General features: G+C 38.7%; 1 protein-coding gene across 2 annotated transcripts; it reads left to right on the top strand.

The window, feature by feature from the left end:
* Positions 1 to 24,470: 24,470 nt before the first annotated feature.
* Positions 24,471 to 69,229, top strand: PAPSS1 (3'-phosphoadenosine 5'-phosphosulfate synthase 1). 2 transcript variants are annotated; one of them, XM_026078442.1, is made up of 13 exons: positions 24,647 to 24,700; positions 27,861 to 27,913; positions 32,246 to 32,360; positions 33,044 to 33,279; positions 34,384 to 34,522; positions 36,692 to 36,810; positions 43,047 to 43,160; positions 44,610 to 44,721; positions 46,882 to 47,087; positions 49,410 to 49,545; positions 51,321 to 51,589; positions 58,421 to 58,650; positions 68,514 to 69,229. In XM_026078442.1, exons 3-13 carry the CDS (start codon positions 32,249 to 32,251, stop codon positions 68,650 to 68,652), a joined length of 1,812 nt encoding a protein of 603 aa, XP_025934227.1. In that variant the 5' UTR covers positions 24,647 to 24,700; positions 27,861 to 27,913; positions 32,246 to 32,248; the 3' UTR covers positions 68,653 to 69,229. The 2 variants fall into 2 exon arrangements, with proteins under 2 accessions (XP_025934226.1, XP_025934227.1); XM_026078441.1 differs by lacking the exon at positions 27,861 to 27,913 and having other exon boundaries at positions 24,471 to 24,700.
* The last annotated feature ends 2,860 nt before the right edge of the window (positions 69,230 to 72,089 follow it).

Genomic DNA, 72,089 nt, shown 5'->3' with positions numbered 1-72,089 from the left:
AAACACAAGCTCTAACTATCAGCATTGTTCCATATTTTAATTTATCTTATTTTTTCCCAGAAGAAACTTCTAGCAGTTAGGGATTATGGAAATGAACCCTGGGAAAAGAATAGCTGTTACCATTGCCTAAGCTGAGCATTGAAAAGCAACTGTATTTTTGTTGATACTTACTTTGTAGTTAGAAGAAAGATAAAATAGCTAAAAATGGCTATTAGCCTGTGAATTAGTGGGTAGCTTGTAAGATTTAAAGAAAATAATCTGTATTAAATTGGTACATATGCTTGCAATTTGTTCTGCAAAAAGAACAGCATGGCATTTTGCAATAGCTGGCATATACAGTAGTGGGTATGTTTTATATGTGTATTGATCCTTTGTGGTGTCTTGTAAAAGAAGCCTGTAAATTATTAATGTCTAAAGCAAATTAGATATTAGGAAAAAACCCTTACTGAAATCCATTTTAAATGCACAAGAATTGTAATGTCAGCTGGCTTAGCTGTAGTGATTTCTAACAATCATTTGGTTGCTAATAATACTTCATCCATCACGTAAAAACTACTTTCAGCCACTGAATATAAAAGCACTGGTGCAAAGCAAGTTCAGATGACAGGCCTCAGAAGGCACCTTAATGGGATATCTGTTTGCCTCAGAAGTGCTAGCCTGCTTATATTGTTTCAGGGCAGGCAAGAAACCCACATGGATATTAAATGACCAATCCTAAAGGCTTGAGACTAGCACTCTTCAACACACTGAATAGTATTTTACCACATGTAGAGTACCCTGAATTGCGGCTGCGCTGTAAAGCAACTTAGCAAATACTACGATCCAGGTTCGCAATTTTCAAGGGGAATAGAATCAGGCCTTAAATGGGTTTTAAGAGACTATGATAGCATATGGAGGGTAATTCTGAAGAAATTAACAACAAATCAGTGAAGATGCAACTGGGAAAGATTTTCAAAAGTGGTTAGGGATTTTCAGTATTGGGGTATTCATCCTGGAACTATTAAAGGGTTCTGATTTCAAGAGGCAGATGCTTGGCTCCCTTTTAGGACCAGGCCTCTTTCAGCTGAGCACTATAAAACGGTATGGCCAAAGTCACTAGTCTTCTTGGACTCCTTAGTTTAGTAGTGCAGAAACTAAAATAACTCTGTAAAGTGATTATCTGAATAATTAGATATAAATTTGTAAACRTCTTGTTTATAGAAAATATATAAATACAAGAAGGAATAATATTCTTTGGATACACTGATAATTATTCCTCTGTCCTGATAATGTGGGATACTTGAGTTTTGGGGAGGGAAAGGTACTGACAGCTATAGGCTAGGAATAAGCATCTGTTACAGTCTTACACCTTGGACTAGGAGATTACTACACCGACATTCATACATAACTGGTATATATATGCTTTTTTCTTTTTCAGTTCTTGCGCACTCCAAGGCTGTCAGGCTAGGCACTGTGCAGCCGACAGGTATAGCTATGCTGTCTTCTTAGGCTGAGGTCATTCCTGAGCGGCATATAAACTAGCTAGCTAGTGCAACTGTTGTAGCACAGGAGCTCAGTGCCAGCAAGTTGTCCAAATATTTACCTACCTTTACAGGCAGATTTTACAGCTGACACTGAACTGCACGCTGCCATGGCTACGCTGCTTCCAGTAACTGACTTAGTTCATTTGAATCTAGCTCTAGTTTCTCTTCAAAACACCACAGACATAACTTCACAGTTCTACAAAGTATATGGCTTGAGTTACCAATATACGTATTTTTCTTTTTTTTTTGTTTACTTTCTCTAGCATATAGGATATTGGTGGATCAGCCTAACTATATCAACAAAGGAAAAAAAGCTTACATGTAAAGCACAATTACCCCATGGCAATTGTGAAGGGATTATATGCTAGACCATGTAAAACCAGCTGGATTTAAGAGTGTTTCTCAAAATGCCTAAACACCATTAACTTCTCAGGAAATGTCAATGCATTCCAAGATTTTAATTTGTGTTATGGAGAGCCTTTTGGAGTTTAGAGTCTGCAAGTAAAACCTGCATTGTTTTATTTTTTACCTTCTCGTTATATATTGCTTCAAATCTAGCTTAGCCTTTCCTACTGCTTTAAAATATTACAAATTCTGTTGCTACAATTACAACTGTGCTGTTTAATTGGAAAATGGATTACAGGCTGGAAAATGGAGTTCACCTTTAGACTGTTTGATTTCAGTTTACTACTCTGTACCAAATCCAAATACACATGTATTTACTCAACCTCCATTTTAGTGCAGCATATCCAGAAAAACCTATAAAGAGGGAGGAGACCAATAAAATGTATTTTAATAATTACAGTACAAACCCAACTATTTTTCACTTGCCCACAAATTCTCATATAACTTGCCTTTCATTCTGATAGATCATATTTATTAAGATAAAAATAGATCTAGCCTATTAAAATAGAGATGGTTTATCATTTGACTTAAATGTCTTATTGCAAACTTGATTGTCTGATTCCACAGACTCTTGACTATAAACTCCTGAATATTTAAATATTAAATACTATTTATTATTAAGTATTAAGATACACATATGCATTCATGTAGCCAACTGTTGAAGGATTAAGTTTTTTCTAAAGCTGTGCTCCAAAATTGTTAATCTTTTATAAGAAAGAGATGCAGACAAGTATCTGTTTCAGACTATGAAATTCATCTTGTCTAGTTTAGCATTCTAAAACTTCAGTATTTACTGTCATGCAGGTTTTATTTAGCCAATCTAAAAAGACAGAATTTAATACACCTTATCCAAAAGCATCTTGGATAAATCATTCACTTCTCTTTCTTGTAGCTTTAGAAGTAGACTAGACAGCTAGTTTAGCTTAGATACGTAACCTTTAGACAACTAAAGTTAAATGAGATGAATCCCACTCCATTAGACAGATTTGAATTCTCTGAAGAACGTTTGATGTAGTTTATTTTCTGTGTCCTGAAAGAAGTACTGAGGTATAGATCCAAATTAAAATAATTTAACACTAAAATTAGCTAATAGTAATGAGCACTCTCTCATTTAAAATTTAGTCTGATTTTTTTCCTCACAGCCTCTGGCACCCACTAAATTGTTGGTATTGGGTGGAGTCTCTTACAATATGGATTGCTGTCACTGGTGCTTTTTTGAAGAAAGAAATCAAAGCATTTCTCTTGACTTTTTAAAAGTGGTGCAATCTGCAGATACACACCATGTTGTGTTTTGGCTGCACTGATTACCATGTTAAGAAGCTTTTAGGCTGGATTAGTATTTGCAGGAGTATTACTTGAAATAAGAAACCACAAAAAAGCTATCTAACAAGCAACATTCAAAGATACAATGACAATATTCCTGAAGCCTTTCTTTCCACTTCATGCAGGGTCTTTCTCCTTTCATTTTCACTGCTACAGTTATAAAAGCTCAATTATTCTCCAGTTATTTTAGAAAGTGAACTGACATGCAGTATTGATGAATTCCATAATTCCATTAAACCAGTGTTGACCATAACATATATGGTGTAAAGAATACGCAATACTATTGGAAAATTCCACTCTGTTCCTTTGAAACCTAGAGCTGAGATGAGAACTGTTATGGGTATGATAAATCCTATGGCACATTCACAAATAACCCACACTTATGCTCTTGGATAATCTCAGCAAGTTACTCAAGTAATTACAGTTGGCTTGGTGGTTTTAACTGTTTTTAGTACTGTTCCCTTATCTTAAATTACGGAAGAGGCAAATTATGTGCTCTTTGCTAGCTGCGGCGTTCCTTTGTAGAAGCACTGAACTTCAGGTTAGCATGCCTACAAATAGCTCCTTTTAAAAAATTTGTAGCATGTTCACACAGAACACACTTTATAACAACAGTTACCTCACAGCTTATGCTGATGTTTGAGGCACATTATCTGTCAATGCTGCTACATACCCACCTACATAGCACTAGGATTTTGCTTAATTTTTAAATACATGGTACTTTATTGAGGGAGGAATTGTCAAAATTGACTAAAATGAGGTGACCTAGCTCCTATAATATTCGGAATAGATTATAATATAGTACTGTAGGATTATTCACGCTACGAATCCCATCGAGTGCATAGTAGCCACTTGAGATAAATACTTGAAATTTACTAATTTCTGTAGACACAAGGGCTCAAACAGGCATTACAGACTCAGTGTGGTTTCTACAGTAATTAAAAATATTTTCATTTAATGGCAAGATATTTTTGCTCTTGTTCCAAGAACACACCACTGCAATTCCAGTGTCTTACGCTGAATGCTTTGTTTTAGCTTTTCACAAATCCTAAGCGGCCAAAATACACATGATTTCAGTGGATTCTATTCCATGTTTCCTATATAAACTAAAAGACTTATAAATGTAGCAAAGAAGAGAAACTGTATTACATTATTAAGTCCCCTCCTTCTGGAAAAGTTTACCTCTTGTTTCTGAGAAATAAACATCTTGGACCTTCAGTCAGCACCTGAGATATTCAGATGCATTAAAAAAGTCACATAAACTTCAGTAGACCCAACTATACGATGAGAGATCTCTGATCTGACTAACTCATACTAAGTATACTGATAATGCTCTAAAGGAAGATCACAATGCAGTATGTTTATCTGAAGTGAGAGTATAATTTTGCTTAGGGCGGAGAACTGCAGACGCGATATACTTTGGAAAAACAGATTAAAAGATGCAGTAGTCAATGCAACCTGACAAATTCCTAACACCAGAAAAAAATGGTCTTCAGAAATAATTCCATCAGCTGCATTAATAGAATCAGGTTTTGGAAGGTATGAGGCAGTAAAATCCAGATGATGGAGAATTTAAACAAGGAAAGGAAATCTTCCTAATCCTCAGTATTGGTTTACTACCTCATTTGGTTAAATTAGATCATCTGTACCAACTGCCGCCTTCTATGCAATCCCAAATGAGCACAAATACTAATACTGATCTGTCTTCCTTTGTGTTTTGTTTATTTAATGGGATTCATTGTTTAAATTACTTTAAAAAAAGTTTATTGCTAGAATCATAGGAAAAACATTCAGTGGGAGGAAAATAATTAAGGAGAAAATAGGTATATGAGATCAAGGGCTTCCTTCCCCCCTGCCAAAAAATAGATTAAAGTGGATCTTGATTTTATCTTGTAAGTACAAGTCAAAGATATATTGTTGGCATGATTTTGCTTTCATTTAATGTTTTTGTAACACAATTAACTTGAAAATACAAGTCCCTTTAACAATACCTATTTCTATATAGCAAACACGGATTTAAAAATCTTGGTGAGGGAGTGGTAGGTGGCTAAGTAAATACACAGGAACCCCAGTGTTGTGTCATGTAACAAACTGTAATAGTGCTTCAAAGTTTTGGACAGATTTCCTTATATTATTGGTTTAGGGTGTAGCCGTGTGGAAAATTGTAAATGTTGTCTTTTGGTATTTACTTTACAACCCTTTGTAATCTTCGGCTATATTTATAGTTTAAACTGGGAAGAAATCAAAATTAAAGAGGCCTGTTTGAGCATCCTTTGTAATCAAGTGTTCTTCCCACTTCTCCTTAAAATAAAGGCAAAGCCTGCATGTTTGGCTGTCCTGGGAGACCACCCCAAGAGTTTACGAGTCATGACCTAAAGTGAAATTGGAAGATATCTTTGTGGAAAAGCAGAAGTTTCAGGACAAGGCAGAAAGGAGCCATGCATAAATTAGCTCATTTTTGTGAGGGGGAAGGGGGCTATTTTGTTTCGAATTGGGAGATTCAACTAGAAAGAGGAGGGAAAGGGGGAGTTTTTCTTGGCTAGGGATAATATACTAGTGACCAAAGATATTCCTAAGGCGCTGGGGTTGCCACTCACTCTTATCTCAGCGGCGCAGCGGAGCGCTCCGTCCCCACAGCCCACTCCTGGCCAGAGGCGGGCAGAGGTCTCGGGCCTCCGGGCCAGGCCGTGGCGGCCCCGGGCCCCTCCGCCGCCGGCTCCTGCTCTCCTCCGGGGCTGCCCGCCACGGGGCTGCCGCGGTGCCGCGCCGCTCCGCTCCACGCAGGGCCCCAACGGCCGCCCAACGGCCGCCCGCACGAACGCCCCGCGCGCGGGAGCAGCCGCTCGCTGGCCGCGGCAGAGGGGCCTGGCCCCGGCAGCCGGGCGCCGGGACTGACTCGGAGGCCTCCCAAACAGCCTGCGCCGGCGGCCTGGGCCAAGTGCCTCTGGCGCGCAGCGGGGGCGAGGCCCGAGCGAGGGCCCCGAAAGGCGCGCCAGGAGGCAAGGAGGCCCTGCAGCCCCCCAAAGGTGAGAGGCCGCTTCGGCAGCCACTGCGGCAGGCTCGGCCCCCGTGGAGGTGCTGGCGCAAACGAATCCTGCCTACTCCAGCCGCACTGGGGAGGCAAGACAAAAGAGTGTCCCCGCGTCCAACGGGAGGTCGCCTCGGTGCAGGCATGGCTCTTCCACGGAAGTGAGTCCAGTTAGTGACTGCGATAGAGGCAGTGCCCCTGCAGAAGGCACTTACAGCCAGAGCTGAGCCTCCCGGCAATCAGGGGCACCAAAACACAGAGCCCAAAACAGGGTGAAAAATAGGCCATAAGCTACTTTATTTAGACTTTGAAAATTGTTTCCGCCATAAATAAGACAGCCAAAGAACTGCTTTTAGATTTTGACTTTCMCCTGTTACTTACAACATACTCAAGGGAAGGCTTATGAAGAGAGACGTTTTTTATTAGACCAACTGCTCTTGCTGATGAAAACAGCTAAGCCTTAGGGCAAACAAAAGCTTCAGGTGTGTGCAGCTGTGGAAAGGTGTCACAGGTACGTAAATTGTAGGAGCTCCTTCCCATCCTGCCAAACACTCTCCAGCTAAGACTTCAAAGGTGTCATTACCTAGGGAATTCCCTGAGGAACAAGGTGTGTTTTAGAGTGGTGTACAGGAGCTTTAGTAAAAGAGGTTCCATCTCCAAACCATCAGTATAGTGAAAACAAGACCTCATTTGCTATAATGGAAACAGAAGTAGAATTGGACAAATAGAAAGACAAAGATTTACCTGCCATAGCAGCTTTAGAAATGTCCCAGAACTGCGTAAGAGCAGCTGAGTATGGGGTAAAAGAAACAGAGTAGTAATGTTTCCTAAAGCTTCAAGTAAGTGAGTAGACCTTATCGCCAGCTAACCTCTGACCAGATGATCAGGCAGATCACAACTGCATTTCATTTAAATTTTATTCTTTTATATTTGGACTGACTTCTTGTCATTCTCTTTTGCTTCCTTCAAGGCTTAAACCTTTTCATCTGTTTTTCTAAACAGAACACAGGATCAGAAAAGATTTCATGGGCTGTGGAGTCCACTTCCTTCTTGCAGCAGTTCAAGAGGTCATATAATTCCATTTGTAAATTTATCAAGCTTTGTCATAAAAACATGTTTCTTTTTTGCCTCCATACTCCTACTGGGAAGCTGTTGTGGTACTTTATGTCCCAGACAGTTGGAAACAGTTTTCTAATTTCCATGCTATATTTTCATGGCAATCTTATATTCCTGTGATCTTATGCTAATAATGCTTTCTACCTTAAGTACCTCTCTTTTCAGTGTTTTTTCTTATTCTCCTTTATCTCCAGTATATTTGGAGAACAATAATACTTCTTTTCTCATTTTTTCCTCACTATGCTAAATAAGGTAAACCCTTTTAATCTCCTCTATCAGCATAGTCCCCCATGTTACATTATTCCAGAAAAGGTCACACTGGAGTCTTACATAACAGATTGCATACTTGCCTGTCTCTAGGAAAACCTTCCCTTTTCATACTTTCATCTCCCTGGTAGCACATAGTTCTGCTGCAATTGATGAATATACTGGCTTTTTTTACCTAAGTGTCTTTTCTAAACCATGAACCAGTGGATAGCAGAAAATTCCTGTTGCTAATTCCAAAGCGTACAACGTTATTCTTTGTGCATTTTAACATCATTCCCTTTCTGTAACTGAAGTTCAGTGACCTTTATGATATTCTAAGCTTTTTCTAGTTTGACACTGCCTCTGAACTTTGTAATCAGAAAATGTTGTAAGCACACACTTATGCTGTGCCAGAATTAGCTATGATACTATCTACTATTTTTAGTCTCCAAACTAATCCTGGAGAATTCTGCTGGTAACTTTCCTCCAAACATACACTTCCCCATTCAACACAACAGGTTGAATCTTTGTATCTTTTCCCCAGCAGTGAAGATAGTACAGTTCCTCCTACACCCAGAAATTTGTGGTTTTCTCTCACTTTGTATGTGATTTAACTCTGATTCCAGTTAACTTCCTACCTTTAAATTCTTACTTTCTCTCACATTGTATGCTTCTTCCCATTGTGTGTTAATTTTTGATGGGCTAATATATCAAATGCTTAAATAAGCCCTTTAATAGGCTTATTGGGCTTACCTTAACTAGAAAAAGATGGGGTTGTTCTGTATTAGCCTTATCTGAAAAAAAGATTACTCACATTATCCACTTTTGGTAAAAAAAGACATATATATATATTATTCACTATTTCTCAGCTTTCTCTGCTGTATTATTTTTCTTTCATATGCTATATGTCCTAAAACCTTTTGTACTAATAAAGTGAGTTTAATCTTGCAGTTTACTTGTTTACTTCCTGTTTCCTCTCCACACTCTCATTTGTTAATTTTTAGTAAAACAATACAGTACTTGCCTTGTTCCCTTTATTAACCAGCCCTCTGCTTTTCAGTTCGCTATTTGAAATCAGGAGCCATAGTTATGGATTTTTTCGAATTTTGTCATTCCAAAAATAAACTCACTGAGATGTAACCTGCTATTAGAAGCGGAACTGAACTGCCTAAAGAAGCAACCGTACAGGCTAGTTATGCCAGCAGATCTAAGAGGAAAGATTACTTTACTTGTATGTGGTGGGAGAGAGGGAGGAGTAGAGTGCGCAGTTGTGTTCTCAGAAAATGTTACCTTTTCGTTGTTCATATTATCTTGGCCTTCTCAGACATATTTTCTAAATAGTACATGCTGGTTTTCCTTGTATCTACACCAAAATAGGAAAGATGTGTGGTAATTTCTTAGCTGGTTCACCTACAACTTGAACGACCTAAGCGCTGAACTGCTTTAACATCTTGCAGTCGCCAAACAGGAGAGGTCTTGCTTTCTCTTCCTTCCTTCTCTTTTTCTCCCTCCCATTGCCTCCTTCTTCTCTCCCTCCTCACCTTGCTCACAGCTGGATTGTATTTGCCTCTTCCTTACCCTTGTTCTGGTTCCAGCTAGACCCTTCTGTGAGCTGCTGCTGATCACTAACATACCAAAAAAACATCAAGTATGTATTCTTCTCAAGTCATACTCCTTCTTGCAGTAGCATATGTCCACTCTAAGATCCAAGAAATTCACCTTATCTTTATTAAATTAGTTACTGTGTTGGATTTTTGGGGGGAACTTAGTTTCAAAATTAGATTAGAAAGATTGGAGAAGGCATGTACCTTATGTTATAAAAACAGTCATTTAAAATTTTGTTAAAGGTAGAGTTTCTACTAGTGGTGATGACATAAATGTTTTAAAAATGACTTTGAAACTACTCCACCTTATTTAAAACTCATTTGTTCTTTTTGGAAGGAACTCAGAAAACAAATGCTCTGTTTAAATCAGTTGTGGTAGAAAGGTTACCCTCAGTGAGTGGTAACCAGGACATAAATAGGACTCATTTGGGATGTCTGCCTAACAGTCACCAAACCCTTAGGGGGCAGATCTAAACTAGGGAATAAAAGGAGGAGCCTTGCTATAACTGTATCTCATTTAAGTTAATCACTGGAATGCCTGTTTTTTCTTTGTCTTTGTCATTAGAAGTCACTGTGATTTACCTTAACAATTACTTATCAGTTTAGTCTGAATCATTCTTCCATGTTGTATACTATGTTCTTAAAAGACGTTACTTTTTCAGTTGGTTATATTATCTCGGCCTTCTCAGATATAATTTCTAATTAACATTTGATGTTTTTTCCCCTGTATCTACACCAAAACAGGAAAGATGCATCAGCTGCATGGTGTTCTGACTGACCAACATTCTAGAGAATGTTGACAGAATGTGACAATGACACAAGCAAAAACAAAGATCCGGGTATTCCCATAAGGACTGGTACAAATCCTACTGCGTAACAGATACTTGAAATGGAATTTTTCCRTGTTGGCAGAGCACTGGAGAACTGAAACTTCTAAGGCCTCTGAAACTATTTCCCTCATAGCCTTTGTTTTATGTGAAATTAAAGCTTGTATTTTAGATTCTCACAGCATCCATCTCAAACTTATTTTTAAAAATACCTTTCCAAGGTGGAATAAGATTTTCATTGTTTGTCCTGTGCTGTAGAAAGGGGTCATGAGGGAGAACTGCAAGAATTCCAGGAGAGAATCAGAACTCCTGTTCCTTGAGCAGGGAACTGGATTTTTTTTTGCAATATCTACTGGAAGTGAAGCTGTTTAGCATTCCCAGTAATGACTCCAGAGAAATCTGATTTCTGCTGAGTAAAGATAGCACTGCAAGCTAGAACAGTAAAGCATGGATTTAAAGTTTGACTATTTGCCTGGAAATATGGAAGACCTTTATATTTCCCATTAGGCTCTGACTTTCCCATAATTGTATGTCTTGCCCTCTAACACTCATACAATAAAGCCTTGCTTACATTTGCTTTGGAGTTGTTTCTCCTGAAGCCAGAGTATCTGAAAAGAAAGATTACCCTGTCTGATGCCTTCCTTTCTTAACAGTGGTATGTGGGGAGATGCAGTAGCTTATTCTTCATCTTTGAAAACAGTGTCTCTTGGTTGTTGTTTTTTTGGTTAATATCCTCCTTAAATGTAAGTAGGTGGTCAATGGGTAACACGTCTGCTATTTCAGATGTGCCTATTAAGGTGGAAGAAGGCCTCGGCTTTCCTAGGCATCAGATAGACTGATCAAAAGGGCCAGAAGCCTGTGCATTCCCTTATTGCCAAAGGCTGCATTTTACTTCAAAGTTTTTTAAACCACAATGAATCAAGGGCTTCAGAGAGCTCTGAAGGGAGAGATTACAGATTCCTACGAGAGGACTATCTAGATATAACATAAGGGTTGCCATAAATGCTAGTTCTATAATAGAGCCTTTCAAGCTAGTGGCCTGAAAATTGTGGTCTTAGATGGAAAGGATGAGGCTGAAGTGGGGAGCACAAGAAATCATCCAAATTTGCAAAATGTATAGATTCTAGGAAGTATGGATTATGGAGGAGTGTATGTGAGTTACCTTGTATGGGGACTGCTGATCCCATCTTTTCATTCACTCAGAAGTTACTTCACTGTGTTGTCTCAGAACAAGATGGTTGCCTTTTTTCCTTTGAGTTGCAAATTGTATCCAGTGGGAAGCCATGGAAAACCACCTCATGAATCTCAGCTACATTTTTCTTAGTAAATAACATGAAAAACTTGCATTGTTTGAAGCGCAGGGGAAGGTGGGAAAGTCTGGGAGGAAAGGTTTGTTTGTGTTCTACATGGTGAACAAATTGTTCTTCTGTGTGGATGAATTGGCAGCCAACACTGTGCCTTAGGCCTTTCGTGACATAGTATCTGTACAGAAGAATCAACTGGTTTTATATTTTGGTTTACTACAAGTGTTCAGGTTCTATACCTACAGTTCCTCTACATATGCAAACAAACACAGAGATTGTTTAAAAACAAGTAAGTGGCTCATCTTGGCTTTCTCTTCATTTTTCTCTTCTTGTCTTCTATTTTTGACAGATTAGCCCATCCCTGCTTAGTTACATCTCTGGGAAATGTCCCAAGAAGCCTGCTAAATTCTCCAAGAAAGAATATGTTCTCTGAGCTAAAAAAGATGCATTAAACTGTACTTTTACAATTTCAAATTACACAGGAAGATTATGGAGGATATAATCATATGTCAGATCAGAATAAGTTTTATAGGTGCTGTGTAAATATACACAGACTGGTTCTTGATGTGGTTTCCCACAATAGTTGCTCTAGGTTTCCATCTGGTGCAATTTTCACTGTGTGCCATTAACTACAGGTTCCACAAACCCCCTCATTCATTTTAAGCTCTACAAAAACCAAAACAGAAAAAATCGTAAGAGAACAGTCAGTAGCTAAAAACAGTCTCAGAAACAAGAACTTTTGCTGCTAAATCTTGTCTCCATACACTGGGGAATGGCCACTATGGCTCTGCTGAAAAACTATGTATGTATAGACAAATATTTAGGACACAAGTAGATGAAGATTGTTCCAGGCACATGAGGCAAGGTGAATATGCGTGTCAGCAAGAAATTAAGTTATTTTATGATACAGGTCAGTTTAACCAGATCAAAGGTACTAAACACAAAGGCTCAGGGTCACATGGAGCTACCCCAGCAGCAGGTAGCCAGCTGTCCATATTCAGCTTTGAAACCACATTCTGGATTAAGTCAAGTAACAAATTTACCAAGCTAAGGGACTAAAATAGTGTTAGTTGAAACAAAGTCTAATGAGTTTGCTGTGAAAATACTATCCTAAATCAAGGAATTTTAGTAAAATGGTCAAGATACCCTATATGATAAAGAAAAACTTAACAGGCAGAATTGAAATTATTCAATTAGAAGGAACTTTATTTCCATCCCTGCCTGCATGATATTTTGGGTTAATTAGAGGAATTTGAGAACATAAACAGTAACAAAAGAAAGAAAACTGTATTTCCTGTCATGACCCTTCCCCGATCATTACAGATCACCTTTCTATTATATAATTCCACAAGCCAACCTTTCCCTTGCCCTCCAAAAAAGAGGTTCTTGAAATATAGATAAAATAGTCCTTTGGCAATATTCCACCTTGTTCTAGTAACAAGACTACACTCTTCACTCTGCTCCACTGCCCAGCGCCTACAAAGAGGAAGTTCTACCTCAAAGTAGTCAATGTAATTATTTAGATAAATAAAAGAGGTCAGAACTCTAGAAGCATCTTGTCTTAGAACCTAATCAACTAAAGTCTCATGCTGTTACCCCTCTGTTCTGTAGACTGAATTCAGATAGCACTTGATTGACTGATTGCAGATCGAGTATATAGAGCGTGTTTACATGAGCTAAGCTAATCCTAAATGTAACTATTGCTTCTAGTCCAAACAACCACAGTTTTTATTACCCTAAATCATCAGTGAATATGTTAACACTGGAAGTATTGCAATGATGTTTAAGGAGCACTGACACTTGTCTCTAAAATTTTCTTGGGAAGAACAATTTTACTGAGAGGATGACTCTGTATATGAATAGCTTTACATTTCAAGTAATTTCATTTTGATGATCTGCTTTGATTTCCAGGCTAACAGAAGATTGAAATGGAAGACTCTGTATCAGGGAAAATTTGGACGTGAATATGGTGATGATTCTGCCAGAGGTACACTCACTTTACAAATTCAAAGCTTGCTTTGTTTTCTACCTGATTTAACTTCTTCCTTTCTGCTTCTTTGTCCTTCCTCTCCAAATGTTCTCTTTTTTCAAATTACTGTGGGCTTTATTTTTCTTTCTCTCCTAACATCTTGAAAGATGATTCTGCAGCACATTTCTCTTGAGAACAAAGGCACACTGTTGAAATGTTCTTTTTCCTGCTTGGCTGTATTTTATATCATTATAATCAAACTCTGAGTAATAATGTTAATATGTAAAATTATTCATCAAAATAAGAAATCTCCCAAGATCTCTCTAATTACTATTAGGCATTCTGTTGCACATTACTTGAGTCCTTTGTGTGGATTAACATATAAGTGAATACATTTTAGATGCTGAACGATTTTAAAGACTGTAGACAAACATAACATTTATAAGGATTTAGAATTGCCAAACAAACTGCAGTCACATCTGTCTTGACCAAATGAAACAATGCAGTATATGAATTAATGCTGCCACAAACCGGGTCAGTCTGCCCCTTTAGACACTTAACAAGTTGTGCTGTTTGCTCCCATCCACTGGGCCTGGTATGCTTTAAGCCTCTGGAGTTTGAAGAGACTCCAGGTGCTTCATCTGTGTTTGTATTGTGAGTTGCAATATTTTATTTAATGCTGCCTTCTGAAACTGAACATACAGTTCAACAAACTGACTCCTGTGCCTGTTGCTGATTCTTCAGATTTCTTTGTTGTTTAAGCACACTTTCAAGAAGAATTCCATTTGCAAGGACATTTTGGGCTATGTTTTAGTTCTTTGAGCATACATAGATGTGAAAGCAAAGAATTAGTGAGCTGCAAAAGAACTAAAATATGATCTATCCTTACTTCAACTTTTCTAACCAAATGTATAGGTTAGAAAACAACATCAAAACGCAATGTGCTTTTCTCTTTCATAGCACAAGAAATCTATCTGTTCAGTGTGACAGGACTCCTTCCTGCTATTGATCTACCTGGTTTGGGTGAAAATGCCAGAGTAGATGAGTTCTTATCCTTTTTAAGCTTTCAGCCTCTCTGCCATTAGGCTTCTTTAGCTTTGTCATCAACTTCCACAACCAGGTGATATGTGGCTTAAATGCCACATCCTTTTCCTAAGTTGCAGATTTGAAAAAGTATGCTGTATTGCAAGCATCTCCTTGTCCAAAGATAATAGTCAGAATGTTATGATCTTGTGCCAACTTCTCTTGGAATTCTGCTTCAAAATGCAGGTAAAGAAATGACATACAGACAGAATCAGTGTTTGAAGTCTGAGATAAATGCAGTTCATAATCAGACAGATTACTTAAATCCTTATAATTGCTACACGAGTACTAATGTGTTCCACACAAACACAGTATATTCTTAACAATGTTTAACAATCATCCGATTTGTCCAATTGGATTCTGTATTAAAGAAAGCTAGGTTTCTTCTTTCACCACTAAGAGAATGGCAGGATGTAAATATACCTTAATTTACTGGGGAATTTAAAAATGGCTCTAGGTGGACAGTGAAACTGAAGTTATCAGGCTCAAGCCTTTGGTATTTTGTCTTTTTTCCTTGATATGAAAGTAAGCTATTGCATTTTATGCAAGTTGGCAGATCCATATTTTTTGCAAAAATCTATGAAGAGTGATTAGGTATTCTAATCTGAAGGCAATGAACTGAAAATGTGCTGTTTCCTAGAAAGTTCTGAATGGGAAAAAATTTAAGTTTTGCTTGGCAGACAGGTACCAGCCTGTATTCTTCCCCAAAATGCCAGCTACCAGGTTGGGACCTGCTCTCTGAAGATGTCTAATTTGATCAAAAGGCTATGCTTGCATTGTACCCTGCAACAACTGACCACTGTCCTCAACCTATTAGTCCTTGTCCCAGTATTGATTGGGTTTTCCATAAAAAATTACCCCTTTTTACCCCCAGTGGTGGACGCTGAATCTGTGCAAACCCAGATACATTATCTGCTGTCCCCGAAAGGAATGTGAAATTCTGGCAGCAATTCCATCTGGTCTGCTCTGTCAGATGGAAGAGTTTGCCCAAGAGATTACTCTATTTCAGACAGTAACAACAGTTCCAGACCTTTTTCTAGGGGTGACCCTTGTGATCTCTTGTTTAGCTCTATGGTTAGGGACCTCCACTGACTCTAAAGATTAATCCAATGAGACTGCAAAGCTCAAAGGGCTTGAAAGGTCTGTTTCAGAAACCTTTTTCCAATAAAGCTCTCCCTTCCACTTTGTACATTGTTTATAGTAGTAAGAGAGAACTTTTGAGGAGTCAGAGAGGAGCCTAGGTGACTAGACAAAAGGGTCTTACCAAATATGTGCCCACAGGGAAGAACAGTAAAACTGTCTAGCATTTATTTTGTTTTTCTCTCCTTTCAGTTTTGGTGCTGTGTCTATCAGCATAGTGAAGAGTATTGTTCTCAAACATCAAAGGGAATGAAAGGAAATAAACAATTCACAACAATTCACAAAACAATAAACAATCTAGCACTTAGAGATTGATCCTGTTAGCTACTGGGCTGAAAGCCTCTTAAAAAGGGCTAAAACGTTCAGCTCCTTTTGATTTGATTAAGAGCACTAATCATCTGTTCCAACTTAAGTCAGTGAGAGGTCTGGGTACAAGCCCTTCACAGGCCGTGTTCTGTATTGCTCAGACCAAAACCACGGTAGGGTCAAGCTGAGAAAAGCACCTTTGTGAGAAAAGTGCCACTTGGGAAGCAAGGTGGCTGTTAGTTAACTAACCAGCCAACTAAATATTCTGCTGCCACCTTTAACAGGAAGAGGGGCTGCAGGAAGTGACCAATTCTGGGTGTGAAGTGTTGCAAAAATGCCTTGCGACAGCTGTGCTCATAATCCCAGTTGACAATGAATCCCACTGCACACTGAGGCAGTTATGCTGGGAAAATACAAATTCCTAAACTTCTTTGAGGTGTCTTGAAGAAAGCCTTTCAGTTAAAGCTGTTTCAAGCTTACACATCTGGCAAATATTTCCATATTTTCAACCTTGAGGAAAATGTCTGTAGTTTGATTAAATATTTAAGATTAGAGAAGAGTTTAGCCAGTTCCTCACTTGAGCCGCTGGGTTTAAGAACCTTATGAGATGAAATAGAAATGTGTTGAGTCTCTGCCAGCTTTGGCCCTTGGGTGTTCTTCACTGAAATGTATTTTATAATGCAATGATAGTAAATGCCATCATGGTAGAATAACTGTACTTAATGTATATGAAATAGTAATACTTAAGATACATAAGTCTTTGATTCAAAGCGTTTTGCTCAAATTAAGTAGATACAAAACAGTAAAAAATGATTATTCATATTTTAGAGAATGGGAAACAAACTCAGAAAAATAAACCCTCAAATCTTTAGTCAAGTAGTAATTTTTGGAGATCTAGTTAAAGTGCTCCATTTTTCAAGGGTGGTGCCCATCTACTCACTTTGTTTTAGGAGTTCTGGGTATTGCTCCAAAACTTATGTAAAAAGGTTTGAACAACAAATAATGGAGGCATGATGTATAAATGGCTTTTCCCCCACCAATATGCATTTCCTGATGTTTGTCCTGTTTTCTAACAGCTAGACCATACTCTTTCTAGAAGCCTTTAATGTACATTTTTGGTGGTGATTCTTAGGAAGCTACCTTTCAAAGTTTAATGATTCTGTGGTAAGTCTCCAATATATTTTTTGGAACCCAAGTGTACAACACTTACAGCCTGTAAAACTTTCCATACAGAATGTTTTTTCAATCTTTCAAAGTTATGGGCAACATTCTCTTTATGAATTATTATGAACCTCTTGCTAGTTCCATTTAGACAAAAGTAATTAGAGCTTGAAAATCTGTGTATTTTCCAAATTGCTAAAGACAACTAAAATATCTTTTCTGAAAATGTCTTTAGAAGAAATAATCTTTGGGGTAAATATCAGTTTCATTCTCAAAATATGCCATAGTTGCACTGGTAAACAGATAGTCAGGCTGCTACAGTTGTTTCCAACAGGTAGGTAAGCTTGTGATACAGTCCTCTATTTAGCTCTCCGGAAATCTTTTCAAGATGAGATGGAGATTTTGCTCCTGAACTGTACTTAGCAGATGGATTTGCATATTGAGGGATAAATTATTAAAAAGCACTCTAATGGTTCCCTTTCCATTTCCAACAAATCAGATGACTGAGGAAGAAATTATATTACGAATATTTTGGAGAAAGGGTTTTCCTCATTAACGAAAATGTGTTTGTATTCTAAGGACAAAAACTATTATTAAGTTAGATGACATATGTAGTGAGTAGCAAAGGGGAAGTGGTAGAATACTTGTACCTGCTGAGAAAGCAGCTCAGTAGCACAGAGACATCAGAAAGTATCCTGCAAATCTTTACGTACTTTATCTTTACTAAGATACTTACTTCAGTTAAAAACCATCTACTAATGGGAGGAACATCCCTTTCAACAATCCTGGTTTGGCAAAAACAGTCCTAGGGTTGTTACATCCTGGGATTGTTGACAGGTGTGAAAGTACTCTGTGGTGTCCTTTCCTGTAAGAAAACAGTCTTAGTTCAAGTTCAGTTTGCTCCTCAGCTTGTCTCTCCTACTAGGCTCATAGCTAAGCAGAGCTGATCTGTCTTTGGCTTTAGGGAAGAATTGTTACATATCCCGTCTTCCTCTTGTGCTCACCTGACAGGAGCTGCAACTGCTCACCCTTCTCCCAGGTTTAATCTCCTCTAAGCTCTTTCCTATCTTCCTGGCTGATACAGCAACCTTCTTTTGTTCCATTCCTGATCCCAGATATCCCAACAGAGCTATCTTATTTACAGAATTGCCACAAGATTTTTTTCCCCACATAATGTCACATTCAGAGATGCAGCCAAAAAAAAGAGAGAAAAAAAAAAGAAACAGTTTTCTTCAAATGTTAAACAAGGATTTTAATAGGAATAGAGAAAACACCTTTAAAATTATCCTGTCTTTAATTTTTCTTTACTAGAGACCCCTCTGTCTAGAATTTCCCAGGCTTGCTCCTTTTGTTTCTCTACTAATGGTTTAAATAAACAATACACCTGTCCTTGTATTTACCACAGACTGATACAACAGGATGAAATTTTATAGTGCTTAAATTTAAAATGACAATGTTATATAGATGTCATATAGATAAATATTATTTAAGTTTTGAACATTGGAATTAGGAACAGATTTTTTAAGGCTTTTAGGTTTTTAAGATTTTTTAGATTAATTACCTAAAGACACAGAGAAGCATGTAACAGAGTCCAGGTCTCTAGGTGTATGCCTAGCTCCCAGTCAAATTATCTAGCACTCCTGAAAATGTCAGCAGTTGGTTAAGTGTGTAGAGTACATGGATAGTCATTTCATTATTTTCAGAAATCCAGTGCTTAGCCTTCTTGGAAAGTTTACTCGTTATCTTGTTAATGACRAGGACAAAACAAAACAAATAAACCCAAAGCAGAATACTCCCAAAATGAAGATCAACAACCTTAATTATTTCTTATTCCTTGAATGACCTCTAGTGGTCATTTTGGATGAGTCATCAGTTTAAATGCCTGTGCTCGGACCGTTCTGGAGATGTGCTTTTTTTGCAAAATGTGGCACAAGAATATCAAATTTTTCAAAACTGTGCACTATGTGCTTTTGCTGTACAGCTGGAAGGCTTTCTGGGTTCACCATTAAAATTACATTTTATTTCACTTTACAAAGGGAACATTCTGTTAACTCTGTAACAGTTTAAGTCAGAGGTTTAGTATCTGCACTGCCCCTTGCAGTCTTTCTTTGCAAGCGGACACCAAGCCTGAGGGTAGTCCTCCCTCAGTCTACCTCTCCTGAACTTTATCAGAGACAGCCTTCTGTTGGACAACACAGCATTGCTGTGCAGCCTGTTAACTTGTAAGGCATCTATCTGCACAATTGCTCATAACATCACTGTATTACCTGGCAGTGGCCACCAACCACAATCTCTCACTACTGGCCAGAATAGACCACAGCTGAACACTTCATTCTGAACACTGGTGACACGTGGAGTGAGTGTGTCTACCTAGAGAGCAAACTCAGCAGACAGCATACTGGCAACATAATTAGGAAGGCAGCTGTAATCCTCAGTTTTGTGGGACGTGAAAGAGATCTGAGTTGAACGTTCACCAGTATTTCAGAAAGCAAATGCTATTCTCATCACCAAGAATTTTTATTAGCATTTCTGCTGATCTTTCCATGGCTTCTTTAAACAGCTGGACCAGATTATTCTTCTGCTGGGACATACGTGTCAGTCCAAATATCAGAGAATTTATTAAAAGCTTTTGCTAAAGATACAGAATGGGTTTCCAGAAATATCTCCTATATTACAATCTTCCTGAAATATGTGAGTTATGCAGGACTTCTTGCATTTGAGTATTTTGTATATAGATGAGCACATTTTGTTTGCAAACCCAAGTGGCATTGCAAGTGAAGCATCCATATATTAATTTGGTTAATCTCAAGTAGCAATTTAGAATTGCTTGTGGCTGTCATCTCTTCCACCACACAAACCTCATGACAGAACAAAACCAGCTCCTCCAACAGCAGGCCATTGGGTAAGAAATTAATAGTTAAGAGCTGTTAGAAAGAGATTGCTTCATGGTCCCACTTCCAGTGTTGAAAAATACTTGAGAAAAGCTTGAAAAAATGCTTCAGCTGTTCAGAAGGCATTCTGAAGTTCTCACTAACCAGAATGGTGTCAAAAGAAAAATGATTTATGTGAGAAATAAAGTTTGGAAACAATCCTGACAGAACAGTCAAAAGCCTTTTCTATGTAGGCAACATCATCTACATTAAAGATTATATCTTTCTCAAATGAAATGCAAAGGTGCAAACAGCCTGTATGACTATCTGAGATACACTGTGGGGTTTTTTTTCCGCAAGAAAAAAAGTACTGAATAGATCCATGTTTACATGACCATAACTTGTAATCAGAATTTGATCAGAATGCTTACCAGAGGAACAATTACAATATTAAAGGAATTTCTACCCTAATTGCTCATTTTGGTGAAAATGGCTACAACAGATGGATTATACAGAATGTTCCATAATACTGTTCTTCTTCACAGAAATAAGGGCCTATGTATCTTGAAGTTAATATTTCTATGTAAGGGATCTCTGGTTTTGTAAGTCAGTCATATACAAGTAGATAGTCAGTCTTTAACATCAGAATATTTTGACTTAAACTGTAGTCAAGTCTAATTTTGAGAGACATCTATAGCTTTTGGTCTCAGGTGCATTTTGCTATCGGTTGGCATTGGACGATATCAACATCGATACCTCCCCATATCGAGAGACATTGATGCCTGTTGATTTCCATACCTATCACTAGGGATTGATCATGATAGGTATCAATACCTATCGATATCTTTCAATATCTATCGATAACTATCAATACCTCAATCTCAAGAGGCATCTCTACTTTTGTTCTTGGACCGATTTTGCTCTTGGTAGGCACCGAAGGTCAATATTGACCATTATCAAGAGACCTTGTGGAGTATCGATTTCCACACGTGTCGCTAGGGAACAACATCCGTAGATATCAATCCCTATCGATATGCATCAGTACCTCTCGATCTCAACCGGCATTGATGCCTATCGATTTCCATAGCTATTGACAGGGATCAATATCTTTAAGTATCGATAGTCATCTATAAATACTGATATCAATCCCTGCTGATAACTATCGATAGTTCTCAATCTTAACTGGCATCTCTGGCTTTTGCTCTTGAACTGATTTTGCTCTCAGTAGGCATCAACAACTAGCAACACTGACTGTTCTCAATATCGAGAGGCCTTGATGAGTATCGATTTTCATATGTATCGCTGTGGAACGATGTCTATAGATATCAGTCCCTTTCAGTAGACTTCCATGCCTCTCAGTCTCAAGAGGCATCTATAGCTCTTGGTCACAGATTGCTTTACTATATAGATAATATTTTAGTATACTATGTACACATATGTATATGTACATTGTTTTATAACTAAGCATAGTCATGAAAGGTGATCTGTTTCAGGAATGGCTGTTAAGGAACTTCTTTGAACGTCCTTCAAGAACTTCCTGCATTCACAGCTTGGCTGTTTGGTGCAAGAGGCCTTGCTTTCGGCCTGTCTCGGCTTTCGAAATGCCTTCCTCACTAAGCTTCATCATGTCTAGCTTTTGATTTCAAGTGAGAGATGTGCGACTCTTCCTTTCACTTGAACACTTAGAGGCCATTGTAGGGTTATTAACTGCCCTAATTTCAATATTGTTGTGTCTCAGGGAACAGGGAGGCCCGAGGAGAGGGAGAGAGACAGAGGAACGGCCGGTCGGTGGAGCAGTCCAAACACGCACAACATTGATCAATCAAGTTTGCTGTCTTACATGGGCGCAGTTCGTGGCGCCCCAAAACAATTCCAATAGTAACATCAAAGATCACTGATCACAGATCACCATAACAGATATAATAATAATGAAAATGTTTGAAATATTGCAAGAATTACCAAAATGTGACACAGAGACACGAAGTGAACACATGCTGTTGGAAAAATGGCGCTGATACACTTGCTTAACGCAGGGTTGCCTCAAACCTTCAATTTGTAAAAAACGCAATATCTGTGAAGCGCAGTAAAGCGAGGCGCAATAAAACGAGGTGTGCCTGTATATGGTCCATTCATCAGCTTTCTTGCAATGTTTTATGGAAGGAACCATGTAGCTCTTTGTCATCAGTCTGTTTTGGCAGTATTGTGTATACATCTTAATTGCATTTTCTTCTCTTGTGATTCTCCAAACTGTAAATACTTAAGATAATGGCAAAAACTTCCAATGCTAGGATAGAACTCCTTACAGGCACACAGCTGACCAAGGCTAAAACTCCTAAGCTGACCTTTTAAAAAAATTCCCAGACTGTCTTGCTCCCAGTCAATACGTAAATATCAGAGGGATGCCAAATGCATCTGTAGGAAGCCACTCACATAGTTTAGCAAGCTGCCTGTGTGTGTTTTTTAATTTAATTTACAAGTCTTTTGCAAAATACCTTCTTGCCACCAGTGTCTCACAGACTGCAGAATGAATGCTACCAATCTATATTAAATACAATGAGAACAAAATAGCAGTAGAATTGAAAATAAGGGTGCAATTACMAATAAGATACCTAGAATTAATCTGAAGCCATATAAAACAATATTATTCAAAGCACAGTTAACCAACCCTGCTTTAGATATAATTGAATAGTCAGCAAAGAGAGGCTTTCAACTCACAGTCCGTATCCTTGTTCTCTTTCCATGCTTGAGAGTGTGTGTGTGAGAGCGATTTTGCTAATTAAAATCCAGGCCCTGTGTCTGTCACTGTTTGTCATGGTCAGAATGTCCCTGTACAACAAGGGATCATCTGTATAACCGTTCTTTTCAGGATAGCATGCTGTACAACCTTAGCATTCAAGTCAAGCCTAAATAAATAACTGCAACGGTTGTATTTCTCAGTTATATTATGTTAATTCTATCTGACTTTCAAATTATTTGGGCACATTTCTAATATTTATTTTCTGACTTCAGAGACATCATCTATCTTGCATAAAGGTTTTAAGCTTTTAGCTTGAATACAGAAATGTGTTTTAAACCCAACACCTTTGGAAGGATATCTTTGTGATATAGCAAGGGTAAACATTCGACCACAAAGAATGCATTTTGTTTCCTGGTTGAGATGTCTGAGAACAACCAACCTACAGATTGATTATAAACTGGTTAATATTTACACAGTAAATACAACTCGTGTTAATCAGTACGGCATCATCTCTGCCTTAAGATTAGCACTTGAATGCTAAAGCAGTTCCTTTCTGGAACTAGGAATCTGAGAGCTTCTGGTCATAAATTCCCATTAAAAGCCATTTCCTGGAACATAATACAGCATTAGCTTTGTTTGTTGGGGGAAACCCTTGTCAGGTGGGAGATTTAACTGGAACAATCCTCGCCTTCCAAGTCACTCCGTGACTCCACCACCACCAGTGCCCACTCTGCTGCTTCTCAGAGTTTCATCATCTCCAAGCTAAAGGCTCGCGGCAAAGGCCTGGCTTTCCTCAGAGATGGGGAAACAGCTCTCGACTTTAGCTAGGTCTTTAGCTCCCTCTGCCAAAGACAAAAGAGACAAACCAGCCACCCCCTGGCTTTTCTGGGTGGCTCCAAGGGGCATAACAGCTCTCCTTCCACTGTTGTGAGCTAACCGGCAAGGAGGGGAGCTCCGGGGTTACTGGTGCCAGCTGAGCCAGCTTGGCAGTAGGAACAAGCAAATGGCTCTGTGTTACTGGGGTTGCTTTCCAGGTGAGCGGCACCATGCACTCTTGTGAATAAACAGAACTGTACCAAAAGGACTTTATTTGACTATCAGTCCCTCCTGCTAACTCAGATACCCTATGAGATCCTGAACTGTGCCCAGCTGCTGCCACCAGAAGGGCTACGTGCTCTCCCTGCCCTCCCTGCTCTGCGATTGCTGGGGCTCCCAGCTGCCCTCATAGGCTCCCTGGCTGGCCAGCCCGCACAGGGCCTTCAAGCCCACAGTTCAACACGGGGAGGGCGTCCTCTGCACTTTGGATTCTCTGTGTCTTGTTCCCTGGCTGGGAGCTTCCCCAAGCACTACCATTTTAGCAGGAGGTCTCCAAATAAATACTCTAAGGAAAACAGAACATATTTTTTGGTTTTTAGGCACAACCAGAAAAGAGCTGCTAGGTCTGCATTTTTTTCCACAAGTAATAGTAATTTTATGTAATAGTAATTTCATGATGCTGCCCAAGTGTAGTGCTACAGCGCAGAGTATGTTGGATGCAAACGAGTTTTATTTGTACGTAAAACACCGCGTACCTAAAGCAGGGGCTGGCGCGCCCCCTGCGCGCTCCCCCCGCCCCCAGCGGGGGCAGTAGAGAGCGCGCTGAGCCGCCCAGAGCGGCAACAGCGGAAGTGGCTGCGACCCGCGCCCACCTCCCGCCCTGGCGCGTGCGTCACGGCGGTGCGCAGGCGCGCGGCCGGTTCCGTGTGCGAGCCTCCCCCCCGCCCCCTTCCCCGCCCGGCGCGGCGCCTCTGCCCGCCCCCCGGCTCCGCCTGGGGCGGCCCCTCCCTGCCCCGTCCTTGGGAGAGCCGGGGCGGCGGCGCGCACACGGCAGCGCTCTACGGGGGCGGTGGCAGCAGCAGCGGCTTCATCCGCCCGAAGCATCAGCCGGGAAGGCGCGTCCTCGCCCCGCCGCTGCGCCTCCCTTCCTCCTCTCGCTGCTCCCGCACCGGCCCCGCGGCCATGGAGCTGCCCGAGAGCCAGTGCAAGAAAGTCAAGCTGAGCAACAGGGCGCCGAGCTGGGTGAGCGGCGGGCGGGGGGCGGCGTGCCCGTGGGCAGGTGGGCGGGCGGGGCAGCCGCAGGGCGGCGGGGGCGGCGGGAGGGGCTGAAGCAGCGGCCGAGGCTGTGCGCTGATGTGGCACAGCGGGCTGCGGCGGGGGACGGGGGACGGGGCTGCTCTGCCCTGCTCCCTGCCCCCGGCCGCGCCCCGAAGCCGCCCGGGGCGGCGATGGATGCGGCAGGGCGCGCGCGTACGGTTGGCATTTGGCGGTTGACGGCGGCGCGAGCCCGACCGTTAACGGAACGGCCGCGCGGGCTCCCTGAGGCGAGCGTCGCCATGGAGCCCTGGCGGGGGCGGCTGCTCCCCGGGCCGGCTGCGCTGGATTTCGTTCGCGGCCCCCGGGGAGCGGGGCTGGGCGGCGGGAAGGGCAGGCAGCCCGTCCGGGGAGGACCGCGGGGCTGGCGGCTTCGCCCGTGCCTCTTGCGCCGCGAGCCCGCCGCTTCCCGAATTTTGGAGGAAGGCAGGCTTAAGAATGCGATGTACAATGTGGCTATTCATAAACCTGGGATGGCCAAAGACTGAGGTTCTTTGTATCGTGGGTGTAATGTGGAAAACTGTCGAGACAGGACTTAAAAAAATTAACCAAAGCCTGCATTCTTCTTGATAAAGATGGGGGAAGATCAGTTTACAGTGACGACCAAAATGGAGCTATTTAGAAGATAAATTGCAGGCCTTTACTAAGAATATTTGATATTTTTGACAAGGTAAAAATAGTTGTATGATTATTTTCAAACGATACTGAGCAGAAGCAGATGAGATAAGATCCATCAAACATTTGATATGAAAGTACCAGTGTAAAACAGACTTTGAAGCCTTGCTGCAAGTAGTACATGCCACAACTTTCATATTAACGTAACAAATCTGTGAAAGAAAGTCTTCACCGTTGACTGAAAAGTGAGGAAGCTGGTATTGTGCTAAAAAGTGTTCAGTAGGTATTGTGCCATTCCAAACCTCTACCAGTGTGTGCAAGTTCAAACTTGTTTATGTAAGAGAGTAAATGGTAAGTTACATCCTTTACTTTCTGTGAGAAATCAAATGTTATGAAGAAGATAGTGAAATAGATYGCATCTACGGGACTAATGAAGTGTATTCAAAAGTTATTCTATATCATTTAATTTGCCAGAAGCAAAGCCATGATGATTTTGTCCAAACCAGGGAGATTATGTGTTTAAAAAAGTTAATTAACATGAACTTGTTTGCTGAGTTTAGTTGAGGCTGGCAAGCTCTGTAAGTAACGTGGCAAATGGAGAAAGTCTTTCACTTCTCCCTTTTTCTGTAGAACTCAGCTGAAGTGCTCTTTTTACCCCAGAACTCTACCAGAAGAAAATTCCTGCAGATTCACATGCTTCACAGACACATGTTCTGGCTCCTCTGTCTTGATGTCTGTTCATGTGAGAACAAAGTCAAAGCGGCCTTTTTTACCCTGATGGACTCAGCAGCTCCTAGCCAGAGTCTTGTTCTCCAAACTTTCTATAGGCATCCAGCACTATTCACAATATACCTGTGTGTGTGGAATCCCATGTTTTTTGTGCTTGCCAAGCCCACCTCTGAGCACAGAAGACTCCAAGTTGTAGAGCAACACAGCTGCAAATACTGCAATTATACAAGCTTGGTAGGAAGATTCATGGAACATTTTTTATGTTTCTTAGTGTAACTCAAACTATGGGGCTCTAGGAAATGATGCAACAAGAACTTGCTCCAATTTTTGTTTCTGCCAGCATATTCAGCTGAGGCATTTCTGGCTTTTAATACCTCATTTTTGCCCACTCCGTATTGTCTCTGTTTTTGGCTACRCTGTTATTGTAGCAGGTTGCAAGTGAAGATATGCTTCTGATAGTGTGCTATCACTGAGTTGCTTGTATCTGCTGTTACTGTAGAAGGTTCTGGCTGCTTTCTGTTGCTATGATTTGTGAAACTGTCCCAGGATTAGAACATCTGGCAAAGAAAAGCTAGTTRGTGTAAGTGGCAGGGGAGTGTGCAATTGGCAGATTGGGTAGTGCTGCATGCAAAACTGCTTAGATGCTTTATTGCATCAGTATTGCTGTGGCAAACTGCTTCTCCAAAGCAGTTGCAAGGATAAAGTTAAGAATTTTCGCTGTTGTAAATGTAGGTGGGAGAACATGTAATGCTGTAGGCTATTGCAGAATGTGGATTGATGATTTGTATTTATTTTATGACTATAAAACATCTTATTATTTGGATATTATTTCTGGACTTGTCCTCCTTTCCCAAGCACAGATATTCAACTGAAGCACAAATTTTCAAACCAGAATTTGAATCCGTAGTCACTAGAAAGCATTCTGGGCAGATCTTTTGCAAATAGGTCCCAAAACTTCATCTAAATATGTGAGACAGACTATCAGGTGAAGTGCGGTAGTTCCAGCATCCATAGTAGTAGAATTTTATGTTAGAATGATGCCTGTTCTCCTTCCTCGTATAGRCAAAGGAAGCAGGAAATATCTGCTCTGCCTGAGTTGCTGTTTGTCTACTGAGGAGAGTGGTTTGAAGGGGGAGGGGGGAACCCATGCTATTTGGTGGAATTATCAGTGCTGAAGAATGATGTAAATGTCATAAAAATGTATTGTTCTCAGGATATTCCTGGCTCATAAGAGACACATGGYGAACAAGTAAGCAAGTGGCCTAGAAAATATCTGCGATGACTGGAAAATGGGGAAGGCATTAAAGATAAGACTACGTTATAGATGTGACACTCTGTGTTGCTATTGTTAGCTTATGGAAGTTTTTAGCTTGGGGACTRTGTTATTAGTGGAAGAATATGGATTTGGTTCCAGCTTCTTGATTATGTATGATTTCTATAGAAATTGTGCCTGTTCTTTACACAGTTTTTTTTCTGATGCTTCCTACCTCAAAGTTGTCTGTTTCAATCTGTGCTGTAGCTTGGGGAGCGTCAGCTTGATGTAGATGGCCTTACCTCAGAGGTCTTCCTTTGCAAGAAGTTAAAATTTGATGCAAGGTGACTGCAAAAGCAAAGTGTTTCATAATAGCTTCTAAAGTAATGAAAAATAAGCTCACTTAATGCCAGTGTAGAGCTGTCTGTTAACTGTGATGACATTAAACAATAATCTTTTCTTTGTGTTGTCCTTTGATTTTTGTTGTTGCAGTTTGGGTTTGCTGTTCTTCATCTGGATGTCTGATCTGAGTTCTTACCCCAAAGGTATTTGGCACTGGTAGTCAGATTTGGCTTTGGCCAAGCAAAATTATATTTGTGACTGGGCAAAACATCAAGAATAAGAAAAGAAACAAAATAGAAAATATGGTTAAAACCTATCTGAGCAAATCTTTGCATAGAGAAGTTGGCAGAGTTAATACTTCCTTTTGGTCCCCATGTCCTTTCTTTTTCCATTCTTGTAATTCTTGGATGTTCGTATTAATTTCCCTGGTCAGCTATCTGACATGCTAAAATGTTACCTTTGTGCTTAAAAAAAAATAAATACAGGGAGTGATCCTTCTTTGTCCTCTCCTCATTGCATCTCTCCAGTGCACATCTGTCACAGGCTATTTTGCATTTGTTATTTTAATTTTGCATTTTTTTCATCTGTGCCTCAGTAAAAAGATACTAAGCTATTGTGGCACTTCAGATTTGATGCGAGTAACAAGCTAGCATAGTAGGGGAGGAGAAGAAAGGAAGAATGGTATGTCAGCCTTCTCAGCTCTACCATTGCTGCTATAATGCAACACAGTGGGCTGAAGCATTATTTAACATGATGAATAGGGAAAATATTAAAATGCAATGTTTTTGTAAGTACTACAGAAGCACTTGATATGTGAGGTGGGGAGGAAAAATTATTTTTGTGGGCAAGTCAGAGAGGAAGCTTCCAATAGTTGTGAAAAAGCAGATAAATAGACCTTTAAAATTGATTTTTTCCTAATGAAAGAAATCAACAAAAAAACCCTCCAGTGTATGCTTTCAATAGAGATTATTATAGTGARTGTAATTAGGCTAAGAGGAAGTTTAAGAAGTTGAAAATAGCTTGTTTTCTTATAAGTTTCATTTCTTTTAACATTGATTATATGGATCTCCAAGGGGAGCAATACTGTGATTATACAGTATAAAATGAAATGATTCTTTGTTTCATGCTGGTCTCCAAATAAAATTTGATGTCAGAATGTCAGAATGTTCCACAGTATCTGAACTCAGCAGGATAACTTAAGCGTGTACTGATAGCACATGCTTAGCTCTGTTTCATTCTACCTGTCATTTTCGATGACTGTTAATTTCATCAATTGATACTCATCCAATTTTATGTGCAGATTATTTGAAGATTGCCTAAATAACTTAAGAGCACAACTAGTGTCAACCACTGATTTCTGCTCCTTGATGTTTTTCTGTGCCACTGCAATATCTGTAGTAATTGTGTGCATTGGGGACAGTAAATAAAACTTAGCTGTTGAGGATCCAGTGTTCAGTTTTTGCTGCTCTGTGGTGGTAGTGAGCGGTCTAGTAGCCAAGTGTGCATGATTAGAAAATATTACTGTTTTGTTGCAGCAACTGAGAATGACTTGCTAATTTATTAACTCTTTAGAGCACTTTTATAAATAGCTGTTTCCTTTTGGAAGACAAGAAAGTTGCCCATGAGTAGGATGRAGCTGTCTTGTCTGCATGCATGCACATACACAAAAGGCTGAGCTGCTGGGGATGGGTGTGTTTTTGAATGGATACAGACTGTTTGTGCACTCCATTAATGTTTTTTTTCTTGGCCTTTAGTTCTTAGATGCTTGCTTCTGAAGTACAGCTTTATTGTCCCACTGCTGAGCTTGCTGACTGCTCTGTTGCACTTGTTTCACCATGGCTCTAGCCATGGATTGGCCTTCTCATTTTTGCGATTTGTAGTCTCTGCTAACTGATTCCTTACCTGATGTTTTTTTCTTCTTTTTTTAAACTCAGAATCCCACTGCCTGCTTCTTCAGGTGTTCAAATGTTTTTTAAGTGTAGTGGTACTGAAGTACTCATTTTCTTTGTTTTCCTGGACTAAAAAAGCAACTGTGAAATTATGTACTTTACTGAACACAGACCGGAAAAAGCCTTGTTGGATGGGACAACTGACCTCTAAAGTATTTGAATACGATRGTAGAGTTATTGCCAGGAATAAAAAGCAAAACATTTTTTTCTATATATTTGTTTTAATGTAAATGCTTCTGTTGGAGATTTTTCTGACAATATGCAGTTTTGGAGGTTCTTAAGTATGGACAAGGCACTTCTGGTAGTCAAACTGAGATTCTTAATATTTGAAACTGGAGGATATATTACTTGTTAGCAGTATCTACTCTAGCTTTACTGAGACTATTAGTGTTAGTGGAGCTGTGCGTTGACACTGTCTTCTGTTTATGTAGTGCCTAGTACAATATGGTACAACTGGAATTAATGGTGAAAGGACGTTGCTGTTAATGCATTAGTTTGGACTGTCATTTACCGTTCATTATCACAATGAAGATAAAACTGTTCATCTCTCTTTAAATTGAAGGCTAAGCAAATGCGTGTGCTGCTTTCCTCTTTCCTTTCTTTGTGCCACCAAAATCAGCGAGACTGTCCTGTTTCCAGTGATACCCAGTGTAAAGCCTTTCTACTTTCTTTAAATGTATGTTTGCACCAAAAGCATGGGCTGCTGCTCAGTGATGAAAATGGGTTCTTGGTTCTTTCCTTGAACCCAGTCTTTGCCATGTGTGTCTTTAGAAATACCTTAAAATCGTGTGCTACRTTTTGGCTCTAAAAATATGTGCTCTATATAAGTCTTGCTATAAAATGACCATAAAATGGCTGAATCTTATAAGAAGCATGTTTATGTCATTGTGGTGGGTAAGCAAATTCTGCATTATTTTTCAATTTTCTCCTTCTGCAGTGCACTTTAATTATTTTCCTTGTTTTTAATCCCACAGTGAGCATTTGTTCACTGAAATCTCTGATTTTTATGAAGTACATAGTTGCTTCTATTATAAGGAGAAAGATTTTTGACTTTGGGTTTTAGTTAGCTCTATTGCAYTGACTTTAGCTGCAGAATAGTTTTGTTCTAGGAGACAAGTTATTTGAAGATAACGCAACTAGCAAGAATAACTTAATTTTATGTGGTTATAACCTGTTTGCAGGTGGTGGTTTCTTCTGGGCTGATACTTAGTCGTCTTCTAATTTTAGATACTGGTCTTTCACCATTGGGTCACAAAGAGTCCATATTTAAAAATTTGAACATCTGTTTCTAGCTTGTTTCTGTCTGCATCAGCTGTGAGCCCAGCTGTGTGTAGAGGTTTAGACATACAATCACTCAAATTCATACATTTCAATTAAGTAATRGATAAGCTAAATTTTGAGGCGCTTTTCTGTATAAGGAAGATGTATTGTTTTCTCCAACATTTACTGAAGTCATAAGTAGATACTACTCATCTGTTAACCCTGCTTTGTGGTATCTCTYTTTAAAAATCTGAATAGCTCTCTGCTAGTACTCTATGGATATTCCCGCCCTTTCTTTTTTTTTTTTCTGATTGAATGTCATAAATATCTAGTTTTTACTGTGCAACAAGTACTCTCCTTTCCAGCTGCACCAATACAATGATGGAAGAGAAGATAACACAAATATCTTGCAGTATATATGTAAGCAGGAAAAATGAAAGCAATATCGTGCATGCAACTAATCCCTGCCTCCCTCCTTTAAAAAGCTTTCTTTTTTGTGTTGCATTGCTCATACTCTGTTGTCTGATTATCTAAGGTCTTAATCTTAAATGAACAAAGCTTATATAACCAGCTACCCATAAAACTTAAGGGAAGCTGAGAATGATCTTCCTGTGGATTCCTGGCCTTAGATTGTGAAATTTGAGTGACAGCCATGTTGTTTTACTTAATATCTATACAGCAGTTTATTATGATCAACAAATAGTTTTAAGACTAACCGAATCTGTTTTTAGTAAAATAATCTTACAAAATTCCAGCTTCATAAATAATTTTTTTAAAAGGTTACTTAGAAATATTACTTCCTTTAAACACTCAGGATATATGGTAACTGTCTGTATTTTGGTGATTGAAGATACCATGGATAAAAGCAGAGTAGTTAGAGGTGTGACTGCTGAATTGAAACCTGGACCACACATGCATAGCTTGCAATGAAAAGGCCTATTTTTATGGCTTTAAAAGAGCCAATGTTTAGCCCTCTTAGAAACCTTCAGCTCTGAGACAAGAATCCATTATCCTTTTATTAGATTTAAATGACTTGAACAGGAGTTCTAGCAGTTCACCTCAATGGATTGATTTTCTTAAAGCAGTGGTTGACTAACCTGGTAACTCCAAGTTTCAGAGAAGGAGCACAATGTATGTGGTGTGTATTGAGTGAGTTTCCTAACTCCTTGTGCCCTTCCACTTACGCTGCAGCAGATGGATTGATATTGTTTTTACTTTCATTGGTCTGCCTCCAAGTATCTCTTTGTGTCTGTGAATAGGTTTTAGTGGGCTTTGGCAGCTTACCCTTCCAGAAGTCAAAGACCTAATCAAGAACTTCTTTTACAGGGAATGCAGAGGGCAACCAATGTTACCTACCAAGCACATCAYGTCAGCAGGAATAAGAGAGGCCAGGTGGTAGGAACAAGAAGTGGTTTTCGTGGATGCACAGTCTGGTTAACAGGTACAGTCATGGATTTCTGAGGTTCCTTATGTCTTGTTTTAGTTTCTCATTTGGAAAGCTGCTGAGCTGTAGCTCCTTTTGGTTAGTTGAGGGAGAAATGCAGAAAGGAGATACTTGTTTGTATGTTAAAACACTCCCCCCCCCCCCGCAAACTTCTCCTTTTTATAAGGGAACTTCATACAAAGTTGAATTTTTGGAATATCCAGGACCTCGATGCTTTTTTGTTGTTGTTATCATTAGGCAGGTTAGCAAGAAATTGCTTTGGGACAGATAGTACCTTCAGAATCTGTTTTGTTCAGTACTATAGGAACATTAAGTTTACTTGGCACTGTCCAGCACATAGTTCTATTTGACATTTGGAATGGTAAGGGTCCCTTCTCCTCTAAGATATGTGGGGTGTTTTTAGATTTTTTTGTTTGTTTGTTTGTTTGTTCGTTCTTGGGATTTTTAGAGAGAGAGGTGTTGGCTTAGTGTCTTGTTGTGTAGGACTTGTCCTGGGATACACATGCCTAGGTAAAAGGCACTTATTTGTATCTCAGCTAGGTATCTCCAAAAAAGGCAGAATCRTGCRTTGCTGCTGGTGCCTTTCACTTTATCTTTTGTACCAACTGGTATGTGTACTACAATTTGCCCTAACTTGTTTCTATGCTTACCATATGTATTATTCTCTTTGAATATTTTAGGTCTATCTGGTGCTGGGAAGACTACAGTTAGCATGGCACTGGAGGAGTATTTAGTATGCCATGGCATTCCATGCTACACATTGGATGGTGACAATATTCGCCAGGGCCTTAATAAGAATCTGGGTTTCACACCAGAAGATAGAGAAGAAAATGTCCGTCGGATTGCTGAGGTTGCTAAGCTGTTTGCAGATGCTGGTTTGGTGTGCATCACTAGTTTCATCTCTCCCTATACTCAGGTAAATGCTCTGCTGTATTCTGTTCTTGCACTACTGCATGGTAGTGCATGTGTGTTGCAAATGTGAAAACCCTCTAGCTAAAGCATGGGAAAATACAAAAGGCAAAACATCACTTAGAACTTGAATTCTAGGAATCCTTCACAGAACTTAACTGGGATGAAATGCTTACTTGTTTTTTTTGTGATATTTGTACTTTGTAGAGATGACTCAAATTTCAGAGAAGCTAAACTTAAAGGGTCTCCACTACTCCTAAAACTTGATCTGCCCTTCAGTCTGTTAGGCAGAATTACAGATTAGGAACAAAAGCAAAAGATACTCCAAGAAAGACTCTAAAACTGGGGAGACAGAAAAATGATGCATGAACACCAAGCATCTTGAAGAATGCCTGGTGGCTGTAGCTCACCTGTTCCACTGCATGAAAAGATGACTTTATTTCTTTGGTTATGGTGGCACAAACAGTTCTTCAGATAATAATTTGGAGACCTTGAGATCCTCCAGTTAAATAGAAGTCTTTAGATATGAGGAAAAGTACTATATTTGGTGAGAGATGGTTTTAGTGTTTTGGTTTTATGAAGATTATGAAGATCACTAACTGTTTCTGCTCTTGGCAAACAGTACAGATAAAATGATGTTTGCAGTATGCAGGTCTTATCAGATTAAYGAATGTAGAGAAAATTGGTATTCTGGGGTGAAGGGCGGTCATATCAGAAGATGCAAGTAATATCCACTTTATGACTTTAGTGAGCCAGACAGATGTAACTGTGGGGGATGTAACTCCTAATATTGTGGCAGGTATTGAAAATTCTGCACTGTTTATTGTTATAAAAAAAMCAGGTTAATATCTTTGATCTTGATATAAACTTTACCATGTGACAAACTTCAGGCAAGCTGCGGTGTAACTTGCAGGGCATCAGTGGATCAAATTTCATTCTTTTTATTCTTTCTCTCTTCTCTCTTTCTCTCTCYCTCTCTCTTTGTTTAAAAAAAAATGTTGAGAATTTGCTTACATTTTATTATCAGCTTTAAAATTAACTTCAAAAGCAGAAAGACAATAAAAATAATAAGTGAGGGCAATCTTCTGATATTTTTTCTGTTTTCCTTCAGGATCGTAATAATGCCAGACGAATTCATGAAGGTGCAAGTTTGCCCTTTTTTGAAGTATTTGTGGATGCTCCATTGCACGTCTGTGAGCAGAGAGATGTTAAAGGACTCTACAAGAAAGCCAGGGCTGGAGAAATTAAAGGTGAACCTAGATGTAGTCACATCCTTCCTATATAAGTGGGTATTGTAGTTCAATGCATCTGTTTATGAGGAGTTTGTCTGTGCTGTAGCACCCTGAGAAGCAGCAAGGACTGGGGATAGGACTGAATAGGAAATCTGACATTTAGCCGAGGCAACTGGCTTATTTAACTGCACAGGACAGCAAAAAGGACAAAAGCATCTATCCTCGTTTAGATGCCAGGTAATTTGCACAAGGTTTTTCAACTGCAAGCTCTTACGATCGAGGATTAGTCTATTTACTTTTATGCGTCCACTGACTTAGTTAAAAAAGAATCTGATTCTCTTTAAGGTCTGTAAAGAATTGCAATAATAAGAGTTACTAACTCTGTCCTTCCAAGAGGTAAAGTTCGGTCACAATCTTCCTGTAACGACACTTCAAGAATACCTTTGAAGATGACTAACTTTTATTTTAAATTTGGGGTTCTATACTAATGCCCACAAATATGATTTATCCATCCCCAACCTCAAACAAAGATTTAAATAAAGCTTAAAAAAAAAAACCCGAACTAAAAACATATGATCATTCAATGCTAGTATTGAGTCAAGCGCTTCTTTGCTATATATTATATATAGTTTGCAGAGGTTGATGACAGCACTTTTTACCTATATTAAAAAGCAAAGCGGTTTTTAAAGGAAATGGAGTTTCAGTAATGTTTCATTTGGGGAATGGCGTTTGCAGGTGTTGTAACGATGACGTTGATGTTAATCAAGACTGATCTAAAACTCTAGAAATCTAAGATATTCCACATGATTGGTTGCTTGACGTTTCCAGGACTATCAAATACATAGTGTGAAGAACTAGGAATAAATACAGCTGAAGTAAGGTTTATTCAGAATTGTAGGAAGACGGTTTGAGATGACAAGATTACAAGGATATTGTGCCTTACAGAATCATTATTGGTGCTATGGAGCTTCCTTAACTGTTCTTGTTAATTTTACCAGCCCTCTAATGGAACTGTATTACTTTAGAGGTGGTAGTGAGGGATATCATGCCTAGGTAAGTTACAAGGTGATATAGCAGTTATTGTCTTACAACCTGGTTTATCTATAAAGGAAGAAACTTAAATGACCATGCCCTTTCACAAAGAGTGCCAGCCAGCAACTATGTTATCTTCCTTTCCTCTAGGATAGGTAATATGACACTTTTTATTCCCCCTACTGTCACTCCCTCCAGTCATTAGATGTGCTTAAAAGGTACAGTTTTAGGAGCAGATACTGGCCTTTCTTTATAACATTCAGTATTGCAGCAATTTGATCTTTTCCCAGCTGGGGAATTAAGCTACTAATTTAGAGAATATTATAAGTCTCAAGTGCAAAGGTCATGCTTTACTTTCTGCATTTGCAATTGTGGAGGATACAAAAGTTCAGTTGCTGCAGCCTAGCTGATATTTTTACTGCAGATCTGATCCTGTAGTACTTGTATGCTTTGCCATTGGTTCCTTGGAAGTGCAACTGTGGGCTTAATTTTGCCTTCATGTTTATGCATCGTTAGCTAGGGTCTCCTTTGTTTCAAAGGAGGTTACTAGCTAAACAGGATGAACAGCTGTCACTGGTAGCTTATATGAGCTGTGATAAAAGTCATTATAACTATATAACAGACTCACAGAATACTTCCTTACCTGAACTAGTTACGTTAGGATGGGTATATCGGCCAGRCTAATATAATACAATAGATGATGGAATTCCTTACTCTTTTGAGTAAGTGTTGCTTGGTGGCATGAGTGAATATTTTACCAGTTGTTCAACAGTCAGGCTTAGTGCTTAAAAAGCAATCAGAGCTAATACTGAAGGACAGCTGAAGGATGTGTATCTACTAACTCTGGGTTGATGTGCACAGTTCTTTTCCCAGTGTTACCTTCTTTATTCATGGTATAAATGAAAGAACTTCRCCAGCAAAAATATGCCATGTATGTACTGTAGAATGATGAAGTTAGATGCAGTGGTGTGGCAGGGCTGGCAAATGGCTTGATAAAGCTATTGATTTCCATAAGAAATCCTGCATCAGGGAAGCTAAAACTCTTTTCTCTGGCCTGCTGTGTTGGTTTATATCCAGGAAATTGTATATGAACAATGTTAAGATGCAGTCTGTCTTTTGGAGGAAGTAACCAAAGCTCTGTGTTCTGTTCTGTAGGCTTTACTGGGATTGACTCAGAGTATGAAAAACCTGAAGCCCCCGAGCTTGTGTTGAAAACTGATTCCTGTGATGTGAATGATTGCATACAGCAAGTTGTGGAACTTCTTCAAGAGAGGGTGAGAAGAAATGCAGCTATATCCTAGGGTGTGGGTGTTTCCCCCCCCCCCCCCCCCCCTTCTTCAAAGCATTAGTGGCTCAAACCTGAATGTACCAGCTGGGAAAAGCAGAGACCTTTTTTTCTGGTTAAAACTTATACGTCTTTATATTCTAACTTTTAAACTCATCCTATTGTGCGTTTCCTTTTTAAACCTAAACATTGCAACAACATTGAACATTACTGAAATAAGTGTTGGACAAGAGGAARACTAATTTATATTCATTGTCATAACTGATAACTGGAAGGGAGAGAAGGATGTCRTAGTTGTAACAGAACTGATGGTGAGTGCTGGCTTTTAAATTGGCTGCTAGCATTTTTAAGAGCCTCAAAATTATTAATTAAATTAATTTGTCCTTATAGCATACATATATTGGTAAAATATATTGGAAATGTGAAGAGACCAGGGATGCAGTTCCACAGTAGTTTGAACTGACCTAAACAGGGGCTGCTGTGGTTCTGTCCATTCTCCTTTGTTTATACTGCTTTTCTTGCACTAGTAGTGCTCCTGCAATTGTGTAACAACCTGTTCAGGAAGCTGATCTTCCTGACATGAYTGAGTTGAATTAATGATTTATAGCTTCTAAAAACATAGGCCTATTTCTTCTTTTGTACCTGCTATCTACACCATCCCTTTTGAAGCTCCTGATGCTCCTCCTGTTGTCTGGTAAGTGGATTCAGCTAGTTAACGCAACCTTTAAATAAAAACAAAATAATAATAGAARAAAGGAGGTAGTCATGAGGTGGCTTTATCCTCTTGAAACTGTACCTCCAATCCTTTTTTTCATCCTTCATGTGTTTTAATTATCCCCTGGATTAGTTCACTGCATAGCCACATGAGACCTACTGATGACTTAAAGGAGGTGGTAATGTGGTTAGGAAGGGAGCAGGTGGCACTTCAGTTTAGATCAGGTTGCTTCACATTGCTTCAGGATCTCACCCTTATGAATGTTGAGGCACAAATATCAGTAAAATAAAACTGAATGGACAAAGTAACTGTACTGTCCTCAACTTTCAGCCTTGCTCTTCTGCCAGAGGTTGCTAACCAAATGGATATTGTTATGGACATTCCTTAAATATGTTCTGAACTGCTGCTATTCACAGCCTAATGTATGTAAGCTGTATTAACCAACAGTGATGTCTAATACATTAATATGCTGGTTTCCACTGGAAATTTCAAAACTTTCATATTGAAAAGAAAGCCAAGATGAGAAGGTTGGTTGGTGGGTAATTTTATTTCTGGTATGGGATGGACTTTTATATGCCTTTCTGCCTTTCCTGGTGGAGTATGGTATCCACTCATGGAGAGAAGAATAGACACATCAGGGTAATAACAGCTTCAGCTGTCTGGCTTTAATTTACCTCTCTTTCCTAGTCTTCCGCCTGTTAGGAAGGAGTTGGCTAATTTTCATGTAGAAGAAACTTGTCTCCTTAAATACCTATTTATAGTCAGTGGAGAGAGGGATTGCATTTCAGACCAGAATTTTAATCTAGATGGTCTGACAGGAAATTATTCGCTTCCTTGGTAAGGTGAATTTTCTGGCAATTTAGTATGTAGGCAGTAGGTTGGGTAAAGCTCCAGCAAGTGTTGAAGCGGGTGCAAGTAAGACCTCATTATGTAGCCAGTATCAGGTTCATCTTAGCCTTCAGTGGAAGTACAGCTCTAGAGAGGTTTAGTCTCTTGTAGCTAAATTTTTGAGAGAACTCTTTGAACAGATCACTGCTTGCTCAAGGTTGCTCAGGAGATCTGACAGGACAGAAAATGGCAGCAGCATGCCGGACTTGCACCCTCATGCTCATCTGACTATCCTTCTGGAGAGAGAAAGGAGAGGCTAGAAGAGTCTTACCTATGGGATGTGGCAGGCTCTGACTGTGGGAAGTCCTGAACCTCCTACTCGAAAGGGCAATTCTTTTAAGTTTTGTCATTCTAGAAACCAATGTCACATGTGCCAACACTTTGTACACAGTGCTGAATGCTGGCTTCTGGCCATCAGAAGTGCTTTGTCCTTTGCTTAAGGCACATTCTAGTACTTTTAATCACACAAACAGGAGTAATAAACAGCTGTTGAATCTGGAAACTTCTGTGGTGTAACTTAGTTTTGAACAACAGCTGATTTGGCTTTTCTGCATGTAAATGCAGTAAATAAAACACTGAAGTTCTTGGGGACCTAGAATGTGAAGTTCTTGGGGACCTGGAATGTGAGTATTTCCTAAAACTTCTGAGTCTTGTGGAGAGTCATAAGAAACTTTTTTTAACTGCTTTAAGTAATAAATCAGTGTTTGCTCACTCAATTTCTTCAGTCAAGAAGGTGTATGTGACTTTTGAGCTTGATAAATTTGGCACTCAATCTGCCGATACCTTCCAATGGAGTCAGGCAAGCCTAGTGTGGACGTTTGGCTGTAGGGATTTCATTGTTTTCTTTCTTGTTTCTCCTGTCAACAAATGCAGCTGATCCAGCACAAAATTCATATTGCATAGTAATGAAATAAGTTCCATTTTTAACCAGTGAAATATTTTCTGAGGAAATCGTAGCAAGTTTCTGAGCAGCCTACTGTAATGGGACCTGCTTGAGTAAGAGGCTGGACTAGATGATGTCCAGAGGTCTCTGTGTGGTTCTGTGATAAGGCTAATAGTTGGTGGTTTTTTATGTAAGAGAATGGGGAAAAACGTGTTCTCTGTAAAGAATATGTAAGACTATACTAGTAGTTTTATACTTCTACACTGAAGATTTAAACACAYAAGAGTAAATATGTAAGCCAGAGTGAGCAGAGACCAGTGCAAGCTTTAAGTGCAATCAAAAAAATCTCAGTATGAAACTTTAGTAATTCCCACATCAATAAAACATGGATTTCTTCTCATGCTCGCAAAAGTAAGCGAGCTTCCTGTATTTTTAAAGTTGTGGATTTCCTAATTTTGAGGTATGTGTATTTTGGTTACGAGTTGTTTTCTTTTGAAAATATACTACTGAATGTAATTTAAATCAGTTTGAGATACTGAATTTGATTTAGAAAAGCAGGTATAATTTTGGGGTTATTGAATTATTAGGTACTGTGGTGGTGTTGCAGTATTGTTTCTGGTTTGTTCTCTTACTTTTATCTTCTGTATCCTGGGAAGAAACACAGATAAGCTTTTGGCCCAGAGCCAGCCTGTTATTCGCAGAGACTCTGGTAAGGAAGCAATCGTCTRTTTAGATCTGCTGACTATATGGATGTTTCCTAGATGGTTTCAGTCAAAATGAATTGGCTTGATTAAGATGTAGTATTTAAGCTAAACATGGCTTATTTTGACWGAAGCAAATATCTAAAGGGCATCTACAGCAGAAAATCAGCAGTGAATAGCTGTGGTCAGAAATTCCTCTCGTTGGCACAGTTGGAGTGTCCCTATGGCTCAAATGAATTTAAAATGAAACAGAACTAATGGGAAGAGAAAGGCCTCAAGACAGAAAACCTTACTGCTGTATGTTAAAATTGTGACTCACACTGCATGTTGCAATTTCCCCCGTACTTAAAATACTGAAAAACTTCCCTGCAAGTGGTAGATAACAAAACTTCAGTGGCGATTGTACTCAAGTACTTTGTTTTTTTCCATATATAAGTAAATCAGTGGCTTTGCACCTCAGTTAATACAAACTTGTAACACTGTTCTCTAATGTAAATTGGATGACACTTGTGAATGCACATCTACTGGGAATTTACCTGAAGGCGCTTTCTTTACTGACTTTAAGCATGTTAGCATCAGCAAAGAAAACACCACTGAGGTTTAAGGAGGCACRTGTTCTCATAAAGCCTCTAGTTTATTTTTATTGTTTTGCAGTTATTTRTATGAATGCACTGAGAAATATTAAGTATTGAGGAACACTGTGTAACTTAATCTTCGGTGGAATGAACCTTTGAGTAAAGTTACCACCTTAAAGTGGTCACTAGATGGCCTGCTAGCATAGCATTTTCCTAAAATTCATATAGTTTAAAGACCTATGGATTCTTCCTGCTGGCATTTTTAAGCTGAAGTGTTTTTTTTTTTTTTTAAATACTATTTCTATTCCTGCTAGGGACCCTAGATTTTCTAATCCTATAAATTCTCTAAATGCTTAGAGAATTAAAGGAGCTTAAATGACTTAATGCTCTAAAATGTATAATGCATTATGTATGTATGTATTATGCGGTCTCTTAAAAAAAAAAACAAAACTTAGCAACCTCTCTCCACTCACCCCCTTCCCCCCCCCAAAAAAAAAGTTTTGTCACCCTAGATCAAAATACTGTCAAGATGTCTTTGGTTACTATCTACACTTGGTTGGAATTACATATGCTTGTGTGGTCGTGGCTGTTGTTGTGGGTTTCTGACCTGATCTTTTASATAGCAATGTAGAGGCATCAGCTGCTTTTCTAGAACACCTGGATTGCCTGCTTTGTATTTCTGGTCTGCTGTCTTTTGGTGTTGCTGGAACTATCCACATCATAATAATGTGGTAGACAGGTTTTTGACAGATACTGCRTTTTGGTGCTGCAGTTTTCTCCACTGCTTTGCCCATAAATGGGACACTAGAAACAGGCTAGTATTTGATGGGATCTTTGCAATAGCTTAATTCACTTCAAGCTTTTGATGTGTTGTTAAACTAGGACATTATGGCATAGAAGTAAACTGGGCTCCAGAGCAGAATCTTCTCTGAAGTAGCATGATGTGTACTTAATCATTATACTTTGCTCATAGGTCTGCTGTTCTTTACAGCAGGTAGTACTTTGATTTRATGTCTGGGCTTATTGCTGTGGCAGGAGTCTCCTGCAGCTCTCCTGGGCCATAATTCTGCTGCTCAGAGAGAGAGRGAGAATGGAAAGTGAGTTTTTCCTTGTTTCCTGTCAAATAAAGTCAACTTCCCAAATGAGGTCTGATAGATAATGGATTGAGCTTTTCCTTATGAAACACAATTTCTAAGTGCTAGTTTAATTTATTTTTCTTTTTTATTTGTCTTCAGAGATATGACTTACCTAACAGTTAGATTCACTAGCTCTTTTTACTCCTGCAGTTGTTTTATCACCCACTTATTTACATTACCCTGCTTTCTTTGTTTTACTTTCCGTGGAGGTAGTGCCTTATGACTGATATACTGCTTTTAAAATGCTTGAACAAACTTTGTGTTTCCTGTGGTACAGGCATACCTCTCTATGTGCTGCATTTACTGGAAAAATAAAGATAACTTCTGTATTTTTGTTATGGGTCTGTGTATACCTTACTGTAAGTATAAGCTTTTTTTTCCCAAAAAGTAAAGCATTACTTTACAAAAGGATTCCGAAAATCTTAAAAGCATAGCTTTTTAAAAAGAGCTGTCAGCTGTTTTTTGTTGATTTTTGTTACTGAATATCACTGGAACATTTGACTAGCCTTTGTTGGAGGAGACTCTTTAAAGGTTTACCATGATGGCATCCTTTTCTCTTTTAATATTCTTTTTGTATGTTGAAGCGTTCTTTTTGTACCTTGGAGTAAGAATGTCTTGTTTAAAACCAAWGTAGGAAAGCTGAAATTTTTTCAAACATACAATTGATATTCTGTGATATTCTGGTTATAAAACTAGATTTCAGTTCACTGCATGTTTAGATGTACAAATGACTTCCTGCATTTAAATGTTTCCATGAAGTGTTATTTCACAGATTGGATGTTGCCGTTATGTCATTAGCTGTAGGTAATGCATTCAATTCATGCTTGTGTTAAGCAAGTTCAGTTGGGAAGGAGACCTTTACCCTTCCTTTTACCATTGCTTACGTATTTTGTGTAGTCAATTACTTGACCCTGAGTCAAATGCTCAAAGTCTCTAAAACATTTTTTTACTACTTTAGCAAATATAAAAGAATACTGTATTTTCTTCTGCTGTCGATAAAGTATGCATTAATGACTCAAAAACTGCACTTAGTTCAATTGTTAATATTTACGGGCTAAATGTTATAAGTGTATGGGGTACTTGAAATTTAGAAAAAGCTTTTTGTCAGGATGTCTCACTCAAAAATTAGTTATTCAGATCAGCAGCTTGGCTAGCAGTATATCAGAATCTTAGGAAAGTGTTGTGTTTTAATTGAATAGAAGTTACTTAATGCATAATCTTTTGCCACAGAACAATAAAACATAAAATTTTACTTCTTGACTGTGTGTTCAGCAGYCAAGAAGCATTCCAAGCAAATACTATATTCTGATTCCTCCTTTTTTTACAGGACATTGTACCAGTGGATGCCTCTTACGAAGTGAAAGAGCTCTATGTGCCAGAAAACAAGCTTAAGTTGGCCAAAACCGACGCTGAGTCTCTGTTAACCTTGGAAATAAATAAGGTACTGTGTGCTTGGTTGTCTCATTGCTGAAACTGAAAGACAGTCTGTGTTGCTCAGCTGGAGGAGGTTTAAGTACCTTTATTGGTTATAAACTGTAACTTGATACTTTTATCTCTTCTTTTTGAGGGTCATTGCAGCATCTGTATTTTCTTTGATCCTTTGTTATTTCTTTGATGTCTGTCCCTTCAAATAGTGTTACTTAGTTTAACCTAAACCTGAAGATTTAAATCCATAGTGACATTTTTTCTTCATGCATGCACTGAACTATCTTGCATGTGTTCTGAGAACAGTTGTTTCTAAAAGAGTTTAAAAACTTAAGTTTTCTKTAATAGTATTACTAAAATGGAACTTAAAGCTAAGGATTTGCTCAAGGGCCTGACTAAGCTTAGAGTTAAGCATCTGCAGTAAGGGTCTTGACTCTTAAGGACCAAGACCTCTTTCTAGGTGTTGAACTAAATTGTTTCTAAATTTTCCTGGTTTTCCCCTACTAATAGGTTAATACTTCTTCTCACTGCAGCTTACTAGATTCCTTGCATGTATATGTCYAAAACAATTTATTGTTTTGCTGAGGAATAAATATTTAGGATCACCATTATTAAATTTCTATACAGTCCTTTTTAAATTGTTTCCTATCTGGAAAAATAAATCCACTTCCCCTCACACCCACTACTTGCTAATTATCAAGCGAATATATGTTTTAAGCTAGGGAAGAAAATGTGCATTGTAATTGTTTCAATATAACTTAAACAATGTAATAAAATTAGTCATTCTCTTTGCAAAAGAGACTTGCACAAGCAAACTCTGTCCTTGTCAAAGACTTCTGACCAAGTCTCAATAATGCACATGCAGAAATAATAAAGGCCACACACTAAGTCACAGTGTGACTGTTTAAATGCCAAGGGAGGAAATTTCCTGTAAACCAATACCTTTTAAACTAAAATAAATACTAGTCCTGGGAGAATTTTATTTCTGGGTTGTCTTATAGTACTTTCTGCAGTAAAAATCCCCTTTCTAATCTACTGTAAGATTAGATCTCTTAATATTCACCCCCATAATTCTGATATTTTTGTCATAATCATATATATATATATATTTTTACCTCTTGGTTAGCTCTCTTTATTAAACAAATGCAAGTAGAACTCTCCAATTCTGTTAAGTTGAACTATATCAAACCTTTACAAATAAAATGTACTTTTTTAGCACCTGGAAATTTGATCTAGTGTTAGGACTGGAAAATAGCCGAAACTATATAAGCAGTGAGGAACAAGGTGTTCCTTTTTTGTTACTTGGAGAGACTTTGAACTAACTGGTTGTGATTAAAAACTGTAAGAAGTTCTCTACCTACATTGTCCTGCATTTTATGGATACATATCTATTRTGATTAATACCTAATAGCAGTCATGGAGCTACTTTTGTCTGCTCTAAGTATTTTCTCCATTTCTTTACAAGGTGGATATGCAATGGGTGCAAGTGCTAGCAGAGGGCTGGGCAACACCACTGAATGGCTTTATGAGGGAGAGAGAATACCTACAGTGCCTTCACTTTGACTGTCTCCTTGATGGTAAGGTATTTYCATTTGTAAAACTGAGCATACTAATCCTGTATTATGAAATGTCATTGATGCTCTGCTTTTTTAGCGGTGGTGGTGTGGTAATACTTTATCAGGTTTGTGGACAAATCTGAGGTAAGAGAATTGAGAGTTAAAATTGTCAGATTAAACTTGATATTTTGTTTTTTAATTCCTACCATCATGTTACAATTTGAAAAATCGAAAAATTTTTTTTTTGGTTTTACAAATCATAACTTATTTTCAAATGTTCTCATTCACTTTTTTTAAAAAAATTGAAACCTAAAATAGACTTTCTATTCTTGTTTTGAAGAAGTTGATTCCAGTATTCAGAACAGCAATTTAATTGCTATTTAGCTCTGTATGAGGAATGCCAAAAGATTTGTTCTGTGATAGTGATGAAAGTAAGGACAACAAACTGACCTGAGTGCTGGAGCTATTGCAAGCATGAAACCAGAATTTGAAGAGGTGGCTTGAGTATGGAAGGTTTTCACGTGCAGTTGAATTACTGACTTTGTAATTATCTTGTGAGATTATCTTGGAGACCAAATGGCAGAAAAAGTCGCCTGTGTTCAGCCTCTATGRTCAAGTCATCTTTTGTCCCTCTTACTTTTTTCAATTCCCTTTCTCATAAGTCTCYCAAATGTTATCCTATCCAACAAAATGCCATCCTGTTATTTTGCAGTATCTCCAACCTTGCAGTGTCTTTTGGGGACTGCTAATATTGTTCTCATTACATTTGCCTTCCATTTATTTGTCCAGATGAAATTTATCCCCAAGATGACATGCTGTGTTTTCAGCCATTAAAATAGCTTGCTGCTCCTTATATCAACTTTAGTCTTCTGTAAACCAGAATTTCTTAAAGGCTTTTAAGACCTTGTGAAGGTGAGTGTTTGAGAATAGGGCAATATTTCGAGTTTGTAAACTTCTCTTGCATCTGTTTTCATTACCTCTTCCATGCTACAAATAAAATACCAGTTATGAAAAATGACAGTAGGTAGTATCTCTTACAATTCCCAGGCCTAACCTTGAATAGAGCAGTCATATTCCTTTAAATGCTGCCAGAGCTCCTGTCTGCAGGTATCTACTGCAAAATTTATGTATAAGAACATTTTTGGTGAAGTTTTTAGGAGCATGGATTGCCTTAAAGCTGCTTTGCTACTTGAGCCAGTAGCAACAAAGTTAAGTCAATASAGTGTCCCTCCCTGGATGGTATATTAGTGCTGCAGTCTAAGAGCAGCAGTTGTTTTCCAGGGTTCTGATTCTGGAGAGAGGGAAATTGTTGAATACCCACAATGCATTTCTTTCTTTGGGCCTTGAAAGAAGTATCCACACTGATTGACTTCTACATCATGGAGATCAATGCAARTGTGTAGCTATTCTCATTTTAAAGTTTTCTTAAATGGTCTCAACCTGACACTGTGYTCCATGTAGCTTAAAGAACTCACTTAACTGCCTTGCCTTGGTYTCCCAGTTGTACAGTGGCTGAAAAAAGAGATGACAAAGGTATTATTGTTCACTCACAAAATTTTAATAATCAACAGGCTGATAGCTTTTCACAGTTTACAAAGTTTTCACAGAGTATTTATCTACTTTGCCCCCAAAGCAAAAGTCTTTTTTTATTCCCTCCAAGGGTAGCAAATCACCTTCTCTGACTATTGCCAAGCTCAATTTTTGATCTAGTTGCTTTGAATACAAGTCTGAACACATAAGACTGAATTTAGAAGAAGATATGCAGCACATCCTTCATTTTGGATTATGAAGGAAGAGGGTAGAAAGAATTACTGATATTTTAGATGATCTCTTTGAAAAGATATAAGCTGCATGTTTGTGCTTGAAGTATAGCTTCTTGAACAAGATGTTCATTGTTTTGGAATCACAGAAATGTAATATACTCATAGTCTAAATATTTGCATGCAACTGTAAGTATTTGCTATTTTCACTAGTGTTTTTTTTCTTTTTCAAACCTCAGTGGCTGCATGTATAACTTATGCAAGAGTTCATTCTAAAAGTTGCTTTTAGCCCTGTTGAAGTAAGTGCTTGAACTACCTGTTACATGATATAAAGCCTGGGCTGTAACTTGTTAGGAAGGTAGATTTTTCATAATCTCATTGATGATCGTTACTAAGGATAAGGGCTTTTTTCACTCTGCAGGGGGAGTTATCAATCTGTCAGTGCCTATAGTGCTAACAGCTACACAGGAAGACAAGGAAAGACTGGATGGATGTACAGCGATTGCCCTGGTGTATGAAGGACACCGCGTGGCCATCCTCCGTAACCCCGAGTTCTATGAACATAGGAAGGAGGAACGCTGTGCAAGGCAATGGGGAACGACATGCAAGGAACATCCCTATATCAAGGTGTGCTTTTAAAAGTTGAAAATCTAGTCCTATTATTTATCCTGTTTGTAGAGCTGCAAATTAAGTGGAGATGATGTTGAARCTGGCACGAGTCCTAGACACAAAGCTTCTTTGAGAAAGAACTTAAACATTTGAGCCGAAACAAAGGTGATTTTTTTTTTATTTTTGTTCCATGCAGCTGTCGAATAGTCTGCACTTAGTCAGTGTGAAATTCTAATGTCAATATGTGCACATGAAATTAATTTAGAGTGTAATGTAGAATCTGTGCTACAGAGGAGAGATCTTTGCCCTCTAGTGTGCTKAGGAAATACATCCCTCTGTGGACCCAGATGGATCATCAAAGCTCCTTAATCAGTGKATATGTGCATTGTGAAGGCAAGAAAACTTCTCCTTGCATGTGGAGCATGTGAGAATTGTCTAGTTTAGATGCTTTTGAAATAGGCCTGCTTCCTAGAGAGTTCATAATTTAACTCCCTGGGGAGTTATTTGCCCTCCATTGTGTTCAGTATATCTTTTTTTTTTTTTTTTCCTCTTGACCTTATGTGTGTCACTTAAGAATATTCTAATGGAAACATACTCATCATTCTGCTGTGTTTGGTTTTGAAAATGGATGTGAATGTTACACTATGGCTCTACAGAGCCATGAACKTGTTTCTCTCCCTGTTTCTGGTCTCTACCATGCCTTTTTGTTTCCATCTGAGACTCAAAAATCAGATGAAAAGAAATCAAACAAACCTCAAATTGCAAGCTTGCTAGTATAAAGGGAAAGCCTTTGATGTGTTCAAAAAGTATCTGTATTACTAATAGCTGTACGTATGTGAAAATTACACGTTTCTTGATTTCTTACCAATATTTTTATTGCAATGACATTGTTTTACTAACTGAAGTTGTATTCAGAAGTATATCTGAAATAGGGCATCTCTTGCTAGATGCAAGTAAGTTATGTGGAAGACTTTCAAAGCCCTTGACATGTTCCGTGCTGATGAATATAAGATGACACCTTTATTAAAAGCTTAAAATAATGCAAATTTAAGAAATTCCAAGAAAATATTATGCAGGGATAATTTGAGCGACTTGTTAATACGTTAGCAATTACAGAATGACATGGCTGAAACTAATGTAGAAGATGAGACTATGTTCTCAGGTCTGTAGTGGTGTGTGTAATAGTATCATGACAGCATGTGAATCTGGTGCTTTTAAATTCATCAGAAATCTTTTGATGTCTGAGAATTAAAGTAGTAYGGAATTTTCTCATGTTTCTCCTCTTTCTCACGCCTTCCCCTCTCCCCCTTGGTAAGATGTCAAAATTGGGCATTTTCCTTGAGGKGGTGGTGACTGCAGCATCATCTAACTGCAGCAGGTCCTCTATCTCAGAGGAAAAAGTCCTCATTTAAAATTTGAACAGCTTGACTTGTGGGTTTAGTAGGTAATGTGTTTTTTTTTTTTAATGTTATGTCAGTAATGTTTGTTGTAATCTTTAAGTTCCATAAGACTGAAAAATTATTAGAAATGAATCAGTGTGAAGCTTGGAAGTTTTATTTGTGCTTCCAACTCCAAAAGCAAATGCATTTTCAGAAATTAACAATTTATGAGTGATTTCTATGGCCATTGCTGAAGCATGTTAAGCAGCTTGCCATAAACGTGGAATTTGGGGGTTTTGGTTTTTTTATTTTTGGATAAAGGCTGAGGTGATACTTAAGATGTTAAAGGAATTCTAGTGAGCATACAATATATGTTGCCTTGTTAAAGTGATATGGTGAAACAAATCCCAAAGTTATATTTTGAAGATTCAGATTTCATTCATAAATTGAATTGGATGAATAGTTAGTCAAAACTGTGTTCTTTATACTTTGTTGCTGACCGTAATCTTGTAAACTGCAGTGTGATACTGCAACTGCATTAGCTYTGACCAGCAACTATAAAGCATGCAGCTTTATTGTACTTTACATATCAGGCTTTCCAGCTACCATATGTTTTTGCCATATAATAATGCTRGTTGAGAGTAGTGACTGCTTGTATTTCTATATATAAATAAATTCTCTTTTTTGAAAGAAAGGCATATATCTACTCAAGACTAACTTTGTGCATATCTTCTGCTCCATACCGTAACATATTTGAACTATGTTCCAGTGATGTGTGGTGATGTGGGTGTGGGTGGGCTTTTTGTTTGTTTTTAACATTGCTGCTTGACTTTGAGACTCTCAAATAAAATTGACTCGGAACTGCCTTTTTGGTAAGGAGATGTGCCCACATTGCAATGCTGTAAATGTTCAGGATAAGTCGACAGTCAACCCTAAAAAGGACTYTCATTTCTTTTCCTAGATGGTTATGGAGCAAGGGAACTGGCTTGTAGGTGGAGATCTACAGGTCCTTGATCGTATTTATTGGAATGATGGACTTGATCAATATCGTCTCACTCCTGCTGAACTTAAGCAGAAGTTCAAGGAAATGAATGCTGGTGATTAAGTTTTTCTTGCTTTGTGTCTTTCTACAAAGATTTATCCAAATGTCTGCTGCCTTAAGATTGCAGTGGCAAGCACTTTTTCAGGGATTTTTGAATGCTCTCTATACTTGATGTGCTTGGTATTTATCTTTTACAGCTATTAACATTTTTAATCTTAGGCACTGCCTTGCCTAAGTGCACAAGAGCAGGCTCGTAATCCCTGAGGTTCTGATTTTTATCTTTGCATGCACACTAGGCATTTTCACTAATGGGTATTCAAGGAACAGGGATAATGTTATAAATGTGGTAGAACATGATTTGAGAATTATCTCTGGGTTTGGCTAAAGTTGTAGAGGTATGGTTGAGTACTGAGAACACCTCTTCCTAGGCCTCTGCTCCTCAGAGGGTCCATTTAATAAAAAAAGAGGGAAAGCAATTAGTGAATTGAAGGAACAATACAAGAACAGCAAGAAAACAAACCTTGAAATAATTCTTTTTGTGCTTCCTTTAAAAAAAAAAAAAAATCACAACTGTATTTACTAATTCTTTCCATGTCACTTTTCTTTTTTTTTTTTAAGAATCATAAAAGAAAAGAGAGAGAGAAAAAGATATTAATATTGTGCGTTCGGTTCTTTGGAATGTTTTTGATATCTGTTTTCCTGTCACCTTTCATGCACTTCTAAATTGACTATTCTGTGCTGCTTCTGGGGAGCAAAACTCATGACAGCCATGCAAGGAAACTGTTGCAAAGTGAAAGGTGCTAAAAATTCTGAGCTAGTTGCTAGCTTTATATTGGAGAAGAAATTAAAGTTTTTTGTTTAAGTAAAGCAATTGTGTTAGGCAAATAAATCAGAGACTGTGTAATGTCATAAAGCAGAGAACAAACAGCCATACTGCCTTCAGTGCTGCAGCAACTGGCAGGCAGCTGCAGAGCACTATGAGAGAGAAGAGATTAACATCTAGAATCCAAACTGGGATTGGTCCTGAGCTCCTGTCTCTTTTCAGTGCAGTCAGTATTTCCAGTCTCTGCAGGTGTGTGAAACCATTCTTTGTTTAGTTGTCCAATAAATAAGTATATTTGATACCCCAAAACCACCCCTTTCTTAGGGGAAACCTCTCAGTTAAGGCAATTTTGCTGTCTTGTAGGTTGAGTTAGTTCATCTTAGCTTGCAGAAGAAGAGAGAAATCCTGGTTGTGCCAGATTTCTTACCTGGCTGGTCCAAAATACTTTGGAATAGCAGTTAGCCTTATTTTGTGCTTACTGAGTGTAAGCTCTGCTAATGTAGGAAGTGAAGGAGACCTTTTAAAGGACAATAAAACCCCCCCCCCCCCCGTGTGTGTGTGTGTATATATATATACACACATATTTTTTTTTTTCCTTTTTATTGGAAGTGTGTCCATCTGTTCTCCTGATAATTATGTTGGGCCTTTAAAATGGGTGGCAAAATTTGGTTTCCTCTTAGAATTTAACTTTATATGCTCAAGCAATTTTGAAATCCTCAAAGAGGAGATTACAGTTATTGGAGAAACTAGAGTAGTCCTGCTGAAAYTTCAAAAATGAAGAAAGCTGATATATGTTTCTTTAGTATGGTTATTTTTTATTAGTTTTGCCAGTTAAATAACAATGCATAATAATTCATAATCCTTTAATGACTTGTGACTATGACTAATCTACTTGTTTAGTAGGGTTGAAAAGATCTTGCTGTTTGAAGATTCTCTGTGGTTGTATGACTCCTGATAAAATAATTTGCTTTTATTTTATCTTTTGTTTGTCCGTCTGTTTTCCACAGATGCTGTCTTTGCATTCCAGTTACGCAACCCAGTGCACAATGGGCATGCTCTTTTAATGCAGGATACTCATAAGCAGCTTCTAGAACGTGGCTACCGGAGACCAGTTTTGCTCTTGCATCCACTTGGAGGCTGGACAAAGGAGGATGATGTTCCTCTCATGTGGCGCATGAAGCAACATGCTGCAGTACTGGAGGAGGGAATCTTGAATCCAGAAACAACGGTGGTAGCTATATTCCCTTCCCCCATGATGTATGCTGGACCAACTGAGGTAGATGCATCAAGAGAGTTAAAAACAGACCAAAAAATGTTTTGTGTTATGCTCAATATCTGTGGTGTGTGTTTGTGTGTGTGTTTTTTTGTTTTTTGTTTTTTTTTTTTTAATGGACAGAGGAGACTAATTTCCCTTGAGAAATGAGACTGTAGAGGCTCCTTCTGCGATCAAACAAATGACTCTTCTGTGAAGAAGCTTGTATATTGGAGGGTTTTGTGGAAAAGTCAGGAGACAATATTGTTTTCAAGTGTTCATTTTCTTTATTGTTATAAGGGCGTGATGATGAATTAATTCTACCTCCCCCCCCCCCTTTTTTAACCTTGGAATTAGAAGATCTATTAACACTGAATAATTGTCTTGAATGTAAAGATACTTCAGTTTTTTGACTCAGTTAAGCAAAAAGTTTGTATGTGGGAGGGCTATATGCAAATTGGAAGAAAAAGGCTTTGTTTATTTTTTGGCAAACTTAATCCAGAGAGAATTGTTTCAAGRCTTTTGTATGAAATAATTCTTTGGCAACACCTTATTTAGAAACCAGAACTTGGGCTGGAACCACTAGGTGTTGTGGGAGGCAGCAAAGTGAATAAATGTTCTCATTTGGGAGYGATTGCTTTAGGGGATATTGATTCTACATCTCATTACCTTTTTTCCCCCCCCCCGGGTCACAGGAAGTTCAAATTCTGACCAGTCTTGCAAGGTTAACTGTGTGATAACTTTTTGATAGATAGGAGATACCASCAGTGGAAAAAAATCAGACATGTCATTCATTTTCTCCTGATTGGTTGACTGAGCAGACAGAACCTGCACTGTCCTTCAAGTGCAGAGAAAGAACTCCAGTTCAGATCAGAGTAGAGGCATGTAAGTGGGTTACTGTAGGAAATCTTCTACTGTTTCTCATAGGCCTTTGAGAATTAACAGGAATCTTCTACTTCAGTCCTTTATAGGAGCTTTCACCAGAAAAATATTTGTTAGTGGGTTTTTGTTTTCTTTAGTTTCTTATTAACGCTTTAAGARTTCGGAAGTGTTTCTGAGTTGCATGCTGCTGTGTTGTAAAAGAACCATACCTCAGTTGAGTTGCTTATGAACAGAGAATTTCTATTTCTTTCAGATTCATAAGCATACGAGAAGAAACAAAATCCACAGTCCTGATCTTGAATTGAATAAGAAATTTCTCCTAATTTATTTGGCATTTTCAATGACCTCAGAATACAGCCTGCCAATAATGTGTTTGTAGCCACACAATAAAGAAAGAGACTCTTCCTTTAATCATTTTCTGTAGGTCATTTAAAAGACATTTATACCAAATATATTTCTGTAGCACAAATGATTTATAGAACAACAAGCAGCTGCTAAGTCAGTTTGGTTATCAACAGGATGGATACGACTTTCCAGTCTGTAAAGATTTAATGGTCATGTTTCATAAGCTTCAATTTAGTGTTTTGTGTTTTTAACATTCCCAATAATTACTTTGAAAGAACAGAAACAAGTATAAAAGGTAAAATTCTATATCAAAATGCAGCAAATTCACCTCCTTTGGAAGGTAACCATGTTCTGAAGTAGTATGAAGATACAGAAACTGGACAAGAGCTCCTAGTTGTATTCCTATATCTCAGATGTATGGTTTACATTGTTCTAAATTGTCTGAAAGTTAGTCAAACACCATCGCTTATATTTAAAACTAAGTTCTTGCTTACTCTTACCCAAATAACAGCATGAAACTTAATTTTTCTTAATTATGCTAGAATCATTTGGGAAAATGTGCCACCAGCTGTAGTGGCATGCTGACATTTCATGTGTATAACTCATTCTGTGCTTATGACATAAATATTAAAATGGTTAACACAAGTATCAGAATCCAGATGCTTCCATAGCACCCTATTTGCTTGATCAGCCATGGGATCTGTCATGTGTAATGCCTAGATGTGGTCAAGATGAAACCTGATACCAATTGTACCCTCATGTAACTCATGGCTGGTTCCTCATTCCATTATCTGACTACTGATTTGCAAACCTCTGTTCACATTAACTGCAAAACTTCCTTCTTGAATGCTGTTACTGAGGCTAGTTCCTACTTTGAGAAGTCAGTTTCTGAGCTTCTTGCCTAAAGCTTATTAACATAAAACAATATRCGCAGTGACTAAAATACAAAGCATTCTGATCTTTTAAATAAATATTTGCAATAGGAAGATGCAGATAGATATCTTCAGCAGTCAGTTAAACTTTAATTTTTTTTTCCCTAATGGAAGGAAAGTTATCTATCAATTTGTGAGTTTACAAGGTAATGGTAACAAATATTTGGTAACAAATATTTTGTCCTACGATTTGTTCCCCCACACCTTTTCTCTCCCTTTAGTGCTTATCAGATGTTTTACTGAAGATCTCTTAATTACCATTCAACTTGCCCAGCTATTTAACACTATGTAGTTACTAAGTAGACCCTTACTTTTTCTGTGAAGGTAAGGCTGCACGTTCAATCAAATATAATGACTTCGGAGTTCTTGCTGCTTGGCTGGTCCTGCAGTGGGGCCTCTAACAGAGAGAATGATCTGTTCAGTGATGAAGTTGCAAGTATTAAAAGGGAAAACTGTGTGCCCACGCAAATGCTCGTGTGTGTGCATGTGTGTACAATTGTGTATAAATATTTGGCTTTTATTGGGGGCCATTTAATTTCCCTGAATTGTGGTAAGARTGAGTAGTACAAATATATATATTTGCAAATATATGTATAAGTTTCATTAATGTTAAAAAGATGTTCTGTTTTGTCAACGTCTTGTATTTCAGAGGAAACTTTTGGCGATTTTGTCAAGGGCTATTAAGTAGTCTAGGGAATTACTGCTATATACTTGCTGGTTCTTAAACTCTTCTCTGAGTATTCATTGTCAGACAGTAAGTATTGAGCTATATAGATAGTATGACCATTCTTTTAGGGAATATTTACTACTATGAGAACAAACTGATATTTCCTGAAATGATCTGTCTTTGTTACCTGAAGTAACATAAGTTATTTTACTTTTCCTATACTGTACAATTAAATCTTCTGCTGAAAGTATTACATCTAAAAATGAAGTAAGAAAATTCACCAACAGTCCTATGACTTAGTGGATAATAAGTCTAAAAATTGTAGATTATAGGCAGAAAAATTTCAGGTCCAGAAAGGGCCTTTCTCTATCTTGGCTGTGATTTGCCCATAGCAAGTCAGATGCTGTCCTACTTACAGAGAAATGTAGCTACCTGCATTCCRGCCCAGTGAAGATAGTGAAAAGTAGCTAAAACTTGTGCTGGAAGTGTAAGGTATCTAACATTTTATACCCTACTAAACATTGCTAACGGTCTTTTGGAGAAAACAATCCTCTCCCCTTATTAAAAAAAGGTGTGAATTTCTGAATAATTTGAAAGCATTTCTTTGTAGGGTGCAGATGTCTGAATAGCCTGTATGCAGGTTTTCCTTTGAAGTGACATTTTTCCCCCCTTTTTTAACCTTCAGTAATAACTGAGCTGTAAGGAAAAAAGTCAAAATTAAGATCTTAGCTCTGGAACACTCATTTTGAAATGTGCAGTAATGTGGAAAAGCTGTTTGTCAGTATTTAAAATACTTTGAATATTGGGTGGAAGGTAGCTTGCATCCAAGCAAAAGTCCAGTAAGGGTAGAGGTTTTGATTTTTGACACTTGTTCCTCCCCAATTCATATAGATATGTTGTGTCAAAAATTTGAAAATATTCAGGAACAAGGTGACTAAATATTTACCAAAACGCAAGTTACATTGTCATTTGAAGCCTTCTGAGACTTTGTAGTCATAAGAGTAGAGYTTCACTGAAATTAGTTGCACAGAACAAAATCAAAACTTACTGTATCTTTGTTAATTACCTCGATTTCTTGAATGAATTCTTAGTCTAGAAAGAGTAAACAGTAGAGAAGGACTAGACAATGGTAGAGTATTTCTAATGGATGTGTTGTTTAATTACAAGTTTAAACAGGGTTGGGTATTGACAGCTGGTAAGTGATTATAGCAGCACACACAGTGTGATTCAAGTATTCCTGTCATCTTCAGAGGGTTCTGCAGTGCACTCCCAGCACCTCTGTTCCTGCAGGAACAGTGAACAAAGTAGTGGCTTAGTCAGGGCTCTGAATGGGAGCTGCACAGCATAGGCATTCTTAGTGCTCTGAAGGCCTATTCCAGCTTTCGTGTGCAGTACATACCAGGTCTGTCCATCCTTTGGGCCTGACATGGACTTAAGTGCTGAAACCCTGTTTCGAGCAACATGCTTAGCACCTGCACCAGTATATATGGGAGGAGTCCCCTGATTCCAAAGGGTTCTGTGGACTGGATAAGAGGGGATATGTGTGAGTTTCATTTGAAGTCTTAAAAATAGATAGCCATTTCTCTGCAAAGACATTTTTTAACAGGAAGTTGTTGCTGAATGGTTCTTCCGCCAAGTTGTTACATTACAAAATGTGTGCTCTGTAAACAGGGGATTCTCTCGCTGTATCCTTTCCAAATTCTGCAGTTTGCTGCTTTGYACTAGTGATGAGTGGACAGAGATATTGTGTGGCAAAATAAAAAATTTTGTGCATCGTACTGTGATCTCTCTAACAGCTTTTCTTCAGCCCACCAACATACTCCAGTTGTTTTCCAGACCCTGCTTTGAGGCTTCTCCCTAAAGAAATTTGGACATTGTAGACTGACTGACAGGGACATATGTATATGAAGCAAGATAGTGTTGCCTTTAATTAGTTCCTGGTGTATTTCTGCAATTAAGAACTCTTCAGGTGACCTAAGAATAGGGTAGGGCAACTTTCTGGGTTCCCTGCAGATATGAAAGTGGTGCTGTGAATGTTATGTGATGGATGAGAAGAAGCTTCTAAAGGATTGTATTAGAAATTCTGCTTTTCAATTTCTTTCAGTTACAAYCCAAAATTAATAGAACTGTTTTCTGTTTCTCTGCTTCATCTGTTTTAATACTTTGCTGACTTAGAGAATGGGATGTGTGAGAAACATGGTGTTTGCTGGCATTTTAGCCTTCTTAGCAGTCACTTTTTTGACCTCTTGTAAGAAACAATCAGTTGATAATCTTATCTCCAGGATTCCAGATGCTTCCTGACTTACTTGGGCCTCCCAGCATAGTTTGAAAGGCAAAAGGAAAGCTCAGACAGAGAAGCTTTTAGTTTTAGTCCAATTTGGACATGAAAATGCTGAATCTGAGTAACTTTTTTTTGTCATGTAGATTGCTGGATCAGAGCTAGAGTAGCACTTGTGAACACAGTTTTTAACTAGACTTTTTTGGCTTTGTTAATATGGGATGTTTGGCAGCCAACTATTGGTCAGGGTGTCTTTTTAGAGAATAAACTAATGTAATTCAAATAGAGCAATATAGGGCTAGATCCCATTAAACTTCCCAAAGCAGTTGCTTTGGCATTAATCCTTTTATAGAAAAGGAAGAGGATGGAGGGTGAAAATGTCACGAACAACTGAACTAAAAAACGGAAGAGTAACAGCTTTCTCACCCTCATTGTTTTATAAAATAATGAATACAGATCATTTTTAGGAATGAATTTTTGGAGAGGGGGTTTCTATTTCTGATTTTGGACAGTTTTGAAAACYTCACTAAGTATCTGTGTAGTTCAGATTTCCAATTCCAAATAGATGCTGAGTGAGCATGATCTTACAAGGCAGACAYAGGTGAACATCAGGTTTAGCAGAACATGGAAGTGAGCTCAATATGGGGACATTCACTGCCATTTCCTTTTTGTTGCCTTGCAAATTGAATGGCTGTGTAGCAGTTCACAGCACAGAGCTCCCTACTCACAAGTAAGAAAGTGTCATGTTATTTTAGAGAATAAATTAATGTAATTCAAATATGGCTAGATCCCATTAATGCAACCCCAGTTGCCTTGAGGTTATTCATATTTTGGTTATTTGTTAGATTACTCAGATGATCAATAGGTTGATTTCTGGTTGGTGGCTATGCTTCAGGGTTCTAGAGTGAGTGACAATTAACAAAGGATTTTGTTACATTAAGCTTCAGAAATATTATCAAGTCCTGTAAGTGCTATTTGTTACAGAAAAAAATAATGTAAAAGAGTTGATACTTGAGGCTGAAAGAAGGAGCTATAATTCTAACATGAAAGTAGGAATAGACATTCATGAATCTGACTGAGCTAACATGGCCAACACAAAACTGAAGCGACTGGTTGAAAGCTAAGCGCTTTTTCTCTTTTGTGGTTGTCATGCCTATCTGAGCTGCCATAGCTGTTTTCTAGTATTTTTCTAGGGAAAACTTGATTATTTTGCTTAAAAATGTCAGACTTGTGGCTGCTCTTTTTCTTCCTCGTAGAGTATAAGCAAAGTAACTGCATTAATTTTTGAAGCAACTTTGTGCACRTTTGAGAATGTCTCTTTGAGATAAAGCACAAAATTATATTTTATTTGGCATATCATCTTTTAAACGTTAACTTTAGGGAATGGTGCTCTAAGTTGCACTATTGTGAAATGAAAAGATTTCTTGGTTTTAAATCCTTACTAAACCATTACTAATATTTTAGTGTTGTCCAGACTGTTTTAGGATGGCTCGTCCCACATTTTCAAATTATACAGTTCCAAATGCTGTACTAAAGTAACTTTGTAAGCATTCTAATGTGCAAAAGAAACAGAGGAATAGTATGTCTCAGCTGTAAGTTTAAAGGTGATTCTTTATTTTGGTGTGGCTTCATTATAAAAGCTATGTTAGTCTGACTGGGGAAAAATGGTAATTATACAATGCATGCACATATTAAGGGTCATATTTTAACTGTTTTCTTCTGTTAACTTGTTTTCTCTGTCTGTGTTCTAGGTTCAGTGGCACTGCAGATCACGGATGGTTGCAGGAGCTAACTTCTACATTGTAGGGCGAGATCCAGCAGGAATGCCACACCCTGACACTGGGAAAGATCTGTATGAGCCAACCCATGGTGCCAAAGTGTTGACAATGGCCCCAGGCCTCCGAGCACTGGAAATTGTGCCCTTCAGAGTCGCAGCTTATAATAAGAAAAAGAAGTGCATGGACTATTATGAYTCTGAGCAGTAAGTTGTATTTAAGTTTTAAGACTTAGCAAGCTTTTTGAGCAATACCGGCTTTTTTCCCCCCCTAGGTCTTACAGTGCTCGTTTAGTTTTTAATTAAATTCATATTTTTGAAAGATATCAGTCTTTAGATGTGTCTTCAGATCACTAAAGCAGCTTGACTTCAGAATGGTATGGGTACAGTTTCACAGCACAGCTAACCTGATCCAACTTCAGCTGTCACTGAAAGCTACTCTTTTCATCCCAGATATGGGAATTTGGTTCTGGAACATGTTGGCACAGGCAGCTAAATCCTCGAAAAACTATTAGTTTTCTTTTATAGTTAGCATTCTGCTGTTTAACCTTCCTAAATGTGCTTGCTTTGGGTCAGGTATGCTTTGGATATGATGGGAGAGAAACAATGGGAGAGTGCAGCAGAGAGAAGAAAGTGGAGATGGGAGAATGACAAATAGCCATTTGATCTGTATAACAATAATGTGAAATGGTGCCCAAAGTTCATTTTATGTCTCAGGAGTTCTCAGCTGGTTCTTTGATCCAGTTACAGGATTACAGGAGTGGTAATTTCAGTTTATACCCATTCTAAGATTATTTTTCACTCATGTGTGGTATAGCAAAGAGTCCAGAATTCACTCTGTTGCTATGGTGCCGTGAATGCCACAGCAAAGGAAGGTGATTTGTTATGTTAGTTTAAACCTCTTTTTTCAGGTTATTGAAACTGTACTTTTGTTTTGTATCAAGCTATAGTTGAAACCCATACTGAAATACAAACTATCAAGTAAGATGCCTTTCTAAAAACAAAACAAAACAAAAAAAACCCTCAGCATTTTGTTTTGATTGGGCATGTTCTGACTATTTCTTACTTCTTCTAACTGAAGAGGTGTACCTGWACATCACAGTTCATCTTTGCAAGCTTGAACTCAGCAACAAGATCAGGGATGGATGAATCTGTAGAAATGAACACATCTCATCTCTTGGAGGTTGTTCTTCTGTGGCAGGGGCTGAGGTGCATTACCAAGTTTCTCTTGTTCTTCAGCTGCTTGTACTACAGTTGCACTGAGTATAGAGGTCTCCAGAGATGTCACTGTGGGTTGTGACAATCAGCCAACAAGTTTTATTCAGCAGCTTGTTTTTTGTTGTTGTTGTTTTTTGGKTTTTTTTTTAAGGTGAGTTATACTTATCAGTAGATAGTGTGCTGGCTTAACCTTGACTGTGAGTTATGTAACTTTGCTTTATATTTCAGCAGCAGATTCCAAGCACCTGAATTGGACTGTTTTTGTTTTTAAACAGCTCTTAAGTGGTATTGTCTCTTCCGTAACTAAGTATAACTTTATGGTATGTTCTTGTGTTATTTGGAAATTATAAGCAACACGACGAAAGCAAATCTCTTGAAACCTGATAAGAGTTAAAATAGCTCCACTGTATATTACTCTAAAATGCCCATATGTGTTTGGAAATGTGATGATTTGCTACACTGCAGATGTTTTAAAATTGAAGTTAATCAGAGGCTTATTTAGCAGTTGTAGTTTGCTGATGATGATCTTCCTCCCTCCTATACAGGCAGCATTCCAACTTGAGGCTCTCCTGCTGTCAGGCATTTATTTATTTATTTATTTTTCTCAAGCCAAACTATGGTTAATAGCATCAAATTAGACCTATGTTCTGATACAGACAGTACTTTTATTAGGAATAAAACTAAAGTAAGAGGCAAGGATACTCCTAGTGTATATGACTAGAAGGTCTCTTTCTAAATTTATTGCCCCTTAGCCAGCTAGCTGTGGAACACTTCACTACCTTTGTGTCATCCATTTTTTTTTGAGTTGCCCCTAGAAGTCCTCATTGCTGCGCATGGTAACTAGATCGTGATGTAAATTTTGCTAGCATGACGTGCAAATTTGTTGCCATATACCATATTGTTAAAAAGGCCATTGTAGTAAATATTATGGGTATTTGTCCTGTTTGTTTATTGTCCAAGAAATTCAACAATTGTTTTGAAAGGTAACTGCATCAAGATTCAGGTAAAAGTTACTGTTGTATCACTTTTTTTTTTTTTTTTTACTAAATTGAAATAGAAGAGGAGTAGCAATGTGAGAGATCAGAATTCCCATTGTATGGAACAGAAAAACTTTATGGCAGAATATTGATTCTATGATCATTGATAGCTGTGCTCTTGGCAGGACAGATTTTGTTTAGACTGAGTGAAGCAAAATTGTACCTCTGTTGGTAGCTGGAGCAAATGATAAAAATACCTGTCATAGACTKTATTATGTGCAACCAGATATCCTTTAAGGATGTTTTGTGGGAGCTCTTGTCTGAGCGTTTTTTTCCCTGTTTCTGCCACTGCCTTGGAAAAAAGACCCTACTGCTATTAATATGCCCTGGCGCTGTCAAAATCCAAGACCACTTTCTCGATTTCTACCCTAGATACTGTTTGCAAGCTACAGAGTGGAGCGGAGTGTGACAGCAATCCTCTAGATGGCAATGCAGACACATGCAGGCTCCCTGAACAGAGAGCCTTCATTACTACTGCTCGCCGTAGGCAGCACAGTGTGGTAGGCTCCAAAGAGAATTAGAGCTTGGGTGGGTGAAGCTAGCTGCATTTCAAGATAATCTATGTGATGATGAAAATGCAAAAGACTCCTGGACCATGTGGTGCTTGACTCTGTAAGGAGGAAGACAGGGAATAGAGGGTTGTTTGGAAACATGAGAGGATCAGTAGTAGATGAGGACTCTCGGGGTACAAAAAAGTGATGTTCATGGAAGTCACAGAATCACAGAATGGTTGAGGTTGGAAGGGACCTCTGGAGATCATCTAGTCCAACCCCCCTGCTCAAGCAGGGTCACCTAGAGCACCTTGCACAGGATCGCATCCAGGCGGGTTTTGAATATCTCCAGAGAAGGAGACTCCACAACCTCTCTGGGCAACCTGTTCCAGTGCTCTGTCTCCCTCACAGTGAAGAAGTTTTTCCTCATGTTCAGATGGAABTGTCTGTGTTTCAGTTTGTGCCCGTTGCCTCGCGTCCTGTCGCTCAGCACCACTGAAAAGAGTCTGRCTCCCTCCTCTTGACACCCTCCCTTCAGATACTTGTACACGTTGATAAGATCTCCTCTCAGCCTTCTCTTCTCCAAGCTAAACAGGCSCAGCTCTCTCAGCCTTTCCTCATAAGAGAGATGCTCCAGTCCTCTAATCATCTTTGTAGCCCTTCGCTGGACTTGCTCCAGTAGTGCCACATCCCTCTTGTACTGGGGAGCCCAGAACTGGACGCAGTACTCCAGATGTGGCCTCACCAGGGCTGAGTAGAGGGGGAGAATCACCTCCCTTTACCTGGCTCATGCTTAACTTGGTGTCCACCAGCACTCCCAGGTCCTTCTCAGCAGAGCTGCTTTCCAGCAGGTCAACCCCCAACCTGTACTGGTGCATGGGGTTATTCCTCCCCAGGTGCAGGACCCCGCACTTGCCTTTGTTGAACTTCATGAGTTTCTTCTCCGCCCACCTCTCCAGCCTGTCCAGGTCTCTCTGAATGGCAGCACAAAGTCTTTCCTGAGTTTTCCACCTATTTGGTGAAAAAGACAACATTAAAGTGTGCAGAAGAGGAYTGTATGTATGCATTGCTCTGCTTTTTTTGGTAATGGGTAACTCTTGATTTCTACTGTGCCATTCCCAATTCTTTGAGGCTTGGAGACTTGACAGCCAGCTATGCAATTCAGAAATCTGCCTTGCTAATAGATGCATGGGAGATTATAGCAAGCACTTCTTGCACGGATTTTCCTCACTGTTGAGCTATAGCTGAGATGTGTATCTCTTACCCACTGCCCCTGTGGCCTCCTGTTTCTACAATAACAGATATGTGTCATGATGCAGGCCTTTCCGGATGACTATAGAGATTAAATTATTGTTTCTGGTCTGGGTGAATTCCCATTTCCCGAGTTTTACAATTTTTGCCTTGTGGAAGCCCTGCAAGCCAGATCAGTATGATCCTAGTGCTATGAAATCAGAAGTGCTGCCCTGTAACCTGGTAACTGTGCCTGCCATGGATGAGTCATTCACCAGTAATCTGGTCATCCATAGTGCTACATCAGTTACCAACTGAGCAAATGCTGAATGGTTTTTTTTGAATGACAAGTGATGAGTGCATTGGCTACTGCAGGCAAAAGGCCCAAGTTTTCTAATTTCTTTGCTGTTGTTCTGTTCTGTTCACTGTGACTTGCACAATGTTGAGATGTCAGGGGACTATATGTCAGAAGGTTGGGAGCAGGAAGCTGAGTAGGAGATTGCTGTGGGAACAGAACTCTCTTTCTGGTTCCTGTATTTTCTAAGATCCAAACTGGTTAACACCCTGTGTCCTTGGTGGTCTAAATTCAGCCATCCCTGAAACAGGGAGCAGAAAGTGGTTATTCTCTCCCTAGGTGGTCGTCTTCTCTACTCTTTCAGGCTTCCGTCTTTCAGCCTGACTCCTCTGTCTGGGAAGGTGCTTGTGAGGCAGCCATAGCAGGCACTACCTGCCCTCTTTGGCATCTCTCTAACTTGGCAGAGTTGGACCCACACTTGGCATGGCAGCAAGGACCTCCAGAGGTTCCTGCAGTTGGGCTCTTTGCCGATGGTAGTAAATTTTCATTCTGCTCCTGAAGGCAGGTCCAAGCTGTGGGGAGGGAGGGAGAGGAATCTTTGGCTAGTAGTGAGCAGTTACCACAGGCTTGATCCCAGTACCAGAAAGGTCTCTGACAAGTTGGGGCTGCAACAACRGCAGTGGCACACAGTTGCTCTGCTTGTGACAGCTCTGAACATCCATGTGCAGCTTTTTGCAAGAAAGGTGCAGTACTTGCAGAATTCCACGTGTGCCTGAGGAGGTAGGTCTTCACATGCTGGATTGGTACTCGTTAGGTATGTGTCACAAGATACTGGGTAACAGTTTGAGACCTTCCTGTGGCTAAAGTGACCGTGACCTGAGGGCAAGCCTGGGAAATRCCAAGAAGCCTACCACTGCCCTCAGACTTAGTAATAAACTTCCACTCTCATTAGTGTCCTCCTGAGCATATGCTTTCCTTGGAATTTGAGTTGATCCAGTACCTCTGATTGGGAACAGCCTAGAGAACGTGATTGTTGGTTGTATGAGTTTTTGGGCCTCACTCTGCTGTTTGGTAGTGTTGGGCTTCTGTGGTGCTGTGTTGGGGCTGAAGTCACCTGGCAGCAGGTGTATCTGCATGTACACTTGTGTATAAGGAAAGGCAGAGATAACCCGCTTGCATTCAGGACTAATCATGGAGCATTGTGAGTGAGGACAGGGGGTAAGAAAAGACTGAAAAAGCCTTTATGCTAGCTGTGTAGTAACTGCAGTTACACAGTTGTGCACAAAGTTTAATTCTCATACATTCTGTTTGAAGTTACCTTTTAAAAGGTTAAGATCTGTGAACCATCAGTGACCTGAGACTATGTTAATATTTTAGCTCATGAAGCCACAATAATTTTTAAATTTTATATRGCATCTTAGAGCTAGGCTTAGCACCTCATGGAACCACAGCCTGAAAACACATTTTTGAAAAAGCTGTCTAAAACTAAGATCTAGGAAAGGGAGTTGAAAAATGCATTTGAAGTGATGTGAACTAGCACAGATAGAGCAAACTTCATTTTATTTTCCCTTTATCCAAGTTTGGATAATAAAAAAATAATCCCTTTTATTGCTGCTCAAAGTCAAAAAAGCAAGCCTAATCTAAGCTTCTGTAGGAAGCTTGAGCATTTCCACTTGCATAGAATTGTGAACAAATAGTACAGGTAGAAATTATATGTGAACAGTGCTTAGTGAATAGTCCCTTGCTTATTCTAACTTTTACCCTTCTAATTTCACAGAATTTTGGATCAGTATTTGAGTGTGGCCAAACAAGATTTGGAAAAATCTACAAAAAGAATTTCAGCTATGATGAAGTTCCAAATGAATGTCTTATCTGTGAGCCACAGATAGACTGAGGTGTCAAAAAAACCAACCAACCAAAAAAACCTCAGTGCTGAAACTCTTCTTCCCGCACCCCCAAGGAAAAAAAAATTACTGTGTTTCTTCATCTAAAAAGGCCTCTCAAACAGTTACCACAGACAAGTGTAATTTGGGATTGGTGGCTTAATAGTAATTGTTTGGGTGAGCAGAGATTCCTAAGACTTTACAGAAAGTCAGTCCTGCAAAATGCAGCCACAGACAGCTGCTGAGAAAAAACACAATTAAGAAAGGAAATTAATCTGGCAATTAAAAAAAACCCACAACAGTGTCTGGAAAAATGAATGTTTTTTCTGTCCTGAAAAAAATCACTGAGATCATGTTGGCTAAAAGAAACCCATAAGTAAGGTTACTGGAGCAGACTGTTCATACTTTCTGTAAAATAGGAATGAAGCATAGGAACAGAGGTGTTTATCACTTTGTTTATTTCTGGTACCTTTAATATGGTCATCAAGGCTGCTTTAATACTGTCCAGCCTTACTTAGAGGACAACTTTTCCAACAAAGGATATACTATTTCCAAATTTGTTTGGTGTAATGTCTAATTTTTAAAGTTATAGTAAGAGACTGAGATAGGCTCATTTGATTGTTCACCTTACTTCACATAAGTAAATTAAGGATTATTAGCTAATATTATGACATAATTTAGAATGTGATTAAAAYGCCATAGAAGCTCAGACTTAAACCTTCCTGCCAATCAGAAAGAAATTTCATTCACAGCAGGTAAAGGATTTGCTTTGCTTATATTAGTATTAAGCACATTATGTTCTGCTTTCACACGGAGTTTGTTCATAGTCAGTTAGGTTTTGAACCTAGCTGACACTAGCGAGCTCATTCAGCATGATGGGCGCTCCCAAGGCACCGTTACAAAGACTGACACTGTATGGGACAGCAATCCATTCTTCTTCTAGGCATTGTGCTCTAAGTCATGACTTGATGCTCTGAAGGAATTTTCAGGACTGAGGATTGCAGTTAAACTGAGAAGGCAAATTTAAATTCAGTAGAAATCCTTCTGAAAAGGGTTATAAGGTTAGATTTCACCCCATGTCGGATCCTGTTCAGGGAAGGTGAAGTTTAAGGAGGAAAACCATTAGAAGACTGAACCCCAGATAAGGACGTCTGTGAATTGTCCTAGGAATTAACTGGATCTGAAAGTTTACCAGCTGAATAGAACATGATAGTCACATTGAAGTCAAACCAGAGTGAAGCAATCATGTTGTTTTGTTTTCCATACCTTTGTCTCCAAAATACAATTTTTTTTTYCCCTCACAAATAGGCAATGCTGTGAATGAACTGTCTGTACTTTTATCCTGAATCTAGTATTTAAGAGTAATTTCTTAAGACCTTGAGGGCATCAGGCGTTGTCCCCCACAGGAATGGGAATTCCAGGAAGCTCATTTGCACAGTGCYAAATGCCCTAACATAAGGTCGGGGTCCCCAAGAATTAACTTGTCAGTACTCCATCTAGCTGAAATGACTGGTGTGAATGTGGGTTATACAAAGTGTGGGTTGGGAAGAGAAGTCTTCCATTAAGAAGTGCTCATCAAAGGCTCTTTGGCGTGCAGAAGGGCATACCAATAGGCATGTGAAATTTGGGAATCCTCTCGAAATTTTGACAGTGATCTTTAGTGCTCCCAAGTGAAAATGAGTCATGTAAGATGTATTATACTTAGATTAAAGTGGAAGGGAATAACTACTGAAGTGAAAAAACTTTCTTTTTTTTTTTTTCTTTAGTCACTATTAAGGTACCATATTGAGACTTTGGAGATGTGGCAGAGCCAGAAACCAACAGGTTTTCTATATGTCTGTGGGCATCTTCATACTGTAGCTTCCCACTTGCAAATTGGTCATAACTTTTTTCTTTTGTCATAAGAACTGTAAGGTCTTCAAATTTTTTGTTTCAAACACTAACTCCATCAGTGTTTGGGGCATAAAAAAGCATGAAGAGCTTTCTTCATTGCTGGGGTCCCTTGTAATGTTATAGTATAAATAACTATTGTATGCAAAAAAAGGAAAACCATTTAACAGATTAAAATATTAGTCTTTGTAAATGAAAGGAAGGAAAGAACCAATATATGAATTCTCAGTTTTCTGCACTTGGTTTATAGTCTCCTTTCAGAGTCTGATGTTCAGTTACAGCATGAATAGTTTGAAGATGAATTGAACAGCACTAAATCGTTCTTGTGTTATTGTGAACAAATCACTTAAGGTGATTTTATTGAAGCAAAGTTACAGTATGTGTCTAATTCTAATGTCTTGGCATCTTCATTTCACTTGTAGTGTGTGGGGGAAAGTTGTGTGTCTTTCTGAAACCTTATTGTCAGGGAGGGGCTAACATGTTTTTGGTGCTCAGACTTTGGTATTGCTACCATGCTGTGAAAAGCATGGAGAACCTTTATAGCATTTGCTTTACTGTTTTCTTTTCCAGATCAGCTGAAGACTTGAAATGTTATTTTCACTAGAAAATTAACCAGGACTCTCATTTCCCCCACATATTTTATGGAAGTAGTTCTTTGCAACAAAGGCAAAATATCTTCAAGCAGTAGTAGTGAACAGTAGGCATCTTCCTACCAAGGAGCAAAATTTGCAGGCACTCTTAATGCTAATGACATAACTCTCCTCTCCCCCCCCCCCCCCGGGCTTACATCTACTTTTTAAAGTTTTCATATTTATGTACTTTATATTTTGCAAAATTGAATCATAGTAAGGTTGGGTTTGTTTTTTTTGCCTTGCTGCCACATTTCTAGTAACCCAGAGTTCTGAATTGAGAGCCAGAAGAAGAGAGCATGCRTTGCACTGCTGCTATGTAAATGCATACCATCTAAATAAAAAAGTTATGAGGCTAATAGTTTGTGAAAGGGAACTGTGGAATGTTTTCTATATCTTGCTAATTTCCATACCCTACTAAGCATAGTTCAGCACTTAGAGCCAAATTCTGCCCTCTGTGCACACTTAGCTCTCATTTCTGTCTCAGGCATGTGCATCTGAGATCRATATTTGGCTTTTATTTCAAACAGACAAGTAAAGAATGAGTAATGGATACATGTTGCAAATTGAGCAAATGGCGTAAATAAAATTGCCATATTTAATTTAAGAATAAATCATTTTTGCTTTAGAACTCTTGGTAGAGTTCTGGCATTCTTGTCTTGGTTTGACTGTCTCACTACCTGTGAGAAGTAGGAGTTTAACTTGACTGGAGCTTTTGCTGCTTGTCTGAGATACTTGAGAAGTTAATTTACATTGTCGTGTCAATAAATGACAATAATCCTGAGTCAGGTTCATTTGTACATCTGTCCAACTGAATTCTGTCCTTTTTGGAAAGATTCTGAGGCTTTTTACTTTCTTGCCTTCTCTGAGGGTTTTCCTGCCTTCCTTGTTATGCTTTTCCCAATTCTCTGGTGTCACCAAAATGAGCTTCTTCAAGCAGCATGGAGTGCTGGACTACCTCCTTGGCAGGAGGAGAAGGGGATGCAGAATAGAATGGCTGTTATTTGGCACAGGACTGAGATGGGAGGTGGAAATGGTTCTCCCTTGACAACAGTTCCCTCTTTCCTCATAGAGGGAAGATAGGCCAGATGGAAGCACAGACTAGATTCAGCCCAGAGGATATCAGTTGGACCATGCTGCTAACCTCAGGAATTATCAAAGTTGTATATTGTAAAGGGTGTATATTCTAAAGATTTTCTGGTGTTGCTAGCCAAATGTCTGGAAATGACAGTTGCTATCCAGCATTATACTCCCAAGATGAAATTTTATTCAAGTATCAGAAAAGAGGAAGAAATATGAGCAAATCTGCCTGCAGATCCAGCTTTTTAAGTACATTCTTTTTTTCTTTCCCCCTCTCCTTTCCCTCTGTCTCCTATCCCCCACTCCTACTCTCCCAGCCATGAAGACTTTGAATTTATATCAGGGACCCGCATGCGCAAGCTGGCTCGAGAAGGACAGAACCCACCGGAAGGCTTCATGGCTCCCAAGGCCTGGACTGTGCTGACAGAATACTACAAATCCTTGGAGAAGGCTTAGGCCTCTTATTAACTGCAGATCAACCTTTGACGCCTGATTTATTAACAAGAAGGGGACCACACAGTCACTATTTGTGTTGCTTTGTTGTGGTGTCTGTCAGGAAGTTCTTCKCTGAAAACAGACTCTCTCTCCCTAACTTAGCATCATTCTTTGACTGTCCTTATGGGTTCTATTATGTCCTGGCACCTAACTAACTGCTGGTTTTAATGTCTTCTCTTTTATTACAGTTAATATTCTTGCAGTAGGATTTTTAACTCTTGTCTTTTTTTATATTTTACTGCCTCTGTCCTATGAGTTCTGTGGCTGTTAAATTGATGCAGCTTTTTCACATGTTATTTAAACTGTTAGGTAGTTTTTGGTTTTAATAGTTTGTAGGAGAAAATGTAACAGATCCTTTATGATGGATAGATGCTCTCTACGTGGAAAGAGTAAATAAGTTTTAAAACTGTTGTAAAAGTATACTAGATCTTTTTCTCATCAGCATCTCCAGAAACATTTAACATTAATTCCTAGCTATGTGTAATCAAAAAGCAGAGTTCTTTATGCAGTGTAATTAAACTTTTTATTTTTTGCTTTCTTTGTTTAGTTTTGGAGTTCATTGAGTTGTCTGGTACTTTCCTTCTGCTGTGGACCAGTAAAGTCAGAGAAGATGGTCAAGTGATGACTAAAAGAAAATATCTAGTTTTCCCTTTTAATAGATAACTAATCCAGAGTTTATTTTAATTTTTTTCTATGTGCTTGTTGACATGGATGTAACATGTAGTCAGGAGGGGAATGTTCCGCTCATTTGATTTTTAACTCTTGCCAGTGTTGGGTGCCAGATATACTTGTTGAGCCAACTACAACTTAAAAAAAAGTACGGGAGACACTGGGGAAAAAAAAAAAATCTTTAGACCTTGGCAGTTCCTGTGGTACAAATGCTTAGTCCTGAAGATTAATGCAATGAAATTGCATTGCTCCAAATGCAATGAAAGAATAATTTGTTCTTGGTTCAGTTTTGCTTGCCTGAAAGACAAAACCTATGTACTTACAGGATTCTGTAAAAATCCCGAAGCTGGTTAAATTAGTATGTGGAACACTAACTGCTAAAGGAAAATGCACAAAATGAAAAGTAAAATACTTCTGTAATTTTTTTTTGTTAAGTATAAAATAGCACCTATCTATTGGGATCTTTTCAAGCATTTGTGTGTTATCAGTGGAACAGTCATAAACCGCTTGCCCCATTAGATAGGAACTTTCCCTTACCCTTTTCACTGAAACTTACTTTTTTTGTTGTTAAAGAGTTTATACAGGAGAAACCAATTCAATTATTTTTAGCATATTGATACAGGCCTGCTATTGAGCCTGAATGAAACACATGTTCATCTAGCTTTTGCGGGGGGAGGTGCAGTGGGACGCACCTATGTAATAAATGAGATGAATAGTACTTGCAGTCTTTGTTTACTTGTACACAGTAGTATTTGAGACAAATGCTTTGAGTATGATTTTCTTTTCCTCCTGTGTTTCTTTGAAGAGTTATGTAGCAAGTGTTTTTTAATGGGATTTATACCTCTGTAAAAGAGGCAAGAAAGTAAGATGGAGTTGGGAGAAGTCAAGAGGCAGGCATACATTTCAGCTAACCACATCAGTTACTTAAGACTGCTTTGGGGATGTGCAGCTTATCACTTCAGAATCGCTGAACAGATTTTCTTCAAAATCAACTTTCTTTTTCGATTGTATCAGTATATAGGACATACAAAATCCAGAAGACAGAGCAAGTTCCCCTGTGTGCAGCTCTTCATACAAAACTTCAAATTTAAGTGTGAAGGTGAACAAGAGTGATCAGCTGCTAAAATGTGATTTGCTGTTGGAAGTTGGAGCTTGGACTCTTTGCTGTCAGGTTTGATTCTTCTGCTAGCTATGATGTAAGATAACGTTTTGGCAGAATGGTAAGCACAGATGAAAGTGCARAAGTTAACATTTAAAAAAATGCCATTTGCATGATATGAAGTAAAGTCCATAAAATAAATGGGAGTGGTGAACATTAATATGAATCATCCTGTAGAGTTCATTTAGAAGCAGTAATGCCTGAAGGCAAATAAATAGAGTGATGACAAGAAACTCTAGTTTTCTTACTTAGCCAATTTGATGCTGAGGCTCTGTGATGGTACTTCTTGAGAACTGTCCTTGCAGGGCTCTGTATTTAAGAAGCTTTCAGATTTATTCTAACTTTAAGCCAATAGCTGTGACATTCCCGGTGTAATGCTGATTAAGAACAGGACAGGAGCATATGGTGGATTTGTTGGCAGAACTTGCTCTATGCAACAGCACTTTCTCATGGCATGTRCGTATTTTCATTGTACAGTTCTAACTTTCCCTTTTGTCTAACTGCCTCTTGTAAGGAAGTTGTACTTATGTGAAAGGGCTACCCCAGAAATAATTTTTTTGCCAGTGTCTCCCTTTTCTCTAGATTTTCTCTGCCTTACCTTAGTGGGTAGTAGCATCAGTTGGTCAATCCTAACATTGTTTTTCATAGTAGGTTCGACATTACTAAGGTGCTGTGGCTTTTGAGGCTTTTCTGAGACTAAAATTGGATGTCTTCCAGGACAAAGCAACAGGACTAATGAGGTAATGGTGGATACACCCAACCTATCTATTCTCAGACCTGTCTTCCCACACCTGCGCTTTCACCAAAGGAAGAGAAATGACCTAAAGGATATGCCAGTGTTCCCTCCCACCCCCCGCCTTCTACATCTACCTTGATCTTCCTTACAAATGGTCCTTTCCCTGCTGCTCTTGCACAGGATAAAATATGGCTATTATCCCATGCTTTTTGTGCAGTCCCAGGATGATGATTGACTTCTAGATGATCATTCTAATGTATTGAGCATGTGATGTACAAAAGTAATAAGACCCTTGATCCATATGATGCAAGGACAGTGTGAACCCAGCTTTCCAAAATACAGAAGGATTAATGAGGTAGGTGGAGATCACCAAACCCTAATACTTGGGGTTAAATAAGTGCTACAAAATTACTGCATCGCCTAGGTGAAATGATTAGTTCCAGATGACTGATTCCCCCAGTACATATAAGCAACTTGAGRAAAAGGCAAGAGTTCTCTGTAAAGAACCACAAGGCTGCGAATTTTTTGTGTGTCGTCTTCCATATGCCTATGTTTGACTAACGTGAATATTCAGGGTGACATTTCAGGTCAGGATCTGAGGGTTAAGATGGAAAAATAGTTGATAAATGCTGAGGATGCTAGCTTCTAGCTGATTTTTTTTTTTTTTTCAGTAGGGGATCTAAACACTACCAACTCAGAAATACATCAGACATTGGAAATGTAGGATGAATAGGTCACAATTTTTTTTTAGACGCAGTTTGGAGGTAACCAAGCTTCTACATCTGGAATAATTCAATAAAAGTCAGGAGGGGGAGGAAACAAATTGAAGTCTTG

Source organism: Apteryx rowi, unplaced genomic scaffold (genome assembly GCF_003343035.1).
Source record: "Apteryx rowi isolate R43461 unplaced genomic scaffold, aptRow1 scaffold_48, whole genome shotgun sequence".
In the NCBI taxonomy this organism is placed as follows: domain Eukaryota; kingdom Metazoa; phylum Chordata; class Aves; order Apterygiformes; family Apterygidae; genus Apteryx; species Apteryx rowi.
The sequence above is the reverse complement of the archived record's forward strand: the minus strand, read 5'-3'. Positions and strand labels throughout refer to the sequence as shown.